The following is a 70,509-nucleotide window of genomic DNA, read 5'->3' on the forward strand; positions in this document are numbered from 1 at the left end:
TACAAAATGCCCTGTTGAGGCTCACCGGCGATTTGTAACTTCTAACTTCAGTGGAATAAATCCTAGTCTAGATCAAACTTCAAAGCAGCCAATCCCGTCTCATCAACGCAGCATCAACTTCAAAAAAACAATAGTGGCATAATTTAGTATACACCAGAATTACCCAAAGCTCAAAATCTTCATGCAACTTCATCACCTCCTACATGATATTATCACTGCAAGAAGGAGCAAATTGGATTTTTGTTTTTTTGGGGGGCTTTTTGTTTTTTTACTTTTATTTTTACTTTTTCTTTGGTGACATCATCACGTAGGAGATGATGACATTGCGTGAAGATTTTGAGCTCTGGGTAATACTGGTATATACTGAATTACACCGCCACTGTTTTTTTTTGAAGTTGAACGGAGGGCTGTCATATGTGGTGATGTCATGATGCTGCATTGATGAGTCGGAAGTGGCTGCTTTGACCCCCTGACCCACTCTCTCCTACTGGCAGGCCTGCCTTTTCCAAAATGGCGGGCCTTCCCCTTCCCGGCGCATTCTGAGATACACAGGGGAGGGACCTAAGGCTCCAATTGGCCAGATACATAAGGCCAATGGGAGGGGCATACCAGAATGCACCAGGAAGAAGGTCTGGTGAACTCACAGGCCAGAGGTCTGGATCACTGAAGTCAGGGGTGTCCTGATGTAGCAGTGTCCTTATGTGCTGAGCCATAGTCCTGATCAAAGATAAAATAGTCTCCCGACAACAGCTACAACAGCTTCTGCATCAAGAGGATGTCCTGGTAGTATGTACCATTGATCTTAACCCCAGGATCAAAGAAGAACAGATCTGTGAATCCGAGTTTCAAGATTGCGACCAAAACCATGACTGATTGGCTGAAGGTTGGGTGGGTCCATAGTAGGCATTTGTCATTAACCTCACGTTTCAGTGTTGTTGAAGTCATGTACAGGCGATCAGTCTGTGTGCTAATCGGTGGAGCTACTGTAAAATATCTTTTCATCTGTAAACCAGATGAATCTGATGCTGTGCTCCGGGTACTTGGTCAAAAGCTGCTTGCACCATTTCAGGTGTGTGTCTTTGTTGTGTCTTGTGTCTGAACCGAGCACTGTTGTCCATTGCCTGGCTTATGATCCACAGTGTCTGTTGCTCAGATCTTGCATAGCAGCACATCAAGGCCCTTCTGTGGGAACTCTTCCAACAATCGTCAACTGTTGTAACTTTTTGGCAATACCAAGTTGTTTATCAGAATTCAGTCTTCTGTAGTGAAAAGCACTTTGATACAGAGACTATTTACATACTACCATCTGCTTCTACGCATATCCCATAACATCAATTCATTTTCACAAGGTAGTGTTGTAGTGCAGTAGGAAATATGTACAACATTTTACATCAACTTCATTCAGGACCACTATGTCACTGGTCGCATCAAGGTAGAAGTTGATATTTTCCTTCTTAGAGGACCCTCGGCCACAAGAGGACACCCGCTGAAAATAAAGGGCGGGAAGTTTCATGGCGACACCAGGAAGTACTTCTTCACCGAAAGAGTGGTGGACAGCTGGAATAAGCTCCCAGTACAGGTGGTCGAGGCCAGCAGCATGCCAGATTTTAAGAACAGATGGGATGCTCATGTCGGATCTCTACGAGGGAAAAGGTCATCAGAGAGCGATTAACTAGGGGGGTGGGTCAATGGAGTGGGCAGACTCGATGGGCCTTGGCCTTTTTCTGCTGTCACTTTCTATGTTTCTATGACACAACACACTAAATTTCATATGAATTGGCCGAGTTGTGTGGAAGATATAACAAAAAACATTTTGGTGTTTTTTTTGGTTCACAGTGTATAATTCCCTCGCTACCAAACCTTTACATCCCGAGAGTTTTTACAATCGTTATAGTCTGGATAATTCAAGAACTGCAAGCATTTGGGGAAGAAGCAACCATCTACATTAGAACTCTACATCGTAAGTCAATTCAGACTGATATATTCTTTGTTTTTAAGCTACAAGGCTGGATTTCATTATCTCTAGAGTTTATGAACTGAGAATGCAAACTAATATGTCATTTAATTTTATGCTAATCTTATTAGCAATGGGTAGAAAATGCATTAAGGATATAATATGCTGTTTCTCAATAACAGAAAACTGTCTTCTCAGGCAGTTCACATACAGACCCCATTGAAGGCAGGAATCAAAGTGAATTATATTGAAAAGGCATTCAGGGGCATGCTTACCTCAGATTGGAAGTATCGACTGAATTACAAACCATTACCAGATGCACTATTTTTGAAACCCAAAGATTTGCGTTTCTTTTTTTCTTAAATTATTACTGTGACCGAAAACCATGATCGTGATTTTAAAATAGATGGCTTGTATGTAGCCAATTGTGTCTGCTGTTGTTTCATACCGGGGCTATTTTAATTCCAGTGTATTTATTCAAATGCTGTGTGCTGAACAAAGAAAACAAAGCGATATACAAAAAGCCAAAAAAAAAGTAGCATTTTAAAGCGAAACGTACAATCCTCATGATATATATTAATCTAATAACACATATTGTCGTTTAAAATTCCTGCTCACTGACCTCTCTTCTTCTTCTGTCTCAGAAGAAGCATGTGGTACAGTGGTTGGAGCTTCAGCTGCAGCACCCTGAGGTTGTGGGTTCAAACCCCACGCTGCTCCGTGTGACCCTGGTCAAGTCATTTAATTACCCACTGTCCCAGGTGCGTTAGATGGACGGTGACCCCACTGGAACAGATAGGGACAATGCTGAAGTGCCTGAATATAAACCACTTAAGCTATAAATGGTATATAAATACTAAAAAAATAATGACCCACTGCATTCCACCTTTGGATCACATTTAAGGAGAAGGTGTCTTTCCAATGATTTATGATCAAGTATGGTGTTATGACCAACTCGAAATCGAGAAGCCGGTCTTTCCCCAAGGGACTTCTAATTCAAAATTTTATAGATAAGTTCTTTCTTTATATACAGCATTTGCGTAATTTTGTCTCTTCAATATATCCGCAAATAGGACATATGTTCCAATGTACCAATGTCTAGTTTATAGTATCATCTCCAATTGTCCAGAATATTGACTAACTTTTGATAACTTTAAGGTGTCCAAAATGCTTTACGAAGTAACAAATAAGAATCATAAAGACTTCCACTTATTTACATCCAAAGTAGCATGGAATTATTGTTTCCAGCATCAAGCAATACCCTGGGCTTTATGAAGTCTACATGCCCTGAACACTTTGTAGAAATTATAGCCGGTACAAGGAAGAGATTGTAATCTAGTCGGCATGAGTTCTAATGGCCTTTCATCTTCCAGGGAAGACTCCTCCAACTTCCGTATGTGTCAAGTCAATAGGACGGTGTAACAAGGCGATGAGAACCCTATTGCAACTCTTGAAAAGATTTTAAAACTCTATATAAGCTGTCCAATCATTTTATTCATTTGTTTGGTTTTATAGCCCATCCTCCCAGAAGAGCTCAGAATGGTTGCATGTTTATATACATAATAAAGTGTATTTATACAAAGTGATGGCAGACATGGCAGGGCAGGACACTGTCTGACAAAGATGGCAAAAAAACCATATTTAACAAAGCATGGTAAAACATGGTATGGTGAGACGTAGCATGATGGGCATAGTACGGCAAAACATAGAACGGCAAACATACCCCCCGTTTTACTTAACCGCAATAGTTATTAATGCAGGAAGCTGTGCTGAATGTTCTGTGCTGCTCCCGACGCTCATAGAGTTCCTATGAGCGTTGAGAGCAGCGCGGAGCATTCAGCGCAGCTCCCTGCGCTAATAACCACTATCACAGTTTAGTAAAAGGGGGGGGGGGGGGTAGTATTACAAACATGGCTAACCTAGTATGATAGACATGGAATAGCAAACATTGTGTAGCAGATTTAGCATGATAAATCGTAGCATGGTAGACATGGTATGGCAAGTGTAGTGTGGAAGATACAATGTATAGTATAGTAGGGTGAGAGAGAAAAGGTGACAGTATGACAAAATGTGGCAAAGCATTGTATGACAGAACATGGCAATGGTTAGACATAATATATAGAACGGAGGGATCTGTTCTATGTACTATATTCCATAGGTCTGACATCGGTCTGAGGGAGAGTGTGGTGCAGTGGTTAAAACTATAGCCTCCGTACCCTGAGGTTGTGGGTTCAAACCCATGCTGCTCCTTGTGACCCTGGGCAAGTCACTTAATCCCCCCCCCCCCATTGCCCCAGGTACATTAGATAGATTGTGAGCCTGGTGGGACAGAGAGGGAAAAATGCTTAAGTACCTGAATAAATTCATGTAAACCATTCTGAGCTCCTCTGGGAGACCAGTATAGAAAATTGAATAAATTAAAATATTGGTGAATATAATGACCATCAGCCCTTCCTATCTAAGATGTGTTGATTGACTTGACTTGCCTGATGGGTCACACATACAGTATTTAAACATAGAAATAGACGGCAGATAAGGGCCAAGGCCCATCTAGTCTGCCCACCCCAATGACCCTCCCCTATCTTTCTCTGTGAATAGATCCCACTTGTGAAAGATAGGGGAGGGTCATTGGGGTGGGCAGACTAGATGGGCCGTGGCCCTTATCTGCCGTCTATTTCTATGTTTCTATGTTTAAATACTGTATGTGTGACCCATCAGGCAAGTCAAGTCAAGCAACACATCTTAGATAGGAAGGATTGTTATTTGTAAATGTTGTACCGTAATTGAATTGAACATACCTAAGGCCTACCAACTTGGCAGAGAATACCAGGTCTGTTTTAATTTATTTGTTTGGAATCTACATAGGATAAAAGTAGGCTATAAATGAAATAAATAAAATAATCCTTATAATAGAAAAACACAATCTCCTATGTAAAGGCATTTTGTTCTGTATCAGGATAGAAAATGACATTTAAAACAAGTGATCGAGACTGTGACAGTCGATAGTCAAATAGAAGGCAAAATTATCTAATGAGACCACGGTTTTTGGTTTGTGATTCTTTATATCCAGAAAAATCGTCACTTCCAGTCATTATCGCCTCGTTTGATTCATCTCTGCCTGTGCTCACATCTAAATCAGACTTGTTTGACTTCTCATGGGATCTAGCTCAGGTCTGTCTCCCTTAGAAAGTGCCTCCATTGTTTTCCAGCCTCATCTATTCTACATGATTTGCAAATAATAGTTTGAACCAATAATTTAGGCAGAATAAAAATCTTAATTGTTTCGCTGCAACAGTTTTTCACTTGTCCTGATACTGTGCTCTTTGGTGACATTTCTGGCCCATTCAGTTCCACGATCTGTTCCCTTAGAGTTATTTTAGACCTCATAGAAAAAAAGGATAGATAGAAGTTTTATTTGGTTTTTATAACTTTTTTAATTGAAAGCTTTAGCAATTTTATCGAAAAACACTGATCTTCTTGAATGGTTGCTCTTGCATATATCATTCATGCCAATGCATTGCAAAATGAATTTCTAAACCTCCTCCTCACTCTTTCCCCCTCCCTTCCCACCCCACTCTCACTTGGACGATCAAAAATACAGATTGTCCAAGTGGGAGAGAGAGAGAAAGAAGGCTACAGTCCTGAAGGAAGAGGAGTAGTCTGAGCATAAGAGTTTCCCTGGAGCAAGAAACTGTAAGTAGTCAAGTCAGCCTCCAGGAGTTGATATGTGTAGAAAATAGACTGTCAAGGTAGAAGAGAACCTTGAAGAATATTCCTAAAATATATGAGTATTGGTTGGGACTAATTATGTGTGAGATACTCTACTTAAAAGGAGTAAGCCTGTGAAGTAAAAGAGCTGAATACAGAATTTTTAGTGTACATAAAGTACTTCTGACTTTTTAACTGCAACAGAAGATGTTTGAGGAGAGACTGGAAGCCCTGAATATGTATTTCTTAGAGGAAAGGAGGGACAGGGGTGATATGATTTAGACGTTCAAATACTTGAAAGGTATTAACATAGAACAAAGTCTATTCCAGAGAAAGGAAAACGGTAAACCGGAGGACATAATTTGAGGTTGAGGGGTGGTAGATTCAAGAGTAATGTTAGGAAATTCTTCTTTCTGGAGAGGGTGGTTGATGCGCAGAATGAGCTCCCGAGGGAGGTGGTGGAGAAGAAAACGGGGATGAACACAGAGGATCTCTAATCAGAAAATAATGGGTATACATTGAAGGAACTAAGGCCAGTACTGGGCAGGCTTGCAAGGCCTGTGTCCCAAATATGGACATTTGGTTGAGGACGGCTAGGGAGGGCTTCGATGGCTGGGATGGTTAAGATGGGCTTTGATGGAGACTCCAGTAGATGGGACCTAAGCACACTACCGGGCAGGGCTCTGAGTTTCTGACCCAGAAATATCTAAGAAAAAGGAGCATTTAAACTAAATCAATTTATGGAGCATGCATGCTTGGGCAGACTGGATGTTACTATATGTTACTATGTCACTATATGCATTATATTACATTGATGTCTTCTATCCCACCAATACCTTTCAGTTCTAGACGGTTTACAACAAGAAATTAGTCTGGGCATTCCCAAGAAGATTACAAGATCGATAGCTATAGTATGTGTCGGGATCTGGGAATGGTCGATACGGTTTGGTTGGATCATTTATGTTATTATATTTTGGTGTGCGCATATGCATTACTTCTATGAGGTCCTGCAGCTGGCCATGAGCCATATTGGGTAGCTGACAATTTTATTTCAGTAGCTGCTGCCCCTAAAGACTTTGAGGTAAAGTGGATAAATGCCTCGTATAAATTGCCAATAGACCTTATCTACCAGGTGGTCATTGGGAGCATCTATATATTTCAAAATGGATATTATTCATTCATCTGTAATACTGATATTTATTTCTTTATATATCAGCAGATCATGAATACTGAAACAACAGAGAGAGAGAATAAGACACCAGCTACAGGATTCATCATTCTGGGCTTCTCGAACCAATCTCACCAGCATGTCTTCATTTATACCATAGTTTTACTAGCATTCATTATCTCTGTTCTAGGAAACATCGGATTCTTAGTTTTAATGTTCTCTGACCGTCATCTTCGCAAACCCATGTACATCTTCCTCAGCAACTTGTCCTTCTTAGACATCTGCAGCACCACAGCGACTTTATCTACTATGCTGAAAAGTCTTTTAAAAGGGAAAATATTTATTTCCTTTTCTCTGTGTATGACCCAGATGTACATTTTCATCATTTCCATAAGCACGGAGTTTTTACTTCTTTCGGCCATGGCCTATGACCGTTATGTAGCAATATGCAAACCCCTGCATTACTCTCTCATCATGAGCAAAAGGATTTGCATATCACTGGTGGCCGCATCCTGGATATCGGGCTGTTTGGATGAAATTCCTGTGGTGGTTATCATATCTCAGTTCTCCTTCTGTGGTTCCAATGAGATTAACCATTTTTACTGTGACCCCAGTGCACTGCTAAAACTCTCCTGCAGTGGTACGCGCAACTTTGAAATACTAATGCTTTCGGAAGGGCCATTTCTGGCTGTCTTGCCCTTTCTCTTAACTCTGTCATCCTACATTTTTATCATTAGGGCCATCTTGACAATCCGCTCTGCTGCAGGGAAGCATAAGGCTTTCTCCACCTGCTCCTCCCACCTCACTGTTGTCCTGCTATTCTATGGGACTGTCTTATGCATCTACATGAGGCCCAATTCAATGCATTCACCAGAGACAGACAAGATATTTTCCCTTCTATATACAGTGCTCATTCCCATGCTAAACCCCATAATTTATACCCTGAGGAATCAAGAAGTTCAAAAAGCCCTGAAAAATCTCATCTTTAGAAAATAATATCAAAGTGAACATTTTCATTTTAGGCTTCTCCAGGACTATCAGTGATTTTGTTTGGCCTGGTTAAGGAATGAAAAGCTGGTGCAGATTTGTGATGTTTGTACATCTTCTAAGATGTACTTGGGTATATGTATAACATAAGCACTCACTACCCCACAAACCTCCTTCCCACATACATTCCAAAGAAAGCATGGCATAGAAGGCAGTGTGGCATGACCAGCCACAGCTTTATTGATCAATTTATTTCAATCAACATATAACCACAACTGCCAAATAGGGCCTGTACAGAACACAATGACAACAACACTTGCCACTTTAGTTTCCACTCTGAGCAAAAGGGTAATGACATAAACATAGTCTGCCCATTAGTTATTCTCATTAGAAATACATGATTAAATTAACTGGTCTCTTCTTTGATATTTATGGGCCTGGTATTGTCCTAGGTTCCAACTGCTGAAGTTGCCATCTAATCAAGCCATTGTGACATCACTGCTGAGGTTGGCTATTAGGCATTGATGGAATGAGGCATTATGACATCACAATCTAAGCTTTGGATTGTTGGTACTCTTTGAGTTTCTGCCAGGTAACATAGTAACATGGTAAATGATGGCAGATAAAGACCCGAATGGTCCATCCAGTCTGCCCATTAGTTATACCCATTAAAAATATATAATTAAATTAGCTTGTCTCTTCTTTGATATTTATGGGCCTGGTATTGTCCTAGGTTCCAACGGCTGAAGTTGCCGTCCAAGCTCACTCCAGCCTATCCAACCATCCCGTTGTTTGCAGGATATCTACCGTAAAGTCTGGCCAGTAACATCCTCATGTTTCAAATTAGTGAAGTTCCCATTGATACCCTCCCCAGCCCATCCTACACCGAATCACCACATGTGGAACACATACTGTACAAGTTTGTCCAATTCTTGCCTTAGTTCTTTCATTTATATTATTTGTTTGTTTTCTAATTAGAGATCCTTTGTGTTTATCCCACGCTTTTTTTGAATACCATCACTGTTTTCCTCTCCACCACCTCCCTCGGGAGGGCATTCCAGCCATCTGCCATCCTCTCCGTGAAAAGGAATTTCCTAACATTACTCCTAAGTCTTCCTCCCTGCAACTTCAAGTTCAAGATGATGGCTTTAAGAACTCTGGTCTATCAAAATGTATATCATCAAACACGAAGGTATTTTCGGCAAATTGTGACACCCTATGAGCCTAATAGATGTTTACGATCCCAGAATCAAAGGCTACTAAATCCAATCGTGCATGAAAATTATGCAGTTACCAGAGTGATGACTTTCTGCATTACAGATGTTAAGTTGTGGAACGTTTTGGTGGGCCATTTATGACTATGTATAGACCGGTTTCAGTTTAAGAAACATGTAAGAGAGATGTCATAAGAGTTATATAAGAATTACCTAAGAGTTGTTGAGATCTTAAGGTGGTACGTGTTGGGTAAATGGAGGCATTTTAGCATTAGTTGGGTAGTTAGAAGCATATTAGAGTATATTAAGGGTGTAGAGTGGGTAGGTGGGGTTTAAGTAGGAACTGGTCATATTAGATAGGTTTTATGTATTTTTTGAAGAGTAGGGTTTTAGTATCTTTCTTGAAGGTTTTGTAGTCTGTGGTCGATGACAACAGAATGGTGATTTGTCTGTCCAGTTTAGCTGCTTTGGTGGCTATTAGGTTGTCATATAGTTTTTTTTGTTTGACATTTTTGGATGGTGGGTATGTGAAAAGTGAGTGGGTTTTCCTGTGCCTGGATAAGGAGGATTGAGTTAGTCGGTTATTCCAGTAGGTTGGGCTTTCTCCGTTAATAGCTTTGAATAGTAGGCAGTAGAATTTGAAGTGTACTCTTGCTTGTATTGGGAGCCAGTGAGAGTCATGGTATGCTTCTGTGATGAGGTCATATTTTTTCAATGAGTAGATGAGTCTTAGGGCTGTATTTTGTATAGTTTGTAATTGTTTGATCATGGTCGCTGTACATGGGAGGTATAGTATGTTGCAGTAGTCTATTAGTCCAAGGATAAGGGATTGTCCCAAAAGTAGGAATTGCTTCCTGTCGAAGAATTTTCGGATTTGTCTTAGATTTATTCAGGTACTCAAGCATTTTTTCCCTGTCTGTCCTAGTGGGCTCACAATCTATCTAATGTACCTGGGGCAATGGGGGGATTAAGTGACTTGCCCAGGGTCACAAGGAGCAGCGTGGGTTTGAACCCACAACCCCAGGGTGTTGAAGCTGTAGCTTTAACCACTGCACCACACAATCCCCTTTAAATCCCTCTGGGCTTTGGGGCAGCTACCACAACGGCAGCTGTTAGCATAGCTTTGTAAAAGGGGTGGAGGTTATCTTTTTTAGCACAGAGGGGGCTTGTCTGGGGCAGAGAGTAAGCATTTCAGTGCTAGTTAGTGCAGCTATATTAGCATGCATGAACTGGTTAGCACGTAAATCATAGCCTACAAAATAGGTGTCGGTAGGTTCTCATGGGGGGGGGGGGGGGTGTCTGATAACTAATTCCTAATCCACCACTGAATATTGCCTCCTATCCCATGACTCTTTAATTTTCTCAGGAGCTTCTCATGAGGAACTTTGTCAAAAGCTTTCTGAAAATCTAGATACCCTACATCAACGGTTAGGGTATCAGAGTGAAAACTACAGGGGCAAGTGTTCAAATCCTGCTCCTAAACTTCAAATTATTTAATTCTCCATGGTGTCAGGTACAAACTTAAGAACTTATATTCACAATAAAAATAACCGATATCCTAGATGTGGAGAGGTGTTTAAGTCTAATTTTGGATATATGCTACAAGACATCTAAACATCGGGGCAGGGAAACATCCATTTTTGAAACTGCTAAACTCCAAAATGTTTTTTTGTAATAACCTATTTGAATGTCTTGGCCTTAGGACATCTAACTTTTTTCGCCATTTTTTAATACAAAAATGTCCACATTCAAAACATCCCAATCCAGACCATTTGGATGTGGGAGGAGCCAGCATAATAATGGACTGGCCATATAGACATCCCAACAGAGCAGTCGGGAACTTAGAGGGCGCTGCTGTGAACTTCAGTTAAAGAGTGTCAGATGTATATCTCCCAACACACCGGGAATACCTATTAACCAGACGTGTCACCAAAGACAATGTAATACAATGCAACAAACCAAAGAAAATCCTCAGCGTAGCATGTTGGGGGTTTTTTGGTTTGGTTTTTTTTGGAGTGCTCAGGAAAAAGTTTGTAAGAGACTAGACTTGGAGCAGAGCTCCAGCAGCAGGAAAACTCTCCTTCTTCAATCACAGCACATAACGTGACTTTGCATTTGATCTGTTTTTCAAGATCTTGCCAGTGTTGCATGCACGCCCAAAGCCTGCCCGCAACATGGCTCCACTAGACCCATCTGGAGCTCTGGACGCACAGAGGCTGGGTCACCTCACTAGACATCCAGAAAAGTGGTTTGGATTATCAGGACATGGACGTCCTGGAGATTAAGTCATGCAAATGTCGATTTAGGCCCTCTTTTACCAAGGTGTGCTAATGATTAATTTGTTCTAATTGCCACACATCTCTTATATACTTATGGATTGCCTGGTACTTAATGTGTTTAATCTGTTATTTATTTATTTAAAAATTATTTTAGCCTGCTTACATCTAAGTGATTCACACGAACACAAATCTAATTATCAAATCACAAAAGGAGGCGTAAAATATAATTCAGATTCATGGAAGTTCATGTTAATGTGCCTTTTACTAAAGTGCACTAACCGCGTCCATAGATTAACATGCATGCGTTAGCATTTAGCGTGCATTTAAATTGATTAGCGTGTACTAATCGGTTAGTGCACCTTAGTAAAAGAGGTCCTTAGGGCTCCTTTTACGAAGCCGCGGCAGCGTCTTTAATGCGCGTGATTTTTTTCATCACGCGCTAACCCCCGCGCTAGCCGGAAAACTACCACCTGCTCAAGAGGAGGCGGTAGCGGCTAACATGGCCGGAGGTTTAGCGCACGCTAATACGAGCGTTAAGGCCGCTAATGCACCTTCGCAAAAGGAGCCCTTAGTGAAAGGACCATATCATAAAATAAATTAAATTCCACTCAGCAAAACTTCTATAGCTTGAAATGCTCCTCTAAATTATTACTCATATATGTACATCCAGTTATAACATGCTGAGATCATTGCAAGCTTCTTAAATTTCCATCAAGAGCCTCAGCGACACCACTGCAGGCTCACACAGATCACAGCCTTAAGCTTCCCGTGTCAATTCTTCACTGGTTTTTTTTTTGTTTGTTTTTTTTAAAGTGCGCTTATTAATTTATATATCATTTGTGTCCGATCCGCCGTCCTTGTGGGGATGGGATCTTTGGTGCATACTTTGGCCTTGTGGAAGGCCCCACAAGACGATGGGCCGCCGGCGCAGACGTAGTCAATTTTTGCTCATTTGGGGTGCATATTTGACCTCTTTATCCCCTCAAGCGCGTAGTCTCATTTTTGAATATTCTCTCATAGATGTCTGGACCAGATACTGCGATCAGTTGTATATTTCTCTTTTTCTTATGTTGAGGCAAACCTTTTGGATGACCCAGGGGCCGCAAGAGTACGGACTTCGGGAGTATCTGAGACCTTTTGGTCACCGCCATTAATGATCTCCTGAGTGTGTGGTGGTGGTGGTGGTGGTGGGGGGGGGTAGTTTTGCTTCGACAGGGCGGGTTTGGATGGGTAAGGAAGGGTTGCATTCTACTGGAACTGTTGTGCTTTGTTGACTTCTTATTGTTTGCTCTGGATTCTGTTGGTTGAATTTCCTGGTTTCATTCATAATAAAAACAGATTTGAACATAAATACGCATAAATAAGTTGAAGTTCATTTAAATAGCTTTCCTCTTTTATTTATAATAGCTTATAAATGTACTTAGCTTTTGTTTTGCGGTCATACAGGTAGGGATTATATGCTATTTACAGTGGTCCAGAAAGCTGGTGGGAGACTCAAAAAGAGATTACGCCTTGAAAAAGCTCCCGCAAAACATGTCGGCAAGATAATCCCTACCTGTATGACCACAAAACAAAAGCTAAGTACATTTATAAGCTATTATAAATAAAATATGAAAGCTATTTAAATGAACTTCAACTTATTTATGTGTATTTAAATGAAATATCAATTTAGAAGCACACTTTATAAAAAAAAGAGCCAGTGAAGAATTGGCACGTGAACCTTAAGGCCATGAACTGTGTGAGTCTGGAGTGGTGTCACTGAGGTTCTTGAAGGAAATTTAAGAAGCTTGTGATGATATGTGCATGTTCTAACTGAATATATACATATATGAGTAATAATTTGCTAAAAGGACCTGCATAACTCTTGTGCCCAGGTCCCCCTCCCAACATCTGGTCAAGTAAAGACCTCTTATTTTAGCTCCTAAACAAGTTAAAAACCCCTGTAACTCATCCCACAACAAGTAGCCCCCTCACAACAAGTAAAGAACCCCCCTCTCAATTCCCCAGTCAGAAAAGGCCATCCAGGCTCCCCGGTGGTCCAGAAGGGTGTTAGGGCAGGAGCTATTTGCAGAATTGCATGCAGCACTGTGATCCATGTCCAACCTTTATGCAGGAACAGATAGCTGAGGGGAGATATGATTGAAGTCTAAAAAATCCTGAGCGGTGTAGAATGGGTACAAGTGGATCGATTTTTCACTTCATCAAAAAATTACAAAGACTAGAGGACACTCCAGGAAGTTACAGGGAAATACTTTAAAAACAAATAGGAGAAAATATTTTTTTTTTCAGTGAGAGAATAGTTAAGCTCTGGAATGCATTGCCAGAGGTTGTGGTAAGAGATGATAGTGTAGCTGGTTTTAAGAAGGGTTTGGACAGTTTCCTGGAGGAAAAGTCCTTAGTCTGTTATTGAGAAAGACATAGGGCAAGCTTCTTTGCTTGCCCTGGATCGGTTGCATTGAATGTTGCTACTCTTTGGGGTTTTGACAGATACTAGTGACCTGGATTGGCCACTTTGAGGACAGGCTACTGGGCTAGATGGACCATTGGTATGACCCAGTAAGGCTGTTCTTATGTTCTCAGCACAATTCTATAAAAGATACACATGTCTTGTAGAATCACTCTAAGTGCTATTTTAGTTGGCACTAAATTTTTGGGTGTTATATATAAGAATCAGGCCCAATATTTTTAATTGCACATCATCAAATCATTTATGCCTTTTTTGGACCAGATATAAATGTGTTTAGCAGCATTTGTGTGCTGTGGGCAATGGTTCTGTGAAACTATTTTATAAAGGCACATAGACACCTATGTTACCTTTATAAACTAGGCTTTATTTGTTACATAATCAAGCTGATGCCATCTTAAAGTTTATTTGATCAAATGCAAAGGACCAAAAGCTTATTAACAAGAGAAACAAATTAGGCAAACATTTAAGCAAGCGATGACAATGTTCTTGGCTATTCTTTGAGTTTCTGTATCCGGAACGACCCTCATTCCCAAACCATCATGTCCCAGAAGCTTTGACCATCTTTATAATCTGGCTGATTCAAAATCCAGACATTATTAAGGAAGAACCAACCAACTAAACCTCATAAGTAGGTTCAAAATATTTGTGCTTATTTTTTTTTTTTTATTACTAAAGCCATGAACTTAGATTGCATTTAGTTCCACGGCTCAAGATCTAAGAACGCTAAGATGAAATTAACTGTCATGTATGTCTTATTATGAGTAGAACTTGCATTATGGATAGACGAGATCACACCAACAGGTAAGTTTGAATATATATCTATATATATTTCTCAATGCTAGAAAATTGTGTTCTGTGAAATTACACATACAGATCCATAAAATTAAGAAATGGCATTGAATATAAGCACCTTTAGCTGTGATCATTATTGAGTGAATTACAAATCATTACAGGATTCACTGGGTATGACATGGAAGGGTTTATATTTCATGATATTCAATCGTTGCTGTGGCTAAATCTAAGATTAATTTCTAAATCTTTTATTTTACTATAATTTGAAGTGCATTTTCACTATATAAGCATGGGATCTCCTAGGGAGAGCAGGAAATAGTGGCTGCTGTGGATAGACAGACCGAATGGGCCATTTGACCTTTATCTGCCATCATATTTCTATAACCATAAAGCTCTATGACCTCACAGTGCAAGTGTTAAGAGCCTTAGCTTATAACAATAATGCTCTATGACCTCACAATGCAGGTGTAAAGAGCCTTAGCCTATAGGGAGAGGAGAAGATAATAGATGTTGCTGATGGGCAGACTGGATGGGCCATTTGGCCTTGATCTGCCATCATGTTTCTATTACCAAAAAGCTCTTTGACCTCATAATACAGGTGTAAAGAACCTTTGCCTATAGGGAAAGGAGGAGATCTTGGATGCTATAGATAGGCAGACCGGATGGCCTTTTCCTGCCATCACGTTTCTCTGTTTCTATGTACGAGTACTTTTTTTTCAGTGTCAGAATGCAAAATGAAAGTTGAAATGAAAAACTGAAATTCTGGAATCTTTTAGTAAAAGCAGATTATAAATTTATCCATCTGGACCAAAGATTTTGAAATCTACATGTCAGAACAATCATCCCTTTAAGTAATGCTTAACTGATTCATTGCAGGCTGGCGCAGTAAATGCTCCGATGCCCGCCGAAATCAAATGAACTTCAGAGCATTTCCCAAGTGGCATTCCCTTGTTCAGCTTTGTAAAAAAGGGGGCCAATATGTGTTAATATCAAAATCTGACTTGTTTAATATTTGACAAGATCTGTCTCAAGTTTTTCTAACTCTGCAGGCAATGAAATCTGGAAAAATTATTCTTTATTTCAGAAACCAGACCCCCCCTCTGTTCTTACCTTTCCACAACAATGATACAGGAATCAGTCGAGAGAGAACTTCTATCTCTTGAATTTAATACTGTTCAATAGTGTGAAATAAGCTAAAACACAAGAATCTTAAAGGATGATCTTGTATGACATTTCCAATGCGTATAGTGTCTTATTTTTTTTTATTTATGCAATTAATAATCTTAAATCAAGCAAATACACTTGAATATAAAATAGAAATCCAGAAAACAATTTCACATATGCCATAAAGAAAAATAAACATAGAAACACAGAAATAGGTTGGAAGATAAAGGCCAAATGGCCTACCCAGTCGGTTCTAAATTACTGAATTACTTTCTAGTCAACAATATGGGGCTCATGTTATTAGAGAAAAATGTTTCAAGTGTGGAAATCTGTTTCATGAATCATTTTATGTATGTAATCATTTTGTAAAGCATTTTGATATAAAATGGTATAGAAATTTTTTAAATAAATAATTCATAGGGAAGGGGTAAAACGCGGACCTGACGGACCTGACCGATCTAAACCCGCACGGCCTTAAAAATCTGAGGTCCGTGTCCGTGCCACTTGTAGTTTCTGTCTCTGACAGACCTCGATGAGATTTTAGCGCTGACGGATCCGTCTCAGCATAGGGAGGGGAAAGTATTAGGATCCGTCAGCGCTAAAATCTCATCGAGGTCTTGAGGTCCGCGTTTTACCCCTTCTCCAAGAAAGGCAGAGCAGAGGGGTACATCGAGCAATTCAGAGGAAGGAAAGCAGCCGAGGCTCTGCCTCGTGCCTACGATCCTCAGAGGGAACCCCGGCAGCACCCAGCAATGTTTGGAGACTTCTGATCCATAACACACGTCCGAAACCTATGTTCCCGCTCTCTTGGCTTCTGCTCTGCCGCTCCAGCACTAGTCTCTGGCTCTGACAGACCTTGATGAGATTTTAGTGCTGATGGACACGGACCTCAGATTTTTAAGGCTGTGCGGGTTTAGATCCGCGAGGTCCGTCAGGTCCGCGAGGTCCGCGTTTTACCCCTTCCATAATTCATATTGTATACATCTGAAGTATCCTGACTAATTAACAGACCCGTTACATGTAGACATAGGGCTCCTTTTATCAAGGCGCACTACAGGGGTTAGCGCGTCGGACAGTTCATCACGCGCCAACCCCCGCGGTAAGCCTAAAAACTAACGCCTTGTCAATGGAGGCGTTACTGACTAGCACGGCAGGCGGTTGAACACGCGTTAACCGCCTACATTACGTTGATAAAAGGAGCCCATAGCAGGAGGCTGAGAATAAACAAAACCTGAATTCAAATCCTGCTGTTGTTCCTTGAGATCTGGGGCAGAAGTTATCAACATTGGTTATTCTAGTCTTAAGAAGAGTTATGCTACTCTTAATCCCCATTATTAACAGCTAGGACTCATTATATAAAATGGGTCTTGTGCTAAAACAGCATGGGTTAATGCGAAAACAGCAATCTTAATGGTAGCTCTTGTTGATAACTACACCCTTCAGCCTTCTTTTGCCTCAGATATACACTTCTCCCTCCGTATCCATGGGGGCTAGAGGAAGAGCTGGTCTGCGAATATTAAAAAAACGTGAATAATATTTGGGCCGGTTCTGCCCCTAACCCCCGCTTCCCCCCGGCTATTTTAAGCCCTGTAAGCCCCCCCCCCTAAGCCTTACCTGGTGGTCTAGCAGGTTTTCGGGACAGGAGCGATCTTCCCACGCTCCTGCTCCATGCAGATCGCTCATAAGAAATGGCTGCCGTGAGCTCCCGTCGCAGTCTCTTTTTTTCATAGCTGTGTATAAAGAGATTAGGATTGACATCTGCTGTCCATGGTGCTGAAAACTTTGTCAATGCCAGGAGACAAAAGGTCACCAAATTCCTAAAAGTTCACATGCACTCCAAGAAAGAAAGACAGAAAGAAACTATTCTCTGCTCTTAGGAATCAGATTCAGCTGAATTTAGATAGAGCTGACTAATTTAGTTGAGTTTGCTCACGGTTAAACTATTCTACTGAGTTCATTGTCTTGCAGTTATAAAATATTTTCAAGTGATGGTTTATAGATTATCAGGCTCATAATCAAAAAACATAAATGTCCCCCAAAAATCCTAAATCAGCACTTGGACATTCTAATTGCTAGGACATCCAAGTGCCGATAATCATACCTACAGACTTTGAGATGAATTGAATGAGTGCCTTGCTTAAACCAATGATGACCATTGGGATCACCATTTTTAAGAACATAAGAACAATCATACTGGGTCGGACCAATGGTCCATCTAGCCCAGTCTCCTGTTTCCAACAGTGGCCAATCCAAGTCAGAACCCCAAAGAGTAGCAACATTCTGGAACCCCAAAGAATAGCAAGATTCCGGAATCCCAAGTAGCAGCAACATTCTATGCTAGCAATCCTAGGGCAAGCAGTGGCGTCCCCCATGTCTGTCTCAATAGCAGACTATAGACTTTTCCTCCATATCTTTCTTAAGCCTAGCTATAATAGCCACTGTAACCACCTCCTCTGGCAATGAGTTCCAGAGCTTAACTATTCTTTGAATAAAAAAATATTTCATTCTATTTTTTTTAAAAAGCTGCTTTGGGGGCCGTTGACGTCATATATTACCTCACTATAATAGGTCTTTGATTATGAGTCAGTTTTGGTTTATTTTCGTACACATCCAGGAAAGGATGGGGGGGCTATTTCTGTCCTAATTTGACTTTTCAGTATGTCCACCTGGGGTTGGAGGAGGGTGGGAGGATATTTTTAATCTGAATAGGGTAAGGTTATTGGGATAGTCTATGTTTCTGTGTTTTATTGAATAATCATTGGGTGGGGGGGGGGGGAGAAAATGGTTGGTTATGCATATTTGTAAGTTGAATGTGCTTTCATTAACTTATTATATGATATATATTTGTGTATTGCACTTTTGAAGTTTAGAAAATCAATAAAGAATTTTTTAAAAAAAGTATTTCCATATAATTTCATTGAGCGTATCCTGTGGTATTTGAAAAAGTGGAAACTTGGTTCACACTTCATACCCATTCTGCACCACTCAGGATTTTGTGGACCTCAATCATATCTCTCAACTCTTTTCCAAGCTTCTTTATATATTATTCATTCTGCTGCTAACTTATGTTCTTATGTTCTTAACTTTAAGTGTTTTGTCTCTTTCTTTATGTTCCAACAGATTTTGTACATTGAAGCCATGGATAAAGATAATAAAACATTTTCATCAGGATTCGTCATTCTGGGCTTCTCTAACCAGCCTCACCAGCATGCCTTCATTTATACGATAGTTTTACCAGCCTTCATTATTTCTGTTATGGGAAATGTTTTGTTCTTAATATTAATGTGTTCTGACCATCGTCTCCACAAACCCATGTACTTCTTCCTCAGCAACTTGTCCTTCTTAGATATCTGTAACACCACAGTTACTCTCTCTACAATGCTGGAGAGTCTTTCAAAAGGGAAAATCTTAATTTCATTTTCTCTATGTATGACACAGATGTACTTTTTCATAATTTCTGTAAGTACAGAATTCTGGCTTCTCACTGCTATGGCTTATGATCGTTATGTAGCAATATGTAAACCTCTACATTACCCACTGATCATGAACAAGAAGCTTTGCATATCCCTGATAGCTGCTTCCTGGATATGCGGCTGTCTGGATGAATTTCCGATAGTAGATATTATATCCCAGTACTCCTTTTGTGGTTCCAACGAGATTAACCATTTCTACTGTGACCCCAAGTCACTGATAGATCTCTCTTGCAGTGATACCCATAACTTTGAAATACTAGTATTCTGTGAAGGACCACTTGTGGCTGTCACCCCCTTTCTATTAATCCTGCTATCCTACATCTTTATTATTTCTACCATACTGAAAATCCGCTCTTCTGAAGGGAGATACAAGGCCTTCTCTACCTGCTCCTCCCACCTCACCATCGTTCTTCTGTTCTATGGGAGTGTTGCATGCATCTACATGATGCCGAACTCAATGACTTCACCAGAGCAAGACAAAATGTTTGCCCTTCTCTATACAGTACTCATTCCCTTACTAAACCCTTTAATTTATACCCTAAGAAATCATGAAGTTAAAAATGCCCTAAAAAAATGTATCTTTGGAAAATAATATGAAAGAAAATAAGATAGTATCACTGCCATCTACAAGTAGAAATACAAGTCTTTTTTTCTTAGTTAATTCTGTGATGGAGAAAAAAAAAATCTACTATAAAATTAATAAAATCCATTAGAAAATCAAAACACATATCTATCACTGCATTATCTCCCCCTTTTACAAAACCTTGCGTGGTTTTAAGCACCGCAGGGGCGGTAACAGCTCCTATGCTCATAGAAATTTTATGAGCATCGAAGCTGTCACTGCCGCGGCCGGCGTTAAAAAAACCTTGCTTTGTAAAAGGGGTTTTGTTTTTTTTTTTTAATAAAAGGGGGTTATATACTGTCTACATGTTTTCAAAACTCAGGTACAATTTCAAACATCACAGCATTTTAAATTTAAAGAAAAGCATTTAAATAATGTTAGCAATATATGTTTTCATTGCTAAATGTGCATCCAAAATAATGCTAAGATTACAAATGCAATCTGAGAACATTGATGCTGTTGTTTTGGTGAAGCTGCATTTTCAGTCTGCCTTTCTTCCATCTCTTGATACACTCAAGGTTCATGACTTGATAATGTAAGATATGCGGCAACTCAACGTCAAATCATATTGGAACAAGCTTATAGGGCAACTAAGATTATGTATATAAGAAGAAATACAATATGCTTTGTTTCATAGATGCAGAGGATTGTATGGCCAAATATGGCCAGAAGATCAATGGCCAAATATGAATAATAATAATAACAGTTTATATACCGCAGGACCGTGAAGTTCTATGCGGTTTACAATGATTAAAAGGTGTTACAAATTGAGTAGAGTTAACAAAGTTAAAAGCTAGTGATTAACAGCTCTAGAAATCAGTTATGGTGGAATAAGATTGTACAAATCAGTTGCCTAAATACTTCAGGAACAGATATGTTTTTAGATGTCTCCTAAATTCCCCATAAGTATTAGTGAGCATAACTAATTGTTCCAGATCTTTACCCCCATAATGCTGCCTGATATGAGAAAAGATGGTGATGATGTCTTTTAAATTTACATCCTCTAACCAGTGGAGAAACAAAATTCATGTGTGAGCTTCTCTTATGTCTGTTGGTTGAGAAAGAGAAAAAGTCAGTTATGTATTTAGGGGCTAAACCAAATAGTACCATAAAGCAAAAACATCCAAACTTAAACTTCACATGTGCCTCCATCGGCAGACAATGCAGAAGCCAGTTGGAAGGTGTTACATGATCGAACTTCTTCAACCCAAAAATCAGCTTGACCGCCGCATTCTGCACCAGTTGTAATCGTCGCATTTTCTTCTAGGAAATTGCCAAGTAGGCGATATTACAGTAATCAATTTGACTCAATATAAGGGATTGTACCAGAATTCTAAATGATGAAGCATCAAATTATGCTCTAATGGACGGAAGCTTCCAGAGAGTGAAAAAACCCTTTCTAACCAAGGAGTCCACCTGGTCATTCATGGTTTGGCTCTGGTCCAATGTTACATCCAATACCTTCATAGTAGATTGAATAGGATAACTAAGTTTATTGATGCACCGTGATGTTTTAGTGTCAAGCAGGTGTGACGAAGCTACAAAAAAATTTGTTTTTTCTGAATTAAGCTTTAGTTAAGAATTCAGTCAAAAAGGATGACTGTACTGCAAGAGTCATTGAATTCTTATCCTATAATAATAATAAATTTATTCTTTTATACCGCCATTACCAAAAGTTCTAGATGGTTTATACCATAAGAAACTGAACAGTCAGCAAAATACATTCATACCATAAAAATAAAATCATACAAAAAGTTAAAAATGTGATTACAATCTTAAAAATACCCAACTAAGTAATGAATTTGTCAAACAGAGAAGACTTGACTAATTGTCGAAAAGAACAATAAGACATGGCTTAATGAATACATTCACCAAGCCAGAATTGTAGTTTACCTGCTTGAAACGCTAAGGGCCTATCGAAGAAGGTCTTATATCTGACACCATTTGGCTTAGGATAGGCAAATAAGTGAGAACTTCTTATATTCCTTGATGGTCTATATAACTCGAAATGAGGAGACTCTCCTGATATCAACTTAAAACAAATGAAAGAAAATTTAAATAGTACTCCTTTTTCTAGTGATAACCAATGCAATAGACGATAATATGGGCTAATGTGGTCATTCTTCTTCAGACTAAAAATCAGACGAACCGCGGTATTCTGAATTATTCTCATTACTCTTAAAATTTATTGGTGAAATCCCAAATAAATGATGTTACAATAATCCAGAATGGGTAAGATCAATGATTGTACCAATAGCCTAAAAGACACTGGATCAAAGTATTTTTTAATGGTCCGTAATTTCCATAATATAAAAAAAACATTTTTATACCATTAAATTTGTATGATTGATCCAAGTCAGTTGACGGTCAAGCGTGATTCCCAGAATTTTAATGGAATTGGTTATTGGATAGCCATGTCCATCGAGATAAAGTGATGTTTCTGTTATTTTATCATTAGGGCTGGCTAAAAAAATTTTGGTCTTTTCTGTGTTAAGTTTCAGCCTGAAATTGATAGTCCATTGCTCTATCTGAGATAATATAGACGATATCTGATTTATGACTTCCACAGTAAACTTATTTAAAGGAAACAATATAGAGATGTCATCGGCATAAATATATATGTCATCGGCATATTCTTGAGGTTTGCCTAGCCAGAACGAAAGGAACGTAGGCCAATCACCTAGCATGATGATGTCGAGGACTGTAGGACATTACTGAAGGACTCAGACTTTGCAATAAATATTTACTCTATAGCAGGGGTGTCCAACCTGTGGGAAAAAGACACTTGTAACCCAGAATAGAATCATACATGCTACATAAAATTATACATGCAATGGAAGATAAGAACATCTAGAACAGCAATTAACTGCTCACATTGTCATTCTATAGAGCAGAGGTGTCCAACCTTATGGCTTCCCTGGGCCACATTGGCCGAAAAAAAATTTTCTGGGGCCACAGAAACGCGCAAACACTGCAGCAAGACAGAGGAGGGAGCCGGCAAGACGGTAAACACCCGGGGACAGCAAAGGAAAACACTGCATTGCCCTCGACCAGGGCCGCACAAAATATTTCACGGGGCCGCATGCAGCCCTCGGGCCACAGGTTGGACACCCCTGCTATAGAGTAAATATTTATTGCAAAGTCTGAGTCCTTCAGTAATGTCCTACAGTCCTCGACATCATCATGCTAGGTGATTGGCCTACATTCCTTTCGTTCTGGCTAGGCAAACCTCAAGAATATCATTGACGTAATCTGTGGCTATCCTCCAATTCCTAATGTTCTAAATAGTCTGGGCTGAATAAATGATAGTCCTTGCCCCTGGTCAGTGGCGTAGCGAGGGTGAGTGGTGTCTCTCCCCCACCCTCCTCTCCACCCTGCTCTTCCACCACCCCCCCCCCCCCCCCCCGCTGCACATGCATCCCCTTCCCTTCTCCTGTACCTACTGGAACAGAATATACGCAAGGCTAGACTCAAATAGGGCAGTGGTCTTTGACCGAAGGGCCGCTGCATGAGCGTTCTGCTGGGCATGATGGACCACCGGTCTGACCCAGAAGTGGCAAATTTTATGTTCTTATGTTCCCATCACGAGCAGCATCACAAACTTGCTGCCCGTTTCATGTCAGCTCTCCCTCTGACGTCACGCCCTAGGTGCGGAACCCGGAAGTGACGTCACGGGCAGCCAGTTCATGATGCTGCTCGTGACGGGAAAATTAAAGAGGTAAGGGGGAAGGGAGCGTAAGCAAGGGAGCGGAAAGGAGGATGGCTGCTAGAGCCCCCACTAAGACGGCACCTAGGGCAGTCTGCCCCCACTCACTAGGGTTACCAGAAGTCCGCATTTCCCCGGAAATGTCCTCCTGTTCGAGGACATGTCCAGGGTCCAGACGGCTTTTCAAAACCCGGCATCTGGGTTTCACTTTTACTTGATTATCATTCAGTACTGTATTATACCTATCTAATACCTGTAAAATAAAAAGAAATAATTTTTTAAAAAATAAATTGTTTATTCATTTTAAAATCAAATACATAGTGCAAACAGCTAAACAAACAAGTAATATATCCAACTGCACTTTGATTCAATCAAATGTTATACAGTTATTAAATCCCACCTCCCACCCTCCCTCTCCCTCTCCCCCACCTCCCCTCCCCCCCTAGATATGTATATGTGTGCCTAATTTTTTCAGCTCTGATTTTCCAGCATCAAGTAAAGAATTCACTCCACAGGGGGCTAATTATCATGTGCTCAAAACTCATTTGAGCACAGAACAGTCACAAAATTGTGTGCTATAACTGTTCTAACTCTGTGTAAAGCTGGAGCGGACTTTATCGTATAGCAGTGTATCGTAAACTTTTTAAAGACTCAGTACAATTAACTCGGGGCCACGTCTGGAGAGCCTCTGGGCATGCGTGGACATCAACATGAGGACATCACGCCCGGCTCTGAGGACTGTGGCAGAGTATTTTATCATGGCACCGTAGTATTGGACTGTGGGCCTATATATTTATTCAAGACACTTTTCGTTATAACTTAGTAGATTCTCAAGAGACTCCTACAGTAGGCCTGTGTGGCTGAAACATGTACATGTCGAGTCATTAAGTTATTGGATGAATAAAGTAATTTGAACATCGGATGAGTAAAAGGACATCTTTATAATAATTTGTGGTCATCAGTCTTAGGACAATGCCACTCTTTATTTTATATATCATCACGTTAACATCCTTACATTGTCAGCAGTAAGGATGCCCAATCCCTCCTGCTGGAACCCCCTAAAGATCGTCAACAGGAGGGATGCCCAGTCCCTTCTGCCAGAACCTCCACCCTGAAAAGTAGCCCACCCAGACCTGCCCCCAAGCCCATTCAGACCACCCTAAGCCTACCCTAAAACCCCTGTACCCTATTGAAATCGCCGGCCGGAGGCGTCCTTCCTGCCTCCAGCTGACTGGCCCACCTTCACTAGCATAGCAGGCCTGACCCTTCCCAGTGCATCATGGGATGTACTAGGGAGGGGCCTAAGGTTCTGATTGTCCCAGGCACATAAGGCCCCTCCCATAGTAGGGTCCTTAGGCACCTGAGCCAACCGGAATCATAGGCCTCTCTTGCAGTGCATTCTGGAATGCACTGGGTGTGGCCTAAGATTCCGATTGGCCAGATCAAAGCATATTTAAAACACAGTCACAGGATGTTTAGATTGCACTCAGTTGAGCGACAATAGGGATAGAGTAGAAGGAGCACATACAGTGATTTTTACCTGTCATCCTCTTCTACCTTTCTATAGGACGACTTTATTGCTAAAATGTTTGTATTTTCATCTTCATATGTTTAGAATATTGGACACAATGCATTTACATTAAGGGGTCCTTTTACTACGGTATGCTAACTGATTTATCACGCGCTAATCAGTATATAATTTCTAAGGTGCCTATTATATTCTATGGGCGTCTTAGCATTTAGCATGCACTAATCTTTAGCATGTGCTAAACCAGTTAGCGCGCCTTAGTAAAAGGACCCCTAAATGGGCGCAGGCAATAAATTCTTCCAGATGATTTTTTTTAAGCAAAACCTACTAGAATCGTTTTTGAGGGGTCGTAGACCTTGCAAAAAGAAAGTCAATTATAACATTGGACTGGAGAAGTAGCTTAATGGGCTGAGAGCCAGGGGAACCGCATTCAAATCCCACCGCAGCCCTTGTGACTCGGTGCAAATCACTTACAGCTACTCTCCATTACCCCCGGTACAAAACATGGACATGTAAACCACTTTGAACATAACCTCAGCAAGGTTAAAGGTCAAATCTCATCCCCTTTCAACTTCCTTATAATAATATTAAAAAATTACTTTGAATACAATCTTAAATAAAAAGAATCACATACAAAGGAATGCTGACTGAACTTTATACAATGACATAGCAGTAGCTTTGCAGGAGAGTAACATAGTAACATAGTAGATGACGGCAGATAAAGACCCGAATGGTCCATCCAGTCTGCCCAACCTGATTCAATTTAAATTTTTTAATTTTTTCTTCTTAGCTATTTCTGGGCAAGAATCCAAAGCTTTACCCTGTACTGTGCTTGGGTTCCAACTGCCGAAATCTCTGTTAAGACTTACTCCAGCCCATCTACACCCTCCCAGCCATTGAAGCCCTCCCCTGCCCATCCTCCACCAAACGGCCATACACAGACACAGACCGTGCAAGTCTGCCCAGTACTGGCCTTAGTTCAATATTTAATCTTATTTTCTGATTCTAGATCCTTTGTGTTCATCCCACGCTTCTTTGAACTCAGTCAACATAAGAACATAAGAACATAAGCAATGCCTCTGCTGGGTCAGACCTGAGGTCCATCATGCCCAGCAGTCCGCTCACGCGGCGGCCCAACAGGTCCAGGACCTGTGCAGTAATCCTCTATTTATACCCCTCTATCCCCTTTAATACCCCTCTATCCCCTTTAATACCCCTCTATCCCCTCTATCCCCTCAGTCACAGTTTTACTCTCCACCACCTCTCTCGGGAGCGCATTCCAGGCATCCACCACCCTCTCCGTAAAGTAGAATTTCCCAACATTGCTCCTGAACCTACCACCCCTCAACCTCAAATTATGTCCTCTGGTTTTACCATTTTCCTTTCTCTGGAAAAGATTTTGCTCTACGTTAATACCCTTCAAGTATTTGAACGTCTGAATCATATCTCCCCTGTCTCTCCTTTCCTCTAGGGTATACATATTCAGGGTTTCCAGTCTCTCCTCATACGTCTTCTGGCGCAAGCCTCCTATCATTTTCGTCGCCCTTCTCTGGACCGCCTCAAGTCTTCTTACATTACATTACATTACATTACATTTGTGATTTCTATTCCGCCTGTGCCTTGCGGTTCTAAGCGGATTACAGTTAAAAGAGATCAGGACATTACCAAGAGAATGACATTACAACGATTTAAGTAAATTACATGTTGTGGGGTAGAAATACAAGTATAAGATATCTGGATTTATAGATAGGATAGCTTGACACGCCAGATACGGTCTCCAAAACTGAACACAATACTCCAAGTGGGGCCTTACCAATGACCTGTACAGGGGCATCAACACCTTCTTCCTTCTACTGACTACGCCTCTCTTTATACAGCCCAGCATCCTTCTGGCAGCATCCACTGCCTTGTCACACTGTTTTTTCGCCTTTAGATCTTCAGACACTATCACCCCAAGGTCCCTCTCCCCGTCCGTGCATATCAGCTTCTCTCCTCCCAGCATATACGGTTCCTTCCTATTATTAATCCCCAAATGCATTACTCTGCATTTCTTTGCATTTAATTTTAGTTGCCAGGCATTTTTAGGCACCCAAGATCAAATGTTATACTTGAAATGCCAGCACCAATGTATTTCATGCACACAGTAATGCGTATGGACCCTCTTACTTCATAAACCGTCGATCAAGATGGCTAATTTTGTGCTTTCCCTAAACAGACATCTTTGCTATGCTAGAACCAACACTGAAATACATACCAAGAGCCATCAATGTACCATATCTGGAAATTGGAATGACGAGAGAGGTGATTAAATGGCACTAAACCGTAGGATGATTGATCCTGCCCTGCTTCGCCACTAGTCCACCAGGCTTTAAAAGTAAGGTACCGAGAGGTCCGGGATGCAGAAGGGAGGTTTAGAGACTCATGAATAACCGAATTTGCAAATCCTAAACCCACGAATAGGGAGGGGGGTGGGGAGTGTAATAGATTTCACAAATGTCCACCTTTTTCTGCTTTGCAATGGGAGAAGCTCTCTTAGCGAAACTAATTCCAGCCTTTGTGTCAATACTGACTTCCCTATCCTGCTATTAGCATTTGGGTGTCCACTAGGATGCAATATCAAAGGTGCCACAAATTGTACTCTGTATTCTGAGAATCTATCCTTCCCATTATCCTGAGACTCTAAAAGTGAGTTATGGGGTAATTAAAAGGGCCAATGCTGGGCTATGAATCCTAGAAACATTGTAATATTTGGACACAGAAGGTCAGGACGTCCTTTTTCATGAGCCCTGTGTTTTTCTCATGAATGTGTAATCATTTTGGATTCAGCTTGCCATTACATTTCTTCCTTATACTGTCTCCTTTGTGTCCGAGGAAGGGTGTGCACTTTATTTGCTGGCAGGGGCTTGTGAACTGGGTTAAGACTGGTGTCATGGTTAATAGACCGTCTACTTTTTTCATGTTCTTTTTCCTGCTTACCCAGATAAGGTTATAGGCATAACGTGATCTGGTTCACTTGTGCACTTACCAGATTTTTCAAGTTTTTAGTTTTTACAACATCAAACGGTTTTATTGATATAAAACTTCACATGTCTTCCTGCATTTTCAGTCCCAACGATGTAGGATTTGGGAGAATCCTGCGTTCAAAGTGGGAACATTCGGGTACCTTAAATATCTTTTGCAGGTTAACTTTAATTATGCACCTAAGTTTTTAAAAGGTTACTCACAAACTGAGTGGTGGGTAAAGCTATAAGTGTGAAATATAACTGAATGGTTAATAGGAGAACAAAGATATCTGAAAATGTAAAATAACCCTGTATGATGCCCTTTCCTGGAAGTTATTTTCCTCAGCTTTTGAGGTCACAGTGTCATTCATCACTTAAACATTGTTATGGGAACACAGGATTTAAAACAGATTTTAGACCCATAACATGTTTAGAAGTTCTTTTTTATCCTCTCTTGAATTTGCTGAGATTGATATTATATTAATCTATCATACATTAGTCCGCAAGAGAGCTAGGCTAGTGTATCATCACATTTGACCTGCAATTAAAGTGCAGCAGGGACCAAGTACAGAGACATTAATAGCAGTTTTCCTGAGCCAGATATCCATTTGGATCAAGCAACAAACCCTGGAGTCAAAGGAGACAGCAGAAGAGCGCATTATTTAAGGAGAAACTCTGTATTCCTTCTGCTTTTACTAGTCTGTGTCAAAACAATGCTATGATAAAATTGTGACGATAGTGAGACTGGAGCTGGTGCGGAAAGAGTTTTGAACGACAAAATGATTCTGTGTCTTCTCTTTCTTGGATGGAGTAGGTCTCCGATGATGGTTTTGGCAGCAGTTAGCCGATGCCAGAGACCTGATTTTGGTCGGTTCCAGAGCTACTTTAAAGAAGGGGATCTGATCTTGGGTGGAATAATTCCAGTCAGTAATCCTTTAAGGAATCAGTTCGAAGCCTTTACAAGTAGCCGTGACCCCACTTATTGCTTTTCGTAAGTACTATATTCATTTACCGTTTTTCTTTTCTTTTTTTAAAATAGTTTTCTGAACCACCGATCCAAGACAATGTTCCATCAGTCTTGTGCAAAGATTAAAATCCATTAATCATGTGTAACAAGAGTACAAACTTTCACAATTCTTTATAATAAAACACACAAATTTATCTAGAAAACATACACTTCACAATGTAGACATCTATAGAGTCCTGACGTACCAGATTCGAGATATTTTTGTGAATGTTCTGCAGACCTATTAGCAGTTCTTTTAATTAAAAGCTACCTTAAAGAAGATGCATATTTTATAAATATGAGAGCCCTTTTTAAGGTAAGAGTTGGTTTGTTGTAAACTCATACCAATTTATTGTAACTCAAAAACTTTCTAATTACAGTGAAAATATGTTTTAAACTACTTTTCAATAAATATAATCCCCGTTAACGTCCAAGCATTGTTGAGATCGGGAGACGAGCTTGACAATCCCCTCATTGTAAAGGTTTTCCTCCTGTCACTTGAACCAGTTGTAGACAATAATTCCTTTCATTTTGGGAAAAGATGAAAGTCCGATGGTACCAGGTCTGGGCTGTATGGAGAATGGTCCGGTATCTCCCACCGAAACATCTGCAACACTTCTGCCGTGTTTCGAGTAACACGAGGACGCCATTCTTTTCTGCTTGTATTCTGGTGTCAACATTCTTTGAACCCACCTCGCACAAATCTTCAGTGACAATTTTTGTAAACAACAGAATGAACAACATAAGAAAAAGCCGCATGTAGCTCATTAATTGTGAATCTCCTGTTGTGTTGAATGTGTGCATTAATTGCAATTTCTAATTCTATGGGGGTGACAGAAGGCGTCTGGATGTTGCTTCATCGTTCATGTTTGTTCTCCGTTCTTTAAACAACCGACACCATTTCCATACATTTGCCTCATTCATTACACTTTCACCATACACTTCAATTAGCTGTTGATGAATTTCAACTGGAATTTAGGAATTATTAATAACAAATTCTTGAAATAGATAGATCTTTTTTGAAAATTTTAAAATTAGATTGCTGGTTAATATTAGTCAGTAAAGTTTTCCAAAGTTTTGTTGCTTGATACGCCCATGTGGAGTTATAAGTTCTATTATATCTCATATTCTTAATGACTGGATACCGAAAAGTGTTATTATTTCTCAGATTCAAAGATGGATTATTAGAAAAATTAAAGAGTTGAGGCATATAATCTGGACTTTCTCCTAAAAATATTTTAAATAGTATACAATAAAATTTATCCAATCCAATCCTTTAGTTTATATACAGATTCATCCCTCAAAGAGGGCTCAACTCGGTTTACAAATATTAAATATTAAAACAAAGAAGCGATTAGGTTTGACAGTGCAATTCTCATAGGTAAGGTGAAATCTTATCACTTTTCTTCAATCTGAAGATTAATCTAATGGCTGTATTTTGTAGAGTTTGGAGGTTATTTTTATTATAAATTTTGGACAATCTAAGAAGGTGACATTGCAGTAGTCCAAACTAAAGATTCTACTAATAGGCAGAATTGATAATTTTCTAAATACTTTCTAATCCTTCTAAACCTTTTCTTGATAACGTGCTTGGCTGGTCAGTACCCTGGAATTATGGACTCTTGCTATTGGGAGACCAGAGGGAGGTATTTTCCACAGAGTTCACCCCACCCCACCGGAAGTTCCTATACACTGCATTACTAGTGGTAAAAAAGCTCTTGCTCCAGCATTGGGTGGAGGTGGCTCCGGCCTCCTTCAGCCAATGGCTCCATAAAATGCGGGAGATCGCTTCATTTGAACTACCCATTAGCTCCCCTGAGTAGGGATAAAAAGCTTTATGTTTCACTGTGGAGGGCGTTTCACGATGCGGCTGACTCCATTGTATCTACTGCATCGCCCTAATTTAGTTTTTCCGGATTTGGGAGGTCTATCTTCTGGGACTTCACTTTTACTGGTATAGCCGGGTGCTCTTGAGCTCAGGTGCTTGATGTTTGACTGTGGTGTGCTTGGTGTGGTGTGGTTTGTGTGTGGTGCATGAGCTGGAATGTTATGAGAGGGGGAAGGGGGGGGTGCATGTTGTGACTGGGGTTTAAAATTTTCTGAAAATGTTCTTGCAGTCTTCGTTATATTTCGGAGGTTGATTTCACGCTACGCCTTTTAGGACCTGATTTTGGAAGGGTTACTCCTTTCTTCTAGACTGATTCTGTATTTTTTTCTCCGATGGGCGCTCAGCTTGCACTTCCTCTGTTGCATGGCATTTGTCACTGACTCTGTTCTGCCTTTCTGTTGTACCAGTTCTTTTGTTTCCTAACTGGAGTTTATTGTTTGTATTGACTGATTTTTCAATAAAAATTATATGCAAAAAAAAATCATCGGCATATATAAATGACATAAATTTAGCTTTTTCTAGAATAAAATTTAAAGAATGCAGAAAGATATTAAAAACGGTGGGTGGAAGAGGAGAACCTTAGGGATACCATAAGGAAGAGACCATTCTTTGGATATCATTTTGGACATTGTTACTTTATAAGTTCTATTTAAGAAGTTTGTAAACCATCTTCAAGTATTTCCAGATAAGCCAATATCATGTAATATTCTTAATAATATTACATGATCAAGAAGATCAGGGGTTTCCAAAGTCTGGCCCATGATATGATTTTATCCGGACCGTGGAAGAATTGTGTGAAAATGCACCAATTGGACTAATTTTCCAATGAGAATCCACAAATAAAACCACGGGGTGTTGATAGATTTCAAATGCATTAATTTAAATTGTGTTAAAAATATATTGATATTCTATATTATGTTAATATTAATATTATTCACAACTTTATTTAATACTGAATCGTAATTGTATATTTCACAATATTTCTTTGTACTTGTTTGGCCTCGATCGACAGTGTCAATTCACGGCGTTGTAGGTAGCTCTGGTGCTATGACTAATCTTTAAATTTAATCTGGAAGTTCTTTACTAGTCATTACGGTTAATTGTACATAAGAATACTTGCAGTGGTGCAGTGTAAAATTCAATTTGTAATTGCATAAATTTATATTTAAAGGTGCACATTCACTTATTCACATAGATCTCGTGATTTTAATAATTTCATAATTATTTATAAATTTATTCTCTTTTACAGTTTTTTTTTTATTATGCTTTTGAATACTTTACAATATCCAATATTTCCAAAAGAAAAAAGGAAGCAAAAATCACACAAAGCAATACATAATCAAATCATACATACATAATTCCTTTCAAGCCCACATCAATGGGGAGAACATGTTACTATTTCTAATCGAATAAATTTAAGAAAACTAAAGGACAATAATTCTCGGTTTGTACTAACCTACCTTGAATCATTCCTTACTATGGGATATTAAATTAATTACTCCTCTTATTCTCAGCTAGGTGAAACAAAATCATTTCTATTCTCTCGCAACTAGAAATTGTTGTAGTTGAATAGGATCCCAAACAGCATATTCAATATCTTGTAACTTAATTAAACATTTACAAGGAAATTTCAGGTAAAAAGATGCCTCCAGAGCCAAAACTCTAGCCTTCAATTTCAGAAATTCTTTCCTTCTCAATTGAGTGGTTCTGGAGACATCCGGAAAAATCCTAACAAGATCCCCACAAAATTTCATTAACCTGTTCTTAAAATAAAGTTTCATAATTAATGTCTTATCCATCTCACTCATGCATGTTATCACCAGAGTGGACCGACTTTGGATCACATCCTGTGTATCTTCCAAAAATTCAGTCAAATTTACCTCTGATGTGGCCAGATGGTCCACCTCCTGGGCAGATTCTATTTTTTTTGGAGGAATATAATAGTAATTATTTATTGGAAATTTCTCCGCATTAGCCATTCCCAGTACTTCTTTAAAAAACTTCCTTAACAAGATTTCAGGTGACAATAAATGAGTTACTGGAAAATTGACTAAGCGGAGATTTTTTGCTCTATTCATATATTTTTGAATGTATCACTGTAGAATCTTTAACAGCAGATACCGAGACAGCTTGTAAATTATTACATTGAGTTTCTACAATATTTAATCGTTTGTCCAAGCAACCTAAGTTAGAGTCCACATTTTCTAATTTTGAAGAAACAGACTAAGAAAAATCCCCCATTTGTTTCATCATTGTCCTGAGACACCCTTCAACTCTCGATATTCCTAACCATAAATCCCTTAGGGTAATATCCTGTGTTTTCTCTGTACGTGGACTTTCCTCCACTCCTCCTGAGAGAATCAATGGTTTAGATATTTCAGTGTAAACTAATTTACCTATATGAGTAGAGGAAACCCCTTGTGCCTCGGATATAGTAGGGTTAATATTCCTACTATCACTTGATACTGGATGAAGGGGAGGGGTCCGTTCGAGGGGACTTATTGATGCTCCTGACAAGGATGAATCTATATTTGATGATGCAACAGGAGGGTTTTGAGATAATAATGTTAAATGTCTGTCCATGGGACCAGATACCACTGGTGTTGAACTCTTTGGTTTGATTTTTCTTTTCCCTATATCCAGACAAACATACAAATATTAAATTAAATTATGTTACAGAAAAGATCCTGCTCTCAGGCTCCTCGTGGCTCCAAAGGGCTCCCAAGGGGCCTTACGTGCCCCTTAGGGCACGCCCCTTCGGCCACGCCCTGCGGCCACGCGGCTGTGGCCGCAACCGCGACAGCGGCAGCTTTTAAATCAGTTGGAGACGGACCCGATGACGTCAGGGGGTCCGTCTCTGGAATTGCCTGTCGGCGAGTCAAATGCTGGTGAAGAGCCGCTGCTGCAGGAGACAGGATCCACCAAACAGCCTCCTCCAGAATATCCACCGGGTTGTAACAGCTCCCCAACAGTTTTAACATGAATGGGGAAAAGAAAAGAAAAGTTGGTCATGAATGTCATGTGTGTAATACTTCTTCATACAAAAACAGTTCCATCATTCACATTAATGGTTTTATTATAAATAAAGATGAAAATATGAGAATTTTCTGGTAGTGTTTGTCATCATTAATATACAATAATTTAATTGCACATACTCTGTAATTAGTTTATAAAATTTTCTGCTTTCAATAAAACTCATATATCTAGAGTTATTTATCTTTTTTAAAAAAAAATATGGTCCGCTGCAAAGTGCTGAAGTACCCAATGTGGCCCTCATGGCGAAAAGTTTGGAGACCCCTTGAACTAGAACATAGGCACTCGAAAGATCAAGCTGTGGTATTAATACTTTAAGACCTTTTGAAATGTTGCTTCTAATAATATCCATACGACATCCCAGAATGTTGCAGTACTAGGTCCCTTCCGGAAACCTGATTGCATAGGATGAAGTATGTTGAATTTTTCTGTGTAAGAATTTAATTATTTACTAATCCTTCCATAATTTTTTTTAAAAAATAGAATTTATACTACAAGTCTATAGTTAGGTGTTTGATTTATGTTTACCTTGGTATCTTTTAATAATGGAGTTAATAAAATGTGTTTCCAATAGTTGAGGAAGGAATTTCATTCAGCCAATCTAAAAGAATCTTTCTAAATGATAAAAGTGCACATCATAAGATATATTTTGGACATATATCTATATAACAATAAGTATTAATATATTTGTCATAAAGTTTAACAAAGTCATCTAATCTAATATTTGTGAGTCACACAAACCTAAACAGGCTCTAGGCAATTTGAAAAGATGATGAAATCATTCCTCCGGTAATCTTGAAAAAATGTTTTTCTTGTTTTGGGCCTTATATTCACAATCTTGTCCGAAATAGCTTAGAACTAGGTCAACTGCCATCTGCCTGGAAAAAGGCCTCTATTATCCCGATAATAAAAGAACACAAAACCGGAGCCGAAAAAGTTACAAATTATCGCCCCATAGCCAATATTCCTTTTTTGGCAAAATTAACCGAAAGGCTTGTATTTGAACAACTGACCGACTTTGTTGAAACAACCAATGTGCTCCATCCAAATCAAACAGGTTTTAGGAAAAATTACTCTACTGAATACTCATTGATTGGACTAGCCACTAATATATTTTACCATTTAGATCATCATAATTCAGTAATTCTTTTCTCTCTTGATTTATCGGCAGCATTCGACACTATTGATCATACACTACTTTTAGACAGACTTAAAACAATAGGAGTTGGTGGACAAGTTCTTGACTGGTTTCATTCTTTCCTCTCTGATCGCTCATCTACGGTGATCTTTAAAGACACAGTTTCAAAACCTTATACCACTAATTTTGGTATTCCTCAAGGATCAATATTGTCACCACTTCTATTTAACATTTTTCTCTCTCCACTGCTTTGCCTATGCCAATCAATAGGCTTTACTACTTTCACCTATGCTGACGATGTTCAACTGCTTCATCCATTGAATCCAGATAATAAAAATGAAATAATTGAAATAAATAGGAAACTAGGAGATATTAAACAATGGCTTAACTCAAACATGTTAGCCCTAAACGTACAAAAATCCAAAACATTATTTTTCCCTTGGAAAAAAGATATAAATCTAAATGCTCCGTTTACTCTAGATAACATTCAATTAAATTCAGTAAGATCTCTAAAAATATTAGGAGTTACAATAGACGATAGGCTATCCTTCCATGAACACATTACGAATACTGTCAGAACATGTTTCTTCAAATTGCGTATGATCCGATCAATTGCCAAATTTTTAGAGCCAAAATCACTAAACATACTGATCCACTCATTAATTATTGCAAAACTTGATTATTGTAATTCTCTATTAATAAATGTTACCCAAAAAGAGAAAAAACGTCTTCAGATAGTCCATAATACAGCAATCAAATTAATACATAACCGCAAAAAATTTGACCATGCTACACCTCTCTTGATCGAATCACATTGGCTCCCTATTACTCATCATATTACTTTTAAAATCTTACTTTTAGTTTTTAAAACATTGCTTACAAATGAACCCCAATTCATTAATAGATTACTCATTCCATATAGTACTTCCCGCTCTTTAAGATCCACTGATCAAAAACTTCTAACAGTTCCATCACTAAAAGTCATTGGAACTCGTCGCACTGACATCTTCTCTGTTATAGCCCCACAATCTTAGAGTAGAAAGCGACCTGAAACAGTTTAAAAGCAGCTTAAAAAGTTTCCTTTTTAAAGATGCGTTTGATGTGTGAATTCAATTAAGATTTTTATAAAAAATTTTCTTTTTTATCTTTTTATTTCTCTATGATTTCCTTACCTGATGTGTTTTCCATTTATGTTTTCTTTAATATATACGATTGTAGTTCTACCTTCTCTTTCCCCATGTGTCTCTTAGTTTGTATGACTTTATTTATTATTCTGTATGATAATATGTTAAATTTATGTATCCTTTTATAATTAATCTGTTGTATCTATTTTTTTATCTGTAAATCGCTTAGCAATTTAAATTAAGCGATTCATCAAATTATAAATAAACTTGAAACTTGAAACTTGAAGGGAAGATTGGGCAAGAGGGGAAGTAAGGAGGAAAGGGGGAGAAAGGAGGTGGAACCTAATCGTATTATGCAAAGGAACAGGTACGTAAGATGATCTTTTAAATTAATTGTCAAAGAGAAGAGTTTTCAGATTTTTCCGGAATAGGGCGTGGTTGGCTTCTGTTCTTATTGTCCCTGCGAGATCATTCCAGATTTTGACTCCCAGGAAAGTGAACAAGGATCGGAAAATTCTGTACTTGAGGTTTTCATTGAGGGGAGGTTCAGTTGGATCCTATCATCCCACTCTAGTTTGACAAATGCAGTCCAATAAAGATCCCCTTGGATTATTTTTGGATCTGTAGGATTTTTGGATTTGTAGGGTCATATAATGGAGGAAATTGATTTTTTTATATCTTGCCTTTTTTTGAAATGACATGCTAGTTGTTGAGCAGATGGTGGTTTATCCATGGGAATATTAAATATATTGGGGTCCTTTTACAAATGCGCTAAAGGATTTAGCACACATTAATGATTATTCTGTGGGCGCCTTAGCATTTAACGTGCAGTAATTGTTGGTGTGCATTAAATTGATTATCGCACACTAAATCCGTTAGCACACCTGTGTTAAAAGAATAGTAGGTGTTCCTTTATTAGTTTGAATAATTTTTTTGTGTGTCACAGACATCTGTCCCAATAAGTTTGGAATAATAATCCTTTCTTGCAACTTTTATAAACCTTTTGTAGAAGGAAATCTTTTTTTCTCCACAGTGTTTTTAAGTCTTCAGTTTGATGGGGATTTTTTTTTCCATGCTTCATACCTGATCACTCAAGCCTTTGAAACCATTGCCCTCTAAATCTGTCCCAATCATAAGTTTAACTTTGCTAAGAACCTTGGAACAGCTATACTGATTGTCAATTTGACTTTAAGTTTGTCAATTTGACTTTAAGCTCCCAAAGCTGCCTGATTTCTGACATCATATTGAATGCAATGAAGTCATGAATTGTAAAATGAAGACCAGCTTAAGGTCCTCCTTGGAAATAGCAAGCATGACTGCAGGTTATGACTGAGTGTATACTTGCAAGTGAGTTACAATAGTGGAATAATCGGGGGTAACACAATTCAGGATTATCTTTGGTTATTCTCAATGCCATAAAAACTTAAGGTACTGCGGAGTACAGAATTGAATGGTAGGTTTTAGTATTCGTAAGCAAGGGTTCCTGAAGATCAAGATTATAGCGAATTAGAGTATCATTGCATAGTCTATGCTTCTAATGATATCTTTACTTGCTCACAGAAGTTCCATCCGTTACATTCGACATCTCTTGGCCTTTTATTATGCCATTGAGAAGATTAATCAAAATGTGGAGATCTTACCCAATATCACCCTGGGCTTCCATATCCATGACTCCTGCTCTGATGCTTGTTTTTCACTGTGTGGCGTTCTAAGCATATTGTCAGGAGAAGAAAACCCACTTCCTGGCTATACATGTCATCGGCGGGGCCATGTTGCAGGTTTCATTGGAAGCTTCCCTTCAGGTCTATCACATGTAGTTGCCAGACTCACAGGGATCTACAGATACCCACAGGTACTGAATGAACCAGTCTTTATGTATAATCTCTAAATTTTTCCTCTGTTTATTTTTCCTTCTCCCTCTCTATCTTGTATTAGCTTGGAGTGCTGCTGGTGGGTTTTTTTTTTGTTTTTCACATTTATTTAAAATTTGATTCAAACGCTTATAAAATTTTCTAATCTTGTTGAAATAATATAACAATCACCACTTATTTTTCTGGAAATCATGACTCTCTGAATAATCTTATAGTGAACACCAATGAGACATTTGCCTGGGATGCGACAAAAAGACCCTCAGAAGAAACTGACAAGAATAAGCTAAATTTGTCTGCAGGGAACTGACTAGATCAGGGGTGGGCAACTGCGGTCCTTGAGGGCTGGAATCCAGTCGGGTTTTCAGGATTTCCCTAATGAATATGCATTGAAAGCAGTGCATGTGAATAGATCTCATGCATATTCATTGGGGAAATCCTGAAAACCCAACTGGATTCTGGCCCTCGAGGACCGACTTTGACACCTGTGGACTAGATCATGGGTGGGCAACTGCGGTCCTCGAGGGCTGGAATCCAGTCGGGCTTTCAGGATTTCCCCAGTGAATATGCATTGAACGCAGTGCATGTGAATAGATCTCATGCATATTCATTGGGGAAATCCTGAAAACTCGACTGGATTCCGGCCCTCGAGGACTGCAGTTGCCCACCCCTGGACTAGACCTTGCCCTGCCTATATAGAGGTCCATTATAGCTATAGTGAATATTTATTTTAATTTTACTTCAAACAGCTTTGAATAACGTAGAGAATTATACAATATTTGTTTGTTTGCTTGTTTTTGCTTATCTTCTGTGATTGTGTCACTGACAGTCTCCAAAGGGGATTTACCGCCCCACCCTTTTACAAAACCACAATAGCATTTTTTAGTGCCGGGGCGCTGAATGCTCTGAACGACAGCGATTGTGTGAGTGGTGTCTTTCTTTTTATGTTCTTAACCTTTTGAAAATGAGGTTTAGTATAATAATAATAATAATAATTTTATTCTTTGCTTGAGTAATGTATTGTTAAACATATTATGACCTTAATATCAACCTGGAGTCCTCTTTAGCCCAAAAATAGAAGCTTTAGTGTGCAATATATATATATTTTTCATGTGCTTAGTTTAATATGCTTTGCTAATGCATTATTAAACATATCAACCTGGAGTCTTCTATACCAACTGGATCGCGTATTTTATTCAATAGGGAGGGTGGATTCGTATTCCCACCTAACTTGTGTTCATTTTACTATCCCAAGTATTTGCATTAGGAACACATAAATGTGCTCGACAACTTGACATTTGCTTCCACGTTCTGTTTCCACTTTATATCGGTAAATAAATGTCTCTCTGTTGGCTCCGTGTGGTCTCAAAGCTTGAATTGTAAACCCTACAGGGGCGATTCTGAAAAGCGGACACCAAGGCCTTCTTTTACTAGGGTGCGCTAATCGATTTAACGCGCACTAAACGCTAACGCGTGCACGTTAGTCTATGGACGTGTTAGCATTTATCGCACGCTAATCGGTCAGTGCACCTTACTAAAAGAAGGGGCAAGTTAGGTGCCAAAATATAGCATACTGAAAGGTTAGGCGCCCAGGCGAGCGCTTAAGAGCAGTGATTCTGTAAGAAGGCGCCTAGCATGTAGCCACGCCCACGCCTAACATGCATAGTGCCTATATTTTTGAAGGCCACCTAAATATTTAGAGGCGCCGTGTTACAGAATCACGCTTTCATGATAGGTGCCTATTTTGCAATCCGTGCTGATTAGAAAGCTTAATTGAGCTTGTTATTCAATTTAGATAGGCGCCTATCTAGTTGGGTGCCTCCGAAATAGGTGCCTAACTTTAGGTGCTGGTTACAGAATTTGGGCCCTAATGACTATCCACTACCAAATATAAAATTGTCTCACGATTATATGAAGAATGTACCTACCTTGTCGCTACATATCTCCAATACTGTTACTAAGGAAATTACATCACTTTATGTAAGAGTATCTGTATTGCCCAATTGCGTAATTTGTAACCTGTTCTGGACTCTTTTGGGAGGATGGGCTAAACCATTGGTCCCCAACCCTGTCCTAGAGGACCACCAGGCCAATCGGGTTTTCAAGCTAGCCCTAATAAACATGCATGAGAGAGATCTGCATATAATAGAAGTGACAGGCATGCAAATCTGCCCCATGCATATTCATTAGGGCTATCCTGAAAACCCAATTGGCCTGGGCAAAACAACCAAATAAATAAATAAAAGATGCTCACTTTATGTACCTGTATTTTCAGTGATATTACATCAATAATAGCATGGCTGCGGCGAAAAGGGCGAACAGAATGCTAGGAATGATTAAGAAGTAGATCACGAACAGATCGGAGAAGGTTATCACGCCGCTGTATCATGGTGTGCTCCCACCTAAAATACTGCATCCAACACTGGTCGCCGTACATGAAGAAGGACATAGTACTACTCGAAAAGGTCCAGAGAAGAGCGACAAAAATGGTTAAGGGGCTGGAGGAGTTGCCGTACAGTGAGAGATTAGAGAAACTGGGCCTCTTCTTCCTTGAAAAGAGGAGACTGAGAGGGGACATGATCGAAACATTTAAAATAATGAAGGGAATAGACTTAGTATATAGAGACAGGATGTTCACCCTCTCCAAGGTAGAGAGAACAAGAGGGCATTCTCTAATGCTAAAAGGGGATAGATTCTGTACAAACGTAAGGAAGTTCTTCTTCACCCAGAGAGTGGTGGAAAACTGGAAGACTCTTCCAGAATCTGTTATAGGGGAAAACACCCTCCAGGGATTCAAGACAAAGTTAGACAAGTTCCTGCTGAACCAGAACGATCGCAGGTAAGGCTAGACTCAAATAGGGCATTGGTCTTTGACCAAAGGGCCACCACGTGAGAGGACTGCTGGGCATGATGGACCACTGGTCTGACCTATCAGTGGCAATTCTTTTGTTTTAAAAAATCATCACGTATCAAGTTTAATAAAGTTTTGGTTTTGATCGCAAAATCTTAATTCAATGCGATTTACAAGTACTAGTAAAATTGATTGTTTAAATTAGATTTTGTTATAATTTGCTCCAAGATTTCTGATTTGTTTTCTCCTTTTAGGAGCCTTATAAAGTCATTTTTCTTTTCAAAATTTGGTATCTTCTTTTCAAAATTTGTATAGTCAATTAGAGGTGATTGAAGGTTTGTTGAAAAATTGAAGCAGATTAATTAATTAATTAATTAATTCAATAAAGGTGGTGAAGAGAAAAAAAATAATTTAAAAAATGCCTACAAACTTCAGATATTGACAAATTCTCAAAAGAAACTGATAATTAAATACTGTTCTCTCAGGGTTTCCGCAGCTGGCATTTCCGGGTCTCGCTGCATCTAACATGTAATCCAGCTCCATCTTTAAACCTACCAGAAACGTTTACGTTCTATGGAAAAAGAGACCAACTGACTTTCACAACAAAATTCAAATTTCTGAACAAATGACTTTCCCGCCAAAATTCAAATTGGCGGACTGCCTTGTTCCCTATCAGGTCAGTAAACTCACTGTTTCCAAACTCACACTGCAGACTTCAGAGTATACCCTGAAGAAAGCCACAGCATGGTGGCTGACACATCGGTTTCTACCTGACAAAGATGCAGCGAGACTCTGATAGTTAAATACATTTGGAACAGTTTCTGGGTAAAATTAGAGAATTATCTTTGAAAGAAAAACTAAAATATGAGTGTACTGATCAGCTGTACAGTTTTAAAGGAGACTACTTGGAACTTCAGGAATTGGGGGATAGCCACAGATAACGTCAATGATATTCTTGAGGTTTGCCTAGCCAGAACAAAAGGAACATAGGCCAATCACCTATCATGATGATGTCGAGGACTGAAGGACATTACTGAAGGACTCAGGTTTTGCAATAAATATTTACTCTATAGAATGACAATGTGAGCAGTTACTTGCTGTTTTAGATATTCTTCTCTTCCACTCCATGTATAATTTTATGTAGCATGTATGATTCTATGTATAATTCTATATAGTGATAGGCTATTTGGAACCCAACTAGAACTCCAATTTGAGAAGACCTAAATGTCACAGTAACCAAGGCGAGCACTGATACATCAACAAAATAACCACCTCATGCACTCACTATTCCAGCTGCCAATGTGAGCAGGTGACCCTATAGCCATATCATTTAAGATCTATGATCACTAACAGTTGGATTACAAATGTCTTTTTCCCAATAGGGCACTGTGTGTTAGTATTCCATTTAACTTAATTCTATTATCCTAAGGGTTTGTAGTAGGGACTTATAAATCTGCCCTAAAACATCACACATTGTTTTTTCCATTCTATGTTTGCAAATAAATCTTTTTTCAAGTTTCAAGTTTATTTGAGTCTTGATATACCACTTTTATAGGCAAAGTGGTTTCCAATTTATACAAAATATTAAAAAGTTTAAAATATAAAATAAAGGGAACAAATTCACAGTTACAATACAGACACAACATGATACATATGGGCAGATGGGGAGGATACATTGCATAAAATAAAAGAAAGGGGAGGTAAAAAAATAAAAGGGAAAAAAGGGAATCTTTAATGTAATGCCTGACATCTGAGGTTTGGAATAAAAAATTAAGTAGAAATCTCAAAAGCATCTCTGAAAGGAAACGTTTTAAGATTAGATTTAAAATTATTGAGATTTTTTCTTGTCTCAAGGTCAGAGGTAAAGCATTCTACAGTGTAGGAGCGGTTACAGAGAAGATTGTTTTACGTGTTATATCATAAAACAATTGGCGGACTGAAGGGACCGCTAAAAGATATTGTTGAGAAGAGCATAGTGTCCTAAGGGATTAGCCTCCTATCTATAAAACTATAAAACTTTAAAAGTGAGAAGTAGTATTTTCAAAGTAATCCTATGTGAAATGGGTAGCCAGTGAGCTTTTCTGAGGAATGGTGTTACATGGTCAAATTTTTTAGCGTTAAAACTAATTTTTTACAGAAGGGCTCTGAATGACTTGCAATCTCCTGATCTCTTTTTGAGTGATGACCTGGTAACATGAGTTACAATAATTTATGAGTTACAATAGATTCATCATTATCCTTCAACGACCACCTCAACTCCCTGATAAAAAAATGCTTTTGCAGCCTTCACATGCTGAGGAAAGTGAGATCCTGCTTCCACCAAAAACACTTTGCCGATCTCGTACAATCCATTATCCTCTCCAGATTGGATTATTGCAATTCCATTTACCTAAGCTTAACAAAGAAAAGCCTCCACAGACTCCAACTAATCCAGAACACCGCGGCCAAACTTATCTTCTCAAAAAGTAAATTTGACCATGTCACACCGCTCCTATCCAAACTCCACTGGCTTCCCGTTATTTCCAGGGTCTACTTTAAATGTGCCTGCCTAACCTTCAAGATCCTCCACGGTATCCTTCCTCCTTTTATCCCTCTATCCTGGAATTCCTCAAATCCAACCTCCACTAGATCCACTCAAAAATTAAAACTATCCTACCCCTCCTTAAAAGGCATCTCCCTTGTTGGTAAACTTGGCTCTTCCCTCCCTTTCAGAATCACTCAGCTCTGGAACAGTCTCCCTTCCCCTCTCCGCAATTTGAGCCCCCTTCTACCATTCCGTAAGCATCTGAAGACTTGGCTCTTCTCCAGAACGTAACCCCGTCCCGCTCCTGGCACTCTCACACCAACCTCTCTTCTCTCATACTTATATAATTCCACTGGAGTTCCGTTCCTTCCCTAACCATGTAAACCGTGTCGAGCTCCATCTGCGGAGATGATGCGGTATATAAACCCAAGATTTAGATTAGATTAGATTAGATTAAAGTTGAAATTACTAAAGAATGGATAAGAATATTGATTGAATTTGGATTAAGTAGTGATTTGAGAGATCTGATCATTTTTAGTTTGAAGAAACATTTTTGTACCACAGAGCTGATCTGAGATTTAAAAGATAGCGTGTTGTCCAGGATCATTCCTAGAATTTTAATGTGCTCCAACTGCAGTACCTATAGGGGCTAATTCTAGAAGGTAAACACCCTTTATAGAATCGCGCTCAGTGCTTAATTTTTTCAGCTCTGATTTTCCAGCATCAAGTAAAGAATTCACTCCAAAGGGGGCTAATTATCATGTGCTCAAAACTTATTTGAGCACAGAACAGTCACAAAATTGTGTGCTATAACTGTTCTAAGTCTGTGCAAAGCTGGAGCGGACTTTTTCGTATAGCAGTATCTTGCAAACTTTTTCAAGACTCAGCATACTAAACTCGGGGCCACGTCCGGAGAGCCTCTGGGCATACGTGGACGTCAAGATGAAAACATCACGCACATGTGTGATATCATCATGTGATATCATCATGACACATCCACGCATGCATGGAGGCCCTCGAGATGGGGCCCTGAGCTTGCTAACCCTGGGAGGGGGGAGAGGGTTAGTTTTTACAGCATCAGACGGTTTTATTAATATAAAAATTCACATTTCTTCCTGCATTTTCAGTCCAACGATGTAGGATTTGGGAAAATCCTGCATTCAAAGTGGGAACATTCAAGTAGCTTAAATATCTTTTGCAGGTTAACTTTATTTATGCACCTAAGTTTTTAAAAGGTTACTCACAAACTGAGTGGTGGGAAAAGCTATAAGTGTGAAATATAACTGAATGTCTTTCTCTTGGAGAACTCTGTAAAATAACCCTGTATTTTGCCCTTTCCTGGAAATTATTTTCCTCAGCTTTTGAGGTCACATTGTCATTCATCACTTAAATATTGTTATGGGAACACAGGATTTCAACCAGATTTTAGATCCATAACATGTTTAGAAGTTCTTTTTTATCCTCTGTTGAATTTGGTGAGATTGATATTATATTAATCTATCATTCCCTAGTCCGCAAGAGAGCTAGGCTAGTGTATCATCACATTTGACCTGCAATTAAAATGCAGCAGGGACCAAGTACAGAGACATTAATAGCAGTTTTCCTGAACCAGATGTCCATTTGGATCAAGAAACAAATCCCTGGAGTCAAGGGAGACAGCAGAAGAGCGCATTATTTAAGGAGAAACTCTGTATTCCTGCTTTTACTAGTCTGTGTCAAAGCAATGCTATGATAAAATTGTGACGATAGTGAGATTGGAGCTGGTGCGGAGAGAGTTTTGAACGACAAAATGATTCTGTGTCTTCTCTTTCTTGGATGGAGTAGGTCTCCGATGATGGTTTTGGCAGCAGTTAGCCGATGCCAGAGACCTGATTTTGGTCAGTTCCAGGGCTACTTTAAAGAAGGGGATCTGATTTTGGGTGGAATAATTCCAGTCAGTAATCCTTTAAGTAATAAGTTCATAGACTTTACAAGTAGCCGTGACCCCACTACCTGCCATTCGTAAGTACTATATTCATTTACCATTTTTCTTATCTTTTTAAAAAATATTTTTCTGAACCACCGATCCAAGACAATGTTCCATCAGTCGTGTGCAAAGATTAAAATCCATTAATCACGTGTAACAAGAGTACAAACTTTCACAATTTTTTATAATAAAACACACAAATCTATCTAGAAAACATACACTTCACAATATAGACATCTATAGAGTCCTGACGTACTAGATTCCAGATATTTTTGTGAATATTCTCAGACCTGTTAGCGGTTCTTTTAATTAAAAGCTACCTTAAAGAAGATACATATTTTATAAATGTGAGGGCCATTTTTAAAGTAAGAATTAGTTTGTTGTAAACTCATAACAATTTATTGTAATTCAAAAACTTTCTAATTACAGTGAAAATATGTCTTAAACTACTTTTCAATAAATATAATCCCCATTAACGTCCAAGCATTGTAGAGATCGGGAGACGAGCTTGACAATCCCTTCATTGTAAAAGTTTTCCTCCTGTCACTTGAACCAGTTGTTGACAGTTTCGCGGACACCTACTTTGGTCTGCATGTGTTTTCTGCCCAATAATTCCTTTAATTTTGGGAAAAGATGAAAGTCGGATGGTACCAGGTCTGGGCTGTATGGAGGATGGTCCAGTATCTCCCACCGAAACATCTGCAACAGTTCAGCTGTGTTTCGAGCAACATGAGGATGCCATTCTTTTCCATTTGTGTTCTGGTGTCAACATTCTTTGAACCCACCTCGCACAAATCATCTTTTTTTAAAAAAATTCTTTATTGATTTTCAAAACATCAACCGTGCAAAACACAAATATGTATACTTATAATAAATCAGGAAAAGCCTTACATACCTTACTTGCATACATGAGTAACCATTTTATCCCACCCATCCACCCAATAACTAAACAATAAAAAAATTAAAACATAGATTCTTTCAATAACCTTCCTTATTTAAAATAGTAATGTAAACCCACCCTCCTTCCACCCACCCTGGATGTATATACTCAAAATTAAAATAGAAATAGCCACCCTCTCCCACCCTTTCACCCTTCCCTGGATGTGTGTGGAAATCAACATAAATTAAAGTAAAAACAACGGACAACTACAGTGAAGTAATAAAAGATGTCAACGGGCCCCAAACCAATTTAAATAAATTACTATGTCCCAACATGTCAGCATTAATTTTTTCATACCTATAGCTGGAGCATAAACTCACCCACCAAAACGGAAAATTAAGGGCCACCTCCTCACAGAAATCTTCTTGTAGTGAAGGCGATCAGTGACAATTTTTGTAAACAACAGAATGAACAACATAAGAAATAGCCGCATGAAGCTCATCAATTGTGAATCGCCTGTTCTGCTGAATGTGTGCATTAATTGCAATTTCTAAGTCTTTGGGGTGACAGAGGGCGTTTGGATCTTGCTTCATCATTCACGTTTCTTCTCCGTTCTTTAAACAACCGACACCATTTCCATACATTTGCCTCATTCATTACACCTTCAGCATACACTTCAATTAGCTGTCGATAAATTTCAGCTGGGCGAATGTTCTTTGTATTTAAAAAACGAATCACCGTTCGTACCTGACAATTGGAGGGATTGATGGTTAATAAAATACCCCGGTCTTCCAGTCTCACTAGGTCCTCTTGCAATTTTTCACAATCCTCTTACGATTTAACAATTTTGAACAACTTTGTGTCATCAGCAAATCTAATTATCTCACTAGTTATTCCCATCTCTAGATCATTGATAAATATGTTAAAAAGTAGCAATTCCAGCACAGACCCATGGGTAACCCCACTATTTACCCTTCTCCATTGAGAATATTGACCATTTCAATCCACTTTCTGTTTTCTGTCTTTCAACCAGTTCTCAGTCCATAAAAGGACATTAGCTCCTATCCCATGACTTTCTATTTTCTTCAGAAGTCTTTCATGAGGTACTTTGTCAAATGCTTTTTGAAAATCCAAATACACAATATCAACCAGTTCAGTTTCTTCTCCTTTAGTCCAGATCATAAAAATATCTTACGATGCAATCTTTATTTTTATACCGACAATACCTCCGTGAAATTCACAGCAGTTTACATAAATAATTATGAAGATACAACTGATTAAATAATATTATAATATTTAGGAATTAATAACAAATTCATGAAATATATAGGTCTTTAGGCCTTTTTTTTTAAATCTTAAAATTAGATTGCTGGTTAATATTAGTCGGTAAAGTTTTCCATAATTTTGCTCCTTGATACTCCTTTGTGGAGTTAAAAGATCTATTATATCTCTTTTTTTTCTTCTTTTTTTAATATCTTTATTCATTTTAAATCCAAAAATAAGTGCAACATATTTTACAGACATTTTACACTTTGACAACACGTAAGTTCTTTCAAATTATATTTATGACAAATACCGACCTCCCCCCTTAAACACACCCAACAATTGTACTCTAATTAAAAATAACTCCCCACCCCCCTCCCACATATTCTTAATGACTGGATACCGATAAGTGTCATTATTTCTCAGATTCAAAGATGGATTATTAAAAAAATTAAAGAGTTGAGGCATATAATCTGGAGTTTCTCCAAAACGTGTTTTAAATAGTATAGAAGAAAATCTGTCCATTTCAATTCGATTCTTTAGTTTATATACCATTTCATTCCTCAAAGAGGGCTCAACTCAGTTTACAAATATTAAAAATCAAAACAAAGAAGGGATCAAGTTTGACAGTGTAATTTTCCTAAGTAAGGTGAAACCTTATCACTTTTCTTCAATCTGAAGAGTAATCTAATGCCTGTATTCTGTAGAGTTTGGAGGTTATTTTTATTTTAAATTTTGGACAATCTAGGAAGGTGACATTGCAGTAGTCCAATTGAGACAAAACTATAGGCAGAATTGATAATTCTCTAAATACTGTATTTTTTGTACCATAAGACATACCTGACCATAAGACGCACCCTAGATTTAGAGGAGGAAAACAAGAAAAAAAATATTTTTCATACTTAAGTTACCCTCATCACAACCTCACCAGAACTACTTTCTTCTAAGGAATCTTCTTGAGGTCTCATCCAATTAAACAGATGTAATAGTACATAGGCGCACTGAAATTTTGGTGAGCTTAACTGTGAGTTTAACATTGTACAACACACATATCTGCATTGTGCTCACAGACACATGTATATGCTGCAGAGTCAGCAATTGGTAAAATAAAGGATAACCTTATCTTCAATGCACAGCTTGTTACACCCACCCTCTACGCACCCATTCTTTCTCTCTTATAGGTCCTTTTACTAAGGTACGGTAGCCGATTTAGACTATAATGGGCACGTTAGCATTTAGCGCATACTAAATCAATTAGCGCATCTTTGTTAAAGAGGGGGATTACTAGGTGTTAGTTCTTTTATTAGTTTGAATAATTTTTTTGTGTGTCACAGATATCTTCCCCAATAAGTTTAGAATAATAATCCTTTCTTGTAACTTTTATTAACCTTTTGTAGAAGGAAATCTTTTTTCTCCAAAGTGCTTTTAAGTCTTCAGTTGAATGGGTTATAGGGATAGGAGTAGAGGTAGGTTATAGAAATAGTCAGGGACCACTGCTCAGGCAATAGGCCTGATGGACCGCCGCGGGAGCGGACCGCTGGGCGAGATGGACCTCTGGTCTGCCTCAGCGGAGGCAACTTCTTATGTTCTTATGAATGGTTTTTTTGTGGTGTTTTTTTTTTACTATGCTTCATACCTGATCACTCAAGCCTTTGAAACCATTGCCCTCTAAATCTGTCCAAATCATAAGATTAACTTTGCTAACAACCTTGGAGCAACTGTGCTGAATTTTCACAAGATCCAGTCCTGCATCTTAACTTCAGCTCCCAAAGCTGCCTGATTTCTGATGCCATTTTGAATTCAATGAAGTCATTAGTTGGAAAATAAAGACTAGCTTAAGGTCCTCCTTGGAAACAGCAAGCATGACTGCAGGTTAGGACTGAATGTATGCTTGCAAGTGAGTTACAATAGTGGAATAATCGGAGGTACCACAGTTCAGAATTATCTTTGGTGATTCTCAATGCCATAAAAACATAAGGTACTGCAGAGTATAGAAATGAATGGTAGGTTTTAGTATTCGTAAGCAAGTGTTCCTGAAGATCAAGATTATAGCGAATTAGAATATCATTGCATAGTTTATACTTCTAATGATATCTTTACTTGCTCACAGAAGTTCCATCCGTTACATTCGACATCTCTTGGCCTTTTATTATGCCATTGAGAAGATTAATCAAAATGTGGAGATCTTACCCAATATCACCCTGGGCTTCCATATCCATGACTCCTGCTCTGATGCTTGTTTTTCACTGTGTGGGGTTCTAAGCATATTGTCAGGAGAAGAAAACCCACTTCCTGGCTATACATGTCATCGGCTGGGCCATGTTGCAGGTTTCATTGGAAGCTTCCCTTCAGGTCTATCACATGTAGTTGCCAGACTCACAGGGATCTACAGATACCCACAGGTGCTGAATGAACCAGTCTTTATGTATAATCTCTAAATTTTTCCTCTGTTTATTTTTCCTTCTTCTTCTGTCTTGTATTGGCTTGGAGTATTGCTGGTGGTTTCTTGGTTTGATAGCTTGCTGGAATAATATAACAACTGTAAGAAATCACCACTTATTTTTTTGGAAATCATGACTCTCTGAATAATCTTATAGTGAACACCAATGAGACATTTGCCTGGGATGCGACAAAAAGACCCTCAGAAGAAACTGACAAGAATAAGCTAAATTTGTCTGCAGGGAACTGACTAGATCAGGGGTGGGCAACTGCGGTCCTCGAGGGCTGGAATCCAGTCGGATTTTCATGAGTTCCCCAATGAATATGCATTGAAAGCTGTGCATGCATATAGATCAAGCTGTGCATGCATATAGATCTCATGCATATTCATTGGGGAAATCCTGAAAATCCGACTGAATTCTGGCCCTCGAGGACCGGAGTTGCCCACCCCTGAACTAGACCTTGCCCTGCCTATATAGAGTTCCATTAAAGCTATGGTGAATTTTTCTTTTAATTTTACTTCACACAGCTTTGAATAACATTAAGAGTTTTATAGTATTTGTTTGTTTGCTTGTTTTTGCTTATCTTCTCTGATTGTGTCACTGGCCTGAGCTAAGCCAGACTTGCATCAATTTATCTCTCTTTCATCCAGAGGAAAAAACACTTTTAAACTTCAAGTCTTGCTTTAGCTTACTTCAGCTTTAACATGTAACACTGAAATATTTCACTGGTTTTAATCACTTTATAAAACAAGTGCATGGGATCTATAAGCCCTGATTGATCCTGATCTGATATGGAGTGCAGATTCGTAGTAAGATTTTTCCTAATATTGATAACCTTCTCTATAAAGTAGGTAGCAAGTTCCTGGGCAGTGGGCAGGGTATTAGTTATTTGGTTTTGTTTTTTGGTAATTGATTTTAAAATAGAGTAGAACGTAGAGACGTTTTTGTCTTTCAAAATTAGACCTGAGTAGTATTTCATTTTTACCTGATTTATTTTTAGTTTATATAGATTAGAATGCTCTTTATATTTTTCAAGGTTGATCTGGGTCTTATCTTTTCTCCACCTACGTTCAAGGGATCAAAGCTGTTTTTTTAATAAGAACAAGATCTACCGTAAACCAAGGATTTAATTGTTTTTGAGTGGAAATGAATCTTATTTGAGTCGATGCAAACTCATGTAATAGACGCTTTGTGGATAAATTCCATTGGAATAGGAGATCGTCCAAGGAGGTGGCCTTTAGGTCTGAAAACTGAGGTAATTGAGTCTGAAGACAAATTGTTGAAATTTCTGTATTTAACGGCATGAGGAATTTTATGCACTTTGTAAAGTGAAGTTATGTGTGTTATAGGGACTAAAAAGTGGTCTGACCATGGAACTGGGAGGCAGTTGCAGAAGAAGGAATTAAAACCATATCAATTGTCTGTCCTGCTTGGTGCGTTGGGACTTTTAGTAATGGACAGAAATCAAGTTGGTTGACGTAAGATAAAATTTCTTTAGTATAAATATTGCTAAGTTCGTCGAAATGAATATTAAAGTCACCTAAAATCAACGGATTAGTAGAGGAAGATCCAAAATCAAACAAAAGTGATTATAATTGAGTAAAATTTTCTCGATTAATTGGGCGGGTAAATAAAGGAGAAGCACGTCTAACTTTGGTCTAGTCTGAATAGCGAATTGTAAGAATTCAATGGAAGAGTTTGCTGGGGAGTATTCAGTGCCTAATGCTATCGAGTCACGATAAATAACTGCTAAACCTCCTCCACGTTTAAGGCGGCGATGATTGGTTCAGTACGGTTCTGCTTAGCGTTATGAGACGTCTGGATTTCCCCGGAAATGTCCTCCTTTTGGGGACATGTCCAGGGATCTGGACGGCTTTTCAAAACCCAGCATTTTGCCAGGGTTTTGAAAAGCTTCCGGCATCTGCGAACGTGTGGATGCATTGCAGTGACCTCACGTGTACTCGCTTTGCATGTGTGCATGTGTGTGACGCCATCATATCGCATCTGCGCATGCGCAGATTCCATCCCGACGCATGAACAGGTTAAGGGGGGTGGGGCTGGGGCAGAATGGGGTGGGTTGCAGACGGAACAGGGCGGATCTGGGGGCGTGGCTTCTTTGGAGCTATGTTTGCACTCTGGCTTCCTCTGGATTTGGCTACAGGCTGCTTCTGAAACTGCTCTGCCCTGTTGCTAGAGCAACCTCCCTTTTCTCTCCCTGCAGTGTGTTAATGAAAGTCAGCCCCAGGTATATCTCTCCCCCTGGTTGGCTGTGTGCTACTCAAGGCTCTAAACTAGTGTGAACCAGATCTTTGCCTGCCATTCAAGGTAACTCCTTGGTACGCCTCCCTTTATAAACTATCAGTTTTCAGGTCAAGCCTTTTACTATCCATTTTGATTCTTCTTCAGCTATCTTCAATTCAAAACCTTATGGAGGGCACAACTTTTCCGATCCCAACAATCTGGGGCAACAGACCAACGAAAGAGGGTGACTTAATATCATTCCGACCTTCTACATATACAGAAATTCCTTTAACTACTTCAACTATAAACCAATCAACAAACATAAATTTAGGTTTAATTCATGTAAGATCTATTAAAAGCAAATTTCATATAATTAAAGATACAATACAGCAATCTAATTTAGATATCCTTAGTATAACAGAGACCTGGATTACTACCGGAGACGAGGCATATCTCTCTTTCGCATGCTCCTTAGGATTTTCATACATTTATAACCACCGGATTGGCAGGAAGGGAGGTGGCTTAGCTGTGATTTTTAAACACTCATTATTACTTAAAGTAGACCAATCACCTACTGGAGCACTTATTGAATTCCAACATTTTAAAGTAAATACTTCTCTACCGACAGACTTCCTGAAAAGAAGGATTACTAGAAAGAAGATTAAACTGTGGCTTCTTCTCACCGTTTTTCTTTCAATCACAGTTTACTGGGTATGGTAACTTGTATGGCTTTTGACTTGTTAGTTTTTCAATTAGATCTTTATCGGAAGCTTCCACCCCCCCCTTTTTTATTTCGTATCTTTTTATTATCTGTATCTGTTTGGGGGGCTTTAAAACATTCTACATGGCTTTGCTAATATGCTTAATTTTATACTCGGCAGGAGTACAGAGTTTTATGTATGGCTTTAATTCCTGAAATTTTAAATTCAAAGTTATTTTAATTTCTTTGTATTGATTAGCTTCCCAAGTATACACCTTTATAGGACCCCCCAGGGTATGTATTCTTCATTCGTTTTGTTCCATACAGTTTCTTTTTTGTCTTTCCAGCTTATTTAAATACAAGTATTCACAGATCATTTGTTTAGCATGATCTTCGCACGTATCATTTTTATAATATATTTAAGTTCTTCACTTCACTCTGCATTTTGCATAGACTCAAATATTTTCTACCCTTGCCACGATTTTTCATCAACTCATTTTCTTTCGTGCCACTCACATCACTGTGTCTTTTATCACACATCTTTTATATTTTTTCCATGTTAGATATCATTCACAGTCTCATATCTCATCACCACTACCATTCATAAGTTACATGCATTCTTAATGTACCCCTCATTATTTATAGGACCCCTGAAGAAGACTTTTTGTCGAAACACGGACCGTGTTGGGTCCTGTTTCCCTAGCGGACTAGGTCCTTTAATTTTTATGTGGATGGAATTATTTTATGTGGATGATTTTGGTGCACTTGGTTTAGACCAGGGGTGGGCAACTCCGGTCCTCGAGGGCCGGGTTTTCAAGATTTCCCCATGACTATGCATTGAAAGCAGTGCATGCAAATAGATCTCATGCATAGTCATTGGGGAAATCCTGAAAACCTGACTGGATTCTGGCCCTCGAAGACCGGAGTTGTCCACCCCTGGTTTAGACTGTACAGGGATCTGTGCACTTCTGCTGGGCTTTGTGTCTGACACTGTCTTTTGCAGGATTTCCTCCATGCTTGCAGAATCTTCCCTGTGACAATACATAGGTGTGTGTCATATGTGTGTAAATACTAGTATTCTATTACTTCTGAATGGATTAATTTGAGTATCAAGTTATAGAATGTGGGTGTTATTTTTTTCTGTATGACATTCTATTAGATTATTTGATGGATTCACTGTATAAACTTTTTCTACCAAATCTCTAATGAAAGCGTTAAAATCTGAAAACATATTAACTCCTTTATTTATTTATTTTAAATCCTAGATCAGTTATGGATTTACAGAAGCATCACTAAATGACCCGGTTGAGTTCCCATTCATTTATCACACGTATTATTCTCATTTCCATGGCATAATTCAGCTTCTGAGATTTTTTGGATGGAGTTGGGTGGGGATTGTCACCTCATATGATGAGAATGATGAAATACGCAGCGAGGAGCTGAAAATGGAAATTATCAGGAGTGGGAGCTGTGTAGAATTTTTGGAATCAATGCCGAATTCTTTGATGTACATACAAAATAAAGAAAGAATACAACAGATTTCTGACCGGATTTACAATTCGAAAGCCAATGTGATCATTTTGCACAGTAGTAATGATGACATGAGACATGTATTGTGTGTCTATGGCTTGAGAATTAATGACAGCAAACTGTTGATCTTCTCCGTGGAGTTCTCGTCCATTCAGAACATATATTCCTTCAGAGTCCCTTTTATCTGTTATAGATTCAATCTTTCCCTAATGTTTACAATCCCTACAGGAAATATTCCAGGGTTTAAGCATTTCCTCCAAAATCTCAATGGCTCCACATTCCAGGAGCCATCTTTCTTACAACCTCTGTGGGGAGGTGCCTTTTATTGTGACTTGCTCCATAAGCGTAAATTTATGAAAGTAAGAAATTGCACAGGCCAGGAGACACTGTCTGAACTACATCCTGCAAGGTTTAGTGTGGATCATTTTCAGTTCTCTTACAATATTTATAATATGGTCTATGCTCTGGCTCATGCTTTACACAACATGTACACTGCTAAAACCCATCTTGAGGAGGATCTTAACATGGAATTTAGACCATGGCAGGTAAACCTTCCAAATTCATTTTCTCTAGGAAGTGTAAAGTACTCTTTACTGTATTGGGAACAAGATTCAAGCTGAATTAGTTGGCTGCTGACTAGTGGAGTTGCATGATCTGGGCTAGCTGATAATATTCAGAGGTACTTAACCAACTAAGCGCCAAACACAGAGTTGGATATGTTGGGGCATTCCAGGGGTGGAGAAAGCAATTAGCTGCATAAGTGCTGATATTAGGCAAACAGGATTACCACATAATAATCTGTCCTACCATCATGCAATAACCCATGGGCACTTAAGAGATGAATATTGACTTAAGTGGCTACATCTTTGCTGACTTAGAACTAACTGGATATTCAAGACAGAAGTCAGGACAGTTCCTGGCTTTGAATGTCCAGGAATAACACCTTCAGCAATGAGCAAAACCCTCATGAATTTTGACCGCATTCTTACTATATATTGAGGAGTATTATTGTACATGAAACAAACCTCAGAAATCGATTTAATTTGAATCACTATTTTAAACTGGCTACAAATGAAAACCAAAAAAGAATCTGAATTCATTATGGGATGCACCGGGGAGGGGGCCTAAGGATGCGCTCCTGCCCAACGAGTGCAGGCCGCAGGAGCTGGGGCGGGGCTAGGGGGGACTGGATTTTCCAAACAGTAAATCTGGTAACCCTACCTATGTGCACATAATTCACACTCTTAAAAAGAGGGAGCACTATTAATTACACTCATTGGAAATGAACAAAAATTGCAAATAGAATACATTATTTCAGTGTTCTGATCCCTAGCTGCTGGGTGTTATGGGGGAGGGGTGAGAAGGACCTCAGAATAACTTCTGCCTAGGATGCCACAAACATGGAAAGAGTAGAATTAGTGGAAGCCTGAACCTTACTTGTTGTACAATGAATTATAAGAGATCTATACATAAGAAAAAAAATATCTAACCAGTATTTACCTTTTTAGTTCAACCGGTACCTTAAGGAGGTTCGTTTTAAAGCCCCAGATGGACAAGAGATCTTCTTTGATGACAAAGGACGTGCTCCAGTTCACTATAACATCATACAGTTGTTTCTGTTACCCAATGGGTCTTTTGCAACAATCCATGTTGGAAATTTTAACCTATCAGCTCCCAGAGACAAGCGACTCTTTGTGAACCAAACTGCCATAAAATGGAATACTCCCTTTAACCAGGCCTGACATGAATTATTCTTATTATAATAGAGTTTATAGCTTAGAAAAAGCAGGGGACAATAAGGACTTGTTAAAATTTGAATTCACATGTTTTATAGTTACACAACACTCGTAAATATTGTTGTCTTTTCTTGAAATATTCAGCAGTGGATATTCAAGCCATTGCAGGAACCATCTTTAAGCTGCTCACCACTGTGGTCTGAGTTAGAGTTACAAGATTTCACTCAAGCAAAATCCGGGTGACATAGTTCACTTTCGATAGATCATTCCAGCAATGCCAAAAAGAGCAAAATGCTGAGCAGCCTCACATTATGATCCGGCAACGTATGCAATAGGCCGTGATAACCCGATATGACAATGCATAAACTTAAAGGTTCCTGTAAGTCCAAAATTGTAGTAATGGTTTCCCAGACTGTTAGGTGTGTACAGTTATAGATCATATGCATTAATGTGCCTTCCTGTGAGTTACAGCTCTTTTTTCATATTGTTCTTATTTGATGTTATGATTGACTTTTATTTTGCTGTTTTTGCTTCCCTACATTTCTCCATAAAATTATTTTCATTCATTTGAACACTGTCACACGTCAATGCCTCCATATGATATTAATACACATTCTTTCAAATGCTTCCACAAGCAATGTATTTATCAGTGCTTTCTTGAACTCTTGTAGATCCAAAAGTGCTCTCAATGCTCTTGTCAGTTTGTTCCAAAAGAGCACCCCTGGAATCGAAATTGTGGATACCCTTGTCTTCTTGCAATGCATTAGCATACAATCACTGCTAATCTGTGCTGGCACTGCCAACACTTTGACCTTGGACTGCCGCTTAATATCTGGGCTTGGTCTGCTCCATAGGATTTCACTAGGCAAAAGCCTTTCCCGCCTGGTTAAACCCTTTAGAATATTGTCTCCTCAGACTAGGGTTACCAGATGTCTGGATTTCCCCGGACTTGTCCTCCTTTTGAGCACATGTCTGGGGGTCCAGATGGCTTTTCAAAACCCGGCACTTTATCCGGGTTTTGAAAAGCCTCCTCAAGAGATGACGTCACGTGCACATGGCGTGATGTCATGGCATGGCATCTGTGCATGCGCAGACTTCCTCCCTGCCTAAAAAGAGCAAGCAGCAGGATGTGGGACTAGGGTGGGACTGGGATTAGGGCATTATGGGGTGGGGATGAGCAGAACTGGGTGGGCCTGGGGGCCTGGTCTAGAGGTCTGGATTTTCCGATTGGAAAATCTGGCAACCCTACCTCAGACCATAGATTTTTTTGTGAACTAGTTTTCATATAGCTGTAGTGCGACAGCTCAGAAATGTTGTATTTACTGGGGAAATTTAAGGACCTTTTACCGTGGACCGGATGAGGTAAATGCTCTGATGCTCATTCAATTCCTATGAGCATCGGAGCATTTACCTCACCGACTAGGGTAAAAGGCTCTACCGCAGCTTAGTACATCAGAAGTATTAGAAGCAAATATAGCTGGCAATCTCTCTTCTAGAGAGAGGCATCTGATGAATGGGGAATATGACATTCTTTCTCAATTCCTCTCCTTAGATCCTCCGCTCTGTGTGCTCTGAGAGCTGTGCACCTGGACACAGGAAAGTTCTTGATCGTGAGAAGCCGGTCTGCTGCTTTGACTGTGTCCCTTGCTCTGTAGGGGAGTATTCGAATACAACAGGTAGACAAAACATTATAGCTAACCCCTCTTCAAACCCCCTTTCTATTGTTTGTTCCGTTTTTGTTCTCTTTACTTTTAAAATAGTGTAGTTCTTGCCTTTTTTCCCTTTTGTCCCTTTAAGTCTTTGTATGTTTGTTTTCAAGTTCAAGTTTTATTTAAAATTTGATGTTCTGGAAACATCAGATAAAGATTTGGTTAAACCAGCAACTCTTTTACTATCTGTGGCTTTGTTGCCGGATAAAGATTGGATTTTGAAATTGTTTTTTAGGAACAAGAGTAAGGAGTTTCTGGGTTTGAAAATTCAAATGTTTCCAGATGTTAGTAGAGAAACTCAGAATCGTAGACGTCAGTTTCTTTTGTTGAAAGCAGGAGTTACACAGCTGGGTGGTATTTTCTTTTTACGTTTCCCATGTAAATGTATAGTAAGATATCGAGATAATAAGTATGTGTTTTTTGAGCCATCTCAACTTACAGCTTTTCTGACACTGAAACGTCTGGAAAAAGAGGGTATAACAACAACTACCACAATAACAACTAAATAATTGTTGGACTTGGTAATAGAATAATTCCTCAAGTCAGACACATGATACTGTTCTTTATTATATAGAATTTAAATTGATTCCTTAAAAGTTCACTCTTATATATATCTTGGATCACATAATTATTGAGGACTTGAGATTGTCCGATTTGAATTTTGTTCTTATTATGTTAATGATTTACTTATTACTTTGTGTTCGATCTGACAATCTTTCTGTACAAAATGTTTTGATTTTGTTAAAATTTTTAAAATGATAAATAAAGAATTAAAAAAAAAAAAAAAAATTTGATGTTCACACATTGTCATTATTTCAAAGCGTATTACAAATCTATACGTGTTAGTTATAACCAGTTGTATTTTCGGATACTGTAAAATTTTTAACTACACACGCACACCGGCGTCCTATACAGAATCGCGTCTGCCTTAAGGAACAGACGTATAACAACACACACACACACAATTTGCTAACTGGTGCCCATGTCACTGGCACTAGTTAGAGAATTGTGCCTGCCTGATCGAGGGGTCCCTTGCTATCAGCTGCTCACTCCAAGGGAATTCCCATTCAGCCGAGCCGGTAGGCGGCTTTGGGGGAGGCCTGCTGGCTCAGCTGATCAGGGATTTTCTTGCTGCGATCAGCTCAGTGGCCGTGTTTATTTGAAACGTAGGCCAGCATTTGAATTGTAGGCCAGTATTTTAAATGTAGGGCTGCTTAAGTTTACCCAAGGCCACTTCTAGACAAAACCACGCTCAAGCCCAGCTCTGGGCAAGCTTTAATTATTCATAAGCATCTCCCTAGACCCACAACAAACGTCTACAGTATAGGCATCCTGCCTTGTATTTTTTTTATCTGTGTCCCTGACAGCGGTAGGACGCCTACCGTTGCCTATAATCAGGATGCCTGTTTATAGAATCAACCCCTTTTATGTCTAATCACAAATCTATTTAGGTACAAACATCCCCAAAACCTTTACCTGAAAAGTTGACCAGATAATACATGTAGCCTGACAGTCAAACCCATCTATATGAGCTAGTGTTTCCTTCTTCTTCAAAACTCTGATTTATTGATATGAAAAATGTTCACAAAGTAATCTTTAATATATGTTATATTCCATAGATGCAGAGGACTGCATGAGGTGCCCTGAAGATCAGTGGCCTAGTGAAAAGAAGGATGAGTGTCTCCCAAGAGTCATTGACTTCCTCTCCTATGATGAACCCTTGGGCAAAGCTTTGTCTTCCTTTTCAATTATCTTAGCCATCATCACCGCCCTAGTGCTGGGAATCTTTATTAAATATCAGGAAACACCAGTAGTGAAAGCCAATAACCGGAACCTCAGCTACATCCTCCTCATCTCCCTCCTGTTGTCTTTTCTCTGCATCTTTATATTCATTGGGCACCCTGGAGCAGTGACCTGTCTTGTCAGACAATCTGCTTTTGGGATAATATTTAGCACCGCTGTTTCTTCTGTGCTGGCAAAAACTGTTACTGTCGTCATCGCCTTCGGTGCTACCAAACCAAGCAGCAAGTTAAGAAAATGGGTGGGGACAAGAGTCTCCAGTTACATAGTCCTTCTCTGCACTTCTGGTGAAACTGTGCTATGCACGGTTTGGCTGCTCATCTCTCCTCCATTCCCTGAATATGACACCCAGTCTGAAACTGGGAAGATGATACCTCAGTGTAATGAGGGGTCCATCATTGCTTTTTATAGTATGATTGGGTACATGGGCTTTTTGGCTCTTCTAAGTTTCACTGTGGCTTTCCTAGTAAGGAAAGCGCCAGATAGTTTTAATGAGGCCCAGTTTATCACTTTCAGCATGCTGGTCTTCTGCAGTGTCTGGGTGTCCTTCATCCCGGCCTACCTGAGCACCAAAGGCAAATACACGGTGGCCGTGGAGATATTTGCCATCCTGACTTCCAGTGCCGGACTACTGGGCTGTATATTCATCCCTAAGTGCTACATTATTCTGCTCAGACCTGACTTGAACACGAGGGGGCATTTAATTGGAAAACAACATCCCAAAAATGCTACATGAGAGGTGGCCTTGGTGCTTCTGGCCCCCCTTAAGAATGGCCCAAAAGCCTTGAGGCTAGTTTTTAAAGGAAGGTGTGTATTTCCTGCTACCAGTAAATATATGCCTTTCTTATCCATACATTTTCAACCACTATACGGATAGTATCAGGCTCAAAACTGTTTAATAGGCCCTATAGTATCTACCTAGTTAGGGTTACCAGTGGTCCGGATAGCTTTTCAAAGGTGGTCACTTTGTCTGGGTTTTGGAAAACTTCTATCAAATCGCCCATCGGGCAGGAGGGCATCCATGCAAGCCCAACAAGAGCAGGCAGCGGGGGCGGTGCTGGGGTCGAGGCTAGGGCGGGCTTAGGGGCAGGGCTGGGGCATAATGGGGTGGAAATGGGTGGAACTAGGCAAGCCTGGGGGCAGGTCTAGGTGGGTCTGGATTTTCAAAACGGAAAATCTGGTATCCCTATACCTACTGAAAGGGTAAAGGAATGACAAAGTGAAGGTGACACCCAAGAATTATTCAGACAGCAGCAATATTCCAGCACTCTTGCATAAGAACATAGGAATTGCCATCTCCGGGTCAGACCCTGGATCCATCAAGTCCGGTGATCCGCACACGCAGAGGCCCCGCCAGGTGTACCCTGGCATAGTTTTATTCCCCATATCACTGTATGCTTCTCAAGGGAGATGTGCATCTAATTTACCCTTACCCGTATCACTCTATGCCACTCTTAAGGAGATGTGCATCTAGTTTACCCTTAAATCCTAGAATGGTGGATTCTGCAATTACTTCCTCTGGGAGAGCATTCCAGGTGTCCACCACTTTCTGATATTCGTCCTGGACCTGTCCCCCCTCAGCTTCAGTCTATGTCCTCTTGTCCGTGTCACATTGGACATTGTAAGTAACTGTCCTGGGTGCCTCTCACCCTCGCTACGCCACTGTGCACAGAATTAACGACTGCCACCAGCTTGTATTCATTTTTGGATAAGTGGTCAAAGAAGATCACTGAGGGGATTTTTGCATTGCAAAATTTTAAAAGGAGAGGCTGGTTTGAACCAATTCCTCATTCATCCTAGTCATTTTTAGTAGGAGACCATTCCTCTAGAGATGGAGGAAGACAAGCTCAATGTATGTGCTTTGGGATGAAGAACAGACAGAACACGCACTTCGCAGACGCCAACACGATTTACTTCTGACATTAGCTCAGCAGTAATCTTTACTACTAGCGAGTCATCGGTACTTGTTTGTCCCCTGAAGAAGGCATTTCATATTGCTGAAATTGAGATCTTGGTTGGGATCTTAGGTCACTTTATTAAGTATATCAAACTCAATAATATTAAGGAGTTAAATAGTAATTACTTGTGTTAATAAGTCAATTTCATGAAAATACTCCACAAGTTATAGAACCAATATATATCTAAAAAACACAATATGCTGTGTAATAGTAATAAATATTCATTACAATAAGTAACCAGACTGAGGCTTTTTTAATGTGAATAAACATTCCTATTAGTTGATTACAGACATCTCGCTTACCTTTTACTCGTGTTCTCTGTGTCACAGGAACATGCTTTTGTCAAATTCTCTGAAGGTTTTTGTCCCAATGGTGAAAGAAAAAACACCCCCTCCCCTCTGCGCCCACACACACGCAAAGTGCATTTTAACGGAATCCTGGATCGGTAGCATGGAATATTGCTACTCCTTGGGCATTGGCCACCATGACAATGAGCTACTGGGCTTGATGGACCATTGGTCCACCAGTAAGGCTATTTTTATTTTCTTATTACCATCTAATAGTATCTGTAGGTAGAAGATCTAGAAGTAAACAATTCCTCTTTGAGTACTCATCGTAAACTGTCAGATTCTTTTTATCACCAATGTGGTTTAGAGCTCCAAGAAGTGTTACTGTTTCCCTTCCCTCCTCCAGTCCCTTCACAGTGCTTTACAAGTGTTTCCTATCTCAATCATAACAAAATGGTATGAATGGGTAAGAAAAATGCTATAGATCTGGCTTGCAAATGGATTGCTATCTAATCTAATCTAATCTTTAGGTTTGTATACTGCATCATCTCCACGTTCGTAGAGCTCGACGCGGTTTACAGTAGGAGAAATAGGAAGGAACTACAACAGAGGGTTAGAGGTAGAAGTGTGAAGAAAATTTAGAGGACTTGGGATGCCAAGATATAAGAGTTTCCTTGATTCCTAAGTTGGAGGGAGACTTACATTTTTTGAGAAAAGCCAGGTTTTCAGATGTTTGCGGAAAACTTGGAGAGAGCTCAAGTTCCGAAGAGGGGAGGTAAGGTTGTTCCAGAGCTCAGTGATTTTGAAGTGGAGGGAGGTCCCTAGCTTTCCTGTGTGGGAAATGCCTTTTAGCGAGGGGAAGGATAGTTTTAATTTGTGGGAGGATCTGGTGGTATTAGGGTTTGAGGAATTCCAAGAAAGAGGGATAAAGGGAGGGAGGATACCATATAGGATTTTGAAAGCTAAACAGGCGCATTTATGCTATGCTTGCTCCGCTTGGGAAAAGAATGGAAACTGTATTTAAGTTGATGAATAAACGTTGGTGATTACTAACAACTGGATCACAGGCGTATTTTTTTCAATAGGGAGGGTGGATTCGTATTCCACCTAACTTGTGTTCATTGTACTATCCCAAGTGTTTGCATTAGGAACGCGTAAATGTGCTCGACAACTTTACATTTGTTTCCACTTTATATTGGTAAATGAATGTCTCTCTGTTGGCTCTGTGTGGTCTCAAAACTTGAATCGCAAAACCTACAAGGACGATTCTGAAAAGCGGACGCCAAGGCCTTCTTTTACTAGGATGCGCTAACCGATTAGCACGCGCTAATCGATTTAGCGCGCACTAAACGCTAACACGTGCATGTTAGTCTATGGACGTGTTAGCGTTTACTGCACGCCAGTTCGATTTGCGCACCCTGGCAAAAGAGGGGCCAAGTTAGCAGCCAAAATATAGCATACTGAGTGCAAATAATATAATAGCATCTGGGCCCCAAAATTCTGACTCACCTACGTTGACATTTATGCATCAACCTTATATGCAATAATAGTACGTACAACACCCTTCCACTAAACAACACATTCTTCAGAACAGAGGACAAAAAAAGGGCTTGGTGACACTATCCCTGTCAATACAAAGGCTGGATAGACAAGTTAAATACCCAATGCGAAGGTAAAAGCCGCAGAACCCCACCCACACCACCCTGAATAGAACAAAGGCTCTCTTTTACAAAGGCGCGCTAAGCGTTTTAGCATGGATTTAGCGCGCGCTAAATCAACACATGCGCTAACCGCTAACGGGTCCGTTAGTGTTAGTGTTTAGCGCTCGCTAATATTTAGCACGCGCTAAAAAGCTTAGCGCGCCTTTGTAAAAGAGGGGGGTAAGTGTGGGAAAATTACCTGGGGTAAGTTGACTCATCGGCATAACAAAAAAAACCTTCTACATTGAGAATTGTCAAAGCCTTGAGCAATGCAGGGAGTGATACTAATCTTATGCTATAACACTATAAAGTCAATGTTATCTTTGATTAAGCAAGCATAAAGAAAAAAATATACTTATCCCACGCTGAGGTGGGTATATGGAGTAAGTATCACATCGACGCGGTGCCCAGCGTTTCGCCGGAGACGGCTGCCTCAGGATGTGCAAACTCCAGCGGAGCCGCTCAATTCTCCTCTGCTCCTACGCGGCCTCCCTCAACCTTATATATCTGCTCTGCTCCTTACATGTGTAACTTATAGTAGCTTTATACCTCTCGATAATCCCACGCCCCACCAACTTGCATTTCCCTTTGCAGTTGAGTAATTGCCATGTAATTGCCAATGTAGGCACCATTTGGTGTGTGACTGCATCCATCACATCCAATGTGGTGCATATTTTTTCTACAACAGATTATAAGAACATAAGTATTGCCTCTGCCGGGTCAGACCAGGGGTCCATCGCACCCAGCAGTCCGCTCCCGCAGCGGCCCTCCAGGTCCTTGACCTGTAAGTTCCCTCCACCTGAATTGTTTATGCCCTAATCCTGAAGTAACTTCTATCTATAGAAGTTAGGGTGACGCCTTTGAACCGTAAACTTTTCGAGCCCCTCTTACACTCAAGATCCAGTCTACGACCAAGGCCCACTCTGACCTCGATGAACGTCGGTTTGATCCTTACCTATTGTTTTAACCCTTTTATGTTCTCTTTTCTCAAATCATTGTACTTCAACACCTTACCCAACGTCTTCGGTATGTCCACCCTTGTCTTCGTTAGAATGTACTACATATATTACTTCACTTGAGGAATCCTGAATCTACCATTCCACATCTATTGGACTTGATAGATTTGGCAAATTTTCGGGTTATAAAATAAATTGGAGTAAATCGGAGGTGTTTCTTTTGAATGTACATTCCAATAAAGGATTATTTGACACATTCCCTTTCCTTTGGAAGGAAGAGGGGATAAAGTATTTAGGTATTATGATTCAAAGAACAATAGAAGACACAATGACAGTAAATGAAAAATCTTTATTGCTGAAAATCAAGGAAATGTGTGAGCAATGGAACCTGTTACATCTTTCTTGGGGGGGGGGAGGGGGGAGAGTCCAGACTGTAAAAATGATGATTCTTCCTGTAGTTTGTTATCAAATGAGTATGTTGGCAGTTTATTTTCCGGGGTCCTTTTATAAAAATTTAAATAGCATCCTTATGAAATTTATTTGGCTGTGGAAAAAGCTAGAATTGCTTTAGTATCTTTACAGAAACCAAATGCGGAGGGTGGGATAAATTATCCAAGCTTTTATCATGCGGCAGGGTATGTATTGGATCCTTCCTGAAGTCTTAGAACATCTTCCGGATTGGCTTTATTTGGAATGGCAACTCCTGTCTCCGTTGCGTTTGAGTCACGTGTTGAGTATCAGGATGCCTAGGTTTTTAGAAGGACAATAGAATTCTAGTTTCCACGTGGCAAACATTAAAATTTATAAATAATTTAACACTGATTCCGATTCATCAATCCACATGCCAGTCCCTATGGTTGAACTCCAAGATTCAAGTGGGCGGATATAAAATCTTCTGGAAGCATTGGATGCAGGCAGGTATACGTACGTTGGATGATGTGATGTCAAATGGAAGGATGCTTGAGTTTTCAATCTTTCGGTATTTCTAAGTCTCAAACATTTAAATGGTTGCAGCTGAAGCAAGCCATTCAGAAGGGGTTCCCTGAGTGGCGTAATTTAAAAGATCAGTATAGCTTGCCGATCCTGTGCTTCCAGATGGATTTCCTGGGACATTAGGCTGCCCAGTGGTATAAAAAGCCAAAAACTAGTCTTAAGCATATTTGGAGTATTGAGACAAAGCAGCGGATTTCTGCTTCTCAATGGCCACAAATTTGGAATTGGAGAATGAGATGTACAGCATCAGCATCTATGAGACAGACTTGGTTTTCTTGTTACATAGATCTTTTTGGACCCCGGTTAGGTTGCAAAGGTTGGATAGTGCTAAATCATTGGATCATTTGCTATATTTTTGTCCCTTGATACTCAAATTTTGGAAATCCATTTGGGGTCAAATTATTAAGAGATTGGAAGTTCCACTATCGCTATCATATGATATAATATTGTTTGGAACGATATTATTCCCTAAGGAACCAATTAATGCAAATCAGAATAAATTGCTGTTCATCATGACAGGAGTAGCCATGCAGCTGATAATGAAAAATTGGGAAAATTGGGAAAACTTAAATTACAGATTTTGGTGGGAATCTTTGTGTCAGATTTATAAGTTTGAAAACAATTCTTTATAGAGGGGACATCACAGCAAATTCAAGGAAATTTGGGGCCTCTTAACAAAATATTGTAAGATATGAATGAGAATTACTAATATTATTTCCCTTTGATTCATGAAAGATTATTATACATATCCAGGAGGGGTGGGGGGAGGGTTAAGGTGGGAAGGGGATTAAACAGCTGTATATTATGTATTTTTCTCCCTCTTGGGAAAATATTTTTGTAACTTTAAGCCCTCATGTTCACTCCATATGTTTCATAGTATGTCAATTTTGTTTTGTATGTCTTATTCCTTTTATTTAAAGTAGTATTAAGATACTGTTATTTTACCCCTTTAATGTTCAATACTATAATATTTAACAATGTTTGTTATATTTTGTTAATCGCTTAGTTTGTAATAAGCTATACATCAAATAAAATTAAACTTGAAACTTGAAACTATTAGTACAGGGTGCTGTATGCTATGTTACTAGACATAAGAACATAAGAAAATAAGCAATGCCTCTGCTGGGTCAGACCTGAGGTCCATCTTGCCCAGCAGTCCGCTCACGCGGCGGCCCCAAAAGGTCCAGGACCTGTGCAGTGATCCTCTATTTATACCCTTCTATCCCCCTTTCCAGCAGGAAATTGTCCAATCCTTTCTTAAACCCCAATACCATACTCTGCCCTATTACGTCCTCTGGAAGCGCATTCCAGGTGTCCACCACACGCTGGGTAAAGAAGAACTTCCTAGCATTTGTTTTGAAGCTGTCCCCTTTCAGTTTTTCCGAATGCCCTCTTGTTCTTATATTTTTTTGAAAGTTTGAAGAATCTGTCCCTCTCTACTCTCTCTATGCCCCTCATGATCTTGTAAGTCTCTATCATATCCCCTCTAAGTCTCCTCTTCTCCAGGGAAAAGAGCCCCAGTTTCTCCAATCTCTCAGCGTATGATTCATATGTGAGCCAAATATAGGATAATGAAGCCATTGTGACATCATTGATGAATTTGGCTCTTAGGCACTGATGGAATGAGGCATTATGACATCAGAATCTCAGCACCAATTGAACCAATTAAAAATGTAAGTTAGGTGTCTACAATGGTAGATATTTTTGATCTAGGCACTTACCTTAGTGCCCAGGTCTATAAATGAAGCCTAACTTAATAGTTGCTAGTAAAAATAGCACCTACCCCCTTCTCAATCATTGATAGACACCATTTGTAGAATTGCACTCCTTAGTGCCCAGGTCTATAAATGAAGCCTAACTTAATAGTTGCTAGTAAAAATAGCACCTACCCCCTTCTCAATCATTGATAGACACCATTTGTAGAATTGCACCTACCGGTGCCTAAATTGACTTAGGCACCAGTAGGCATCAAGATATTAGGCGCCAGTATAATAAGTTAGGGTTTTCTTGGCCAAATATAATGGCACCTAAGGTAGATGCCTACCAACACCTAACTCAAATTAGGCATTAGTAGGTGTCCTAGTTTTAGGTCCCAGTATATTAGGCCTACCAACACCTAAGTCATACCACTCCTATTTTTCATCCTTAATCAAGCCTACTCTGTGGGTAGGTGTGGGTTGACTTAAGTGCTGATAGGTGCCGCTCCAAGTTCTTTCCCTCCCTTTACAAAATCGTGTAAGCGGTTTTTAGCACCGGCCAACACACTGAATGCTCTGCGCTGCTCTGAAACTCATAGGAACTCTGTGAGCATCGGAATATTCAGCGTGCCGGCTGGTGCTGATTAGCATATTGCACCGTACTGCACCAGTCTCGCTCTTAGGTGTTTAGGAATAATGACAAATGGCCATATATTACCAGTCCAAATATTGTTCATTACTATTATCCATAAAATCCACTTTCAAAAGGCATGTGGGCATGGGAGACCCCCCCCCCCCCAGGTATGTAAATTGCACCTCTCCTGAAGCAAAGGTCTCCAAATAATCAATACTGGTGTGTTCCTTTATACCTTCACACTGACTAGTATGACATCACTTCTCATTGGCCAATCAACCAACAGAGGCTGTCCTTAGGTTTTTTTGAACAAAGAAAATTCCTCTTAACATAGGAAGTTTTACAGATCATATTTTTGTTTACATCAATTTCTGAATATGCATAAAACATTATAATATACCCAAAGAAAACTTCCTCTCCCCGTATTCTTTAACAGTTTAAATCAAAACAGTTCTGTGACCCTTTTGCTTGAAACACTGACAGCCTGGGGATTTGAACCTCCCTTAATACTGGGCCTCTAGGGGGTTTCCATGGTAACAGTGTCCCTGGCTTTAACTTAACCATTTCCAGATGTTGCCTCTGGAATTTTCAAAACCCAAATTTTATAGTAATTTATATGCACATTTCATATGTAAAGAAACACCCAAAATTCACACACATAATCAAACACATTTTCCTACGCATTTGCATTCAGGGCCCCAAACATTCATAAATCACATGACATATTTTCATTCATATTGGATATTTCTTTTTCTTCTTTACCCAGCATTGGACTGCCAGGCACATCTGTTTTCATTCAGGCCATTAGGTTTCATGACAATCCAGACAAAGAACACTATAGGCCTTTTTTTTAAGCAGGAAACCTTCAGTATGGTTTACACCACGAAGAGACACACAGAAAGACAGAAAACCAAAATGGAGTCATTAATTATTATTATTATTATTTTATTTCTTATATACCGCCAAAGCCGTAGTAGTTCGAGGCGGTTTACAATAAAGAAGGGCTGGACAATCAGCGAATAGTTACAGACAGTGAATACAGATACAACAAAGAATCAGCGAATACGGTTTACAACAGAGAAGGGCAGGTCAATCAGCGAGATGTTACAGTGTTGCCTGGAATGAGATGCTTCCACGCGGAGCTCAAAATTGATTAATGATCTTAACTGGAGTGATAATTGACCATTTTATTAAGAATGTATTTTAAAAAAACCTTAAAAATCAATTCATTAAACCCCACCTTTTTGCAAAACTGAACAAGCGGTTTTTAGCACTGTGGAGTGGCGTTCGCTGACTGGTGGGGGGCGCTATAATGGAATGGATAGTATGCAGGACATGTGGGTGGAGTATTTTGTAGATTTTATCTACATAAAAAATGCCTGCTTTTCGTGTGGTTCTGGGTAAAACTGGTTAGAAGCATATGTGAAAGTTAAGGCCAAACCCAATAGAAGCGTACGAAAAGTTGGTGAATAAAAATCTGAATATGGATTGTAGCCAAGGCCAGAAGAACACTACAGATTAATATTAAGGAAAAGCATAATAATATTCTCTTTATGTATTTTGCTGGATTACGTCAGATCATGGAGAAAACCAGGTAGAGGTATAGCGGTATTAAGAACTCCATCATTATTGAATCTGGTCTTAGTATTCTGCTTTAAGCCTGCATTATTCAGGTAGCAAGTAATAATCGTAACACGCTACCTGAAAAGCACATCCACATCCATTCCCCACCCATGGCACACACTCTCCAGAATTTTTCTTTCATTAAATAAATAACACACACAAATGACAAATTGAAACATATTTTGTAGTAAGCGTTTTTTCATGTGCTAATCATGTTAGCTTTTAATGCCCTTTAGTTAAGCTAACTAACATTTAAAAGGTTCCAATTTTGTTCTAGTTCTAAGTTCTGTCTGATTCCTACTGTACCAACAATTGCCTTGTGAAAGGTGCATGGAAAAATGGGAGAATACAAAAATCTTTTTCTGACTTGGAGTTTATTATTCATTTTTTTCTTTTTTGCAATTGTTTATACAATTTGGGATTTTGCCAGGTATTGTGACTTGGGGCTCCTTTTACAAAGGTTCGTTAGAGCACATGCTAAAATGCCGCGTGCGCTAGCCACTACCACCTCATTTTAAACAGGCGGTAATTTTTCAGGCTAGCGCGTGCTAATCGTGTGCATGCGCTAAAAATGCTAGCGCACCTTAGTAAAAGGAGCCCTTGGTTTGGCCTCCATGAAGATGGGAAACTGGGCTAGAGGAACCATTGGTCTGACCCAGTAAGGATATTCTTATGTTGTTATGTGAGTCAGTCCAGACACAGTCACGGTGGTCTAACCAAAATAGTAGTACATAAGATCTTTTTAATATTACATCAGCGGGATAACAGATTAACTTTTAGAGTTAAATAAACTCGTCGGGTTTGTCACTTCTTCATTCATCCCTGCTCATTTTGCTCATTTTGCTCTTAATAATAATATATTATTATTATTATTATATATTATTATTATATTATTAAAA

The 70,509-nt window shown here is 39.3% G+C and overlaps 2 protein-coding genes across 2 annotated transcripts; both read left to right on the top strand.

The window, feature by feature from the left end:
* The first annotated feature begins 7,250 nt into the window (after positions 1 to 7,250).
* LOC117349787 (olfactory receptor 1038-like) lies at positions 7,251 to 7,826 on the top strand. The gene has a single exon (XM_033923380.1). The coding sequence runs from the start codon at positions 7,251 to 7,253 to the stop codon at positions 7,824 to 7,826; it is 576 nt and encodes a 191-aa protein (XP_033779271.1).
* Positions 7,827 to 28,888: 21,062 nt separating this feature from the next.
* LOC117349788 (vomeronasal type-2 receptor 26-like) lies at positions 28,889 to 60,498 on the top strand. Its single transcript, XM_033923381.1, has 5 exons — positions 28,889 to 29,055; positions 37,814 to 38,105; positions 54,253 to 55,062; positions 57,806 to 57,929; positions 59,582 to 60,498. The coding sequence occupies exons 1-5, from the start codon at positions 28,889 to 28,891 to the stop codon at positions 60,496 to 60,498; spliced, it is 2,310 nt and encodes a 769-aa protein (XP_033779272.1).
* The last annotated feature ends 10,011 nt before the right edge of the window (positions 60,499 to 70,509 follow it).

The sequence above is a fragment of the Geotrypetes seraphini genome, chromosome 16 (assembly GCF_902459505.1).
Source record: "Geotrypetes seraphini chromosome 16, aGeoSer1.1, whole genome shotgun sequence".
NCBI classification, from domain to species: domain Eukaryota; kingdom Metazoa; phylum Chordata; class Amphibia; order Gymnophiona; family Dermophiidae; genus Geotrypetes; species Geotrypetes seraphini.

Coding starts and splice junctions, on each gene's coding strand:
- LOC117349787 (XM_033923380.1), top strand. CDS start 7,251: ATGGCCTATGACCGTTATGTAGCAATATGCAAACCCCTGCATTACTCT.
- LOC117349788 (XM_033923381.1), top strand. CDS start 28,889: ATGGTTTTGGCAGCAGTTAGCCGATGCCAGAGACCTGATTTTGGTCGG. Junction 38,106..54,252: donor GGATCTACAGATACCCACAG/GTACTGAATGAA, acceptor TTTAAATCCTAG/ATCAGTTATGGATTTACAGA. Junction 57,930..59,581: donor GGAGTATTCGAATACAACAG/GTAGACAAAACA, acceptor TATATTCCATAG/ATGCAGAGGACTGCATGAGG.